This window comes from Vipera berus (assembly GCF_964194415.1).
Source record: "Vipera berus genome assembly, chromosome: W".
NCBI classification, from domain to species: domain Eukaryota; kingdom Metazoa; phylum Chordata; class Lepidosauria; order Squamata; family Viperidae; genus Vipera; species Vipera berus.
In genome coordinates, this window is record NC_138210.1 from 58801932 (window position 1) to 58862879 (window position 60948).

Genomic DNA, 60948 nt, shown 5'->3' on the forward strand with positions numbered 1-60948 from the left:
CATCCAGCCACCTCATTCTCTGTCGTCCCCTTCTTCTATTGCCCTCAATCTTTCCCAGCATTAGGCTCTTCTCCAGTGAGTCTTTCCTTCTCATTAGGTGGCCAAAGTATTTGAGTTTTAGCTTCAGGATCTGGCCTTCTAAAGAGCAGTCAGGGTTGATCTCCTCTAGGACTGACCGGTTTGATCGCCTTGCAGTCCAAGGGACTCGCAGGAGTCTTCTCCAGCACCAGAGTTCAAAGGCCTCAATTCTTTGGCGCTCAGCCTTTTTTATGGTCCAGCTTTCACTGCCATACATTGCAGCTGGGAAGACCATAGCCTTGACTATACACACTTTTGTTGACAGGGTGATGTCTCTGCTTTTTAGTGTGCTGTCTAGATTTGCCATGGCTTTCCTCCCCAGGAGCAAGCATATTTTAATTTCTTGGCTAAAGTCCCCATCTGCAGTGATCTTGGAGCCCAGGAAAATAAAATCTGTCACTACCTCCATTTCTTCTCCATCTATTTGCCAGGAATTGAGAGGGCCGGATGCCATGATCTTGGTTTTCTTAATGTTAAGTTTCAACCCACGTTTTGCACTCTCCTTCTTCACACGTAACACGAGGCTCTTTAGTTCTTCTTCACTTTCTGCCATTAGAGTGGTATCATCTGCATATCTTAGGTTCTTGATATTTCTTCCGGCAATCTTAATTCCAACTTTTGATTCCTCTAACCCTGCCTTTCTCATGATGTGCTCTGCATATAAGTTAAATAGGCAGGGCAACAGTATACAGCCTTGCCGGACTCCTTTCCCAATTTTGAACCAATCAGTGGTTCCATGTCCAGTTCTCACTGTTGCTTCTTGACCCACATATAGGTTTCTCAAGAGACAAATAAGATGGTCTGGTACACCCATCTCTTTAAGAACTTGCCACAGTTTGTTATGATCCACACAATCAAAGGCTTTAGCATAGTCAATGAAGCAGAAGTAGATGTTTTTCTGGAACTCCCTAGCTTTCTCCATGATCCAACGTATGTTGGCAATTTGATCTCTAGTTCCTCTGCCTCTTCGAAATCCTGCCTGTACTTCTGGTAGTTCTCGGTCCACATACTGCTGGAGTCTAGCTTGTAGGATTTTAAGCATAACTTTACTAGCATGAGAAATGAGTGCAATGGTGTGGTAGTTTGAACATTCTTTGGCACTGCCTTTCTTTGGAATTGGAATGTAAACTGATCTATATATATATATATACACACACACACATACATACATACATACATACATACACACACACATTCATATATAAGTATTTACTTTAAACATTTTTTTTAAAAATGTACAATTCTCCAGTGGAATTCATTCTAGAATTCAGTGTTAATCACTGCACTCATCTGCTGTCTTTCCTACCTGGTTAAACCAGCTGTGCCAGGTAATGGCATCATCATTAATGGTGAACATTTGATCTGGAGATGCCAGAGGATCTACATTCCCAACTTTCACTCTCTGTAAAGAGAGGTTGGAAAAAATAATCCAGTTGAAGACATCAAATCCAGTCACCAGCTCTCCTTTCTGGTTGAAGGTGATCCTGTCTTGAGCAGTATTGTTAAATGAGACACATCTTAGAAAGTGGTGGAGCTACATTAGAAAGAGAAATAGGACATTTTAGAGAAGAGTGAAATTTTACATTGTAACTGATGGTTGGAGCAAAATAATGGTATTTGATGTTCTTCAAGAGGGAGAAGCATATTGGAAGAAATTATTTAAATATAACAAGAGGGGAATCAACCCACATTACAATAATCAATTCTGTTCTTCTAGAAGTAATTTTATTAGTCAGAAACATGTTAAAGTATTCTCTTTTCCTGGGCTCATATAGCTGTGAGGCTTGGCTATATTCCTAAGACTGGGGCACTCAATGTGTCAAGGATCCCATTTCCTGGCTATATTGCTAACTGGCCAAGTATCTTGTTCCTATGTATATTTAATTTGGATGTTTTTAGTGTTTTTATTGGTTTAAAAATGTTTTCAATATGTTTAATTCTAATTTTATTTAATTGTAAGTTGCTAAGAATCATGACTGAGATGGGTAACCATAGAAATCGATTGAATGAAAGAAAAGTTGCTTCTACCATACAACAAAAGACTGTAGTATTTTTTGATGTTTGCCATAGGTACTGAGCATATGTCTGAACCCCATTTTGCCTTTCAAATCCAGATTAACTGCCCATTCCTAACAGTTACTCATTGTATAGTCCTGTGCTTTGGAAATGATCTCATGGTCAGTATAATTGGATCATAGGAATATTAGGAACATGGTGGTTTGTGTGGTTAGGACTCTGGGTTGGAGGTTAGCAAGCCCATGTTTGAGACCCAAGTGCTGCTGTGGGGCAGGGAGAGCTCTTGTCCTTAGCTCCAGCTCCTGCTGGGGACATGAAAGGAGCCCTCAACTGGGTGTTCCCTGGGCAACAGTGATGTCACAGTCTAATCTGAAATTCAATGGTGAAAAAAGTAAGGCAGGAAAAATAAGATGCACAGGTATACTATAGGTGGTACCTTGCTCACTAGTAGTAACTGTGAGAGGGATCTCGGAGTCCTAGTAGACAATCACTTCAATATGAGCCAGCAGTGTGCTGCAGCTGCCAAAAAAGCCAATACAGTGCTAGGCTGCATTAACAGAGGGATAGAATCAAGATCACATGAAGTACTAATACCACTTTACAATGCCTTGGTAAGGCCACACCTGGAATACTGCATCCAGTTTTGGTCACCCCAATATAAAAAAGATGTTGAGACTCTAGAAAGGGTAAAGAGAAGGGCAACAAAGATGATTGGGGGACTGGAGGCTAAAACATATAGGGAACGGTTGCTGGAATTGGGTATGTGTAGTTTAACGAAGAGAAGGGTGAGGGGTGACATGATAGCAGTGTTTCAATATCTCAGGGGCTGCCACCAAGAAGAGGGAGTCAAGCTATTCTCCAAAGCACCTGAAAGCAGGACAAGAAGCAACTGATGGAAACTAGTCAAGGAGAGAAGCAACCTAGAACTAAGGAGAAACTTCCTGACAGTTAGAACAATTAACCAGTGGAACAACCTGCCTCCAGAAGTGGTGAATGCTCCAACACTGGAAGTTTTTAAGAGGAGACTGGACAGCCATTTGTCTGAAATGGTATAGGAATTCCTGCCTGAGCAGGGGGTTGGACTAGATGACCTCCAAGGTCCCTTCCAACTTCTTCTTCTTCTTCTTCTTCTTCTTCTTCTTCTTCTTCTTCTTCTTCTTCTTCTTCTTCTAATTATTAATTATAATTATAATTATAATTATAATTATAATTATAATTATTAATTATTAATTATTAATTATTAATTATTAATTATTAATTATTAATTATTATTAATTATTAATTATAATTATTAATTATAATTATTAATTATAATTATTAATTATAATTATTAATTATAATTATTAATTATAATTATTAATCCTTTCACACAGAAAGTGTCTCGGTGCTTCTGACATGAGTGCAATGCAATAGGAATATTCATGGTCACCAAGAATGTAACAATAGAGCAATAGAAGCTCTGCATACTGAAACCAGTAATCTGACCTTTTTCATATTACAACATACTACTTAGAGCTGAAAACAACAGAAATGTTTAATAAATTATGACACAACAGCAGAAATCTTTAATATCCTCTGATCTTTTAAATTCCATGCTACTTTGCTTTATTCTTTTTTCCTTTCTTTTCTCTTTTTTATCGTTTGGCTTTGTGTATTTCTAGTGCTCTGTAAAAATTAATAGAGGTATAAGTGATAAAACCCCCACCATTTTGTGTAAATGATGGTCACAGATATCCAAAAGAGAGCAGGGAAACAAATGAAATACAGGCGGTTGCATTTAACTGGTAGAGAGAAGAAAGTAAACAACTGTGAGGTAATGAAAAAGTTGTAATAGTTGTATGTACATGTTTTGTAGGATATAAGTTATAGTTTACAGTTCGGTAAAGACTTTTGGAACATTACCTGCCAGTGTTCTTGACTTTGCAGCTTGTGTCCTTGAGCATCCCTCTTTGCTCTGAGTTTGATGTTAGAAAAAGTCATGTCATGGATAGCATGGGCCACAGCTTGGACAGCATTGTAGATGCTATAACTGGGGGTAGTCATGACCATTTCAAAAAATGCCCCAGGGAGGCTCTCCAACTTCTCTTTCCCAGTGCAAGTACTCCCAACATTGTCTTCCATGGAGTTTGGGAATACACAAGTGAAAACCTGTTGCCAAAAGTCACCAATGAAGCCATCTTTTGAGTCATAAGGACTTATGCTTTCAAGAAACCACCTGAATTCTGGTATGTCATTGGAGTGAGTTTTGAAAGATAGGGCCCCGTAGAACACGTCTGCTTCCCAATTCCTTTGCAAAGCAAGTGATAGAAACTCTAGCTGAGTTGTTGCTATCCATACTTTACCTTTAAGCCTTTCTGTCTGTATTTCATAAAAATATGGAAGCCAACCATAAAGTGCCATAGAATATGATTCTCCATGAGCTAGTATTACATTAGCTGTGCTGCTTATCAGTTTATAATATATTTTTGTCCCCTGTTCCAGCACGTAACTGATGTGAAGGAAATAAACAAATACCCTTTCTACGAAGGCCAAGCAGATACCATTCTTGGAAAAAATCAATGAGATGGCTTGCAAAAATCTTTCTCCATTATCATTATCAATAGCAATGACTCCAACCCAAAACCACTTGAAATGCAGAAATAAAGAGAGAATTCCTGGGTATTGGAGAGATTCTGGAGGAGTGGTTTGGTAAAAGAAAAGGCCTGGAGTTTTGTCATTCATGACTGGAGCAGAGCCATAGGTGAACTAAGGAGAGATAACAGGTGATGATGATGAAAACAATAAGTCTATGTATCTTTTATCTTTTAACTTCCAGTGTAATTATTATATTTAGGTGGCACAAAACTGGCAAACTGAAATATTGCTTTAATTTCTGGAAATAAAGTGGTGAACTAAAATTTTGGACTTGTGTAGAGGTTCTGGATGCACGAGAAGTCCTGGATGTAACAGATATGATAGGAATTAACCACAGTAGAAAAAAATGGTACTTTCAACTCAGAAAGCAGCTTCTAACAAGTTATAGCTAAACAGTGGTGGGTCCTAGTCTCAGAAATTGTAATAAACAAAAGGAGAAATTGTAACAGAGATGTATGCAACATTTACTGCTTAGTGGAATAAGTATTAATTTAGATCCAGGCTGAATCAGAATGAAGCCAGTGGGATCATTCTAGTGGATGCACTTAGAAATCAGGGATCTAATAGTTTCTGATTTTATTATTTAAAATAGAAAATAACAATGCTAATAGTAATAATTGCCTCATCAATAGAATAATGGTATAGGAAGCTTAAGCAAACTCATTTTACTGATAGAAAAGAACATTTGTAGCTCAGAATTGAAATGAGGGGTCTTTAGTGCTCTCTGAGCTTGTTTGTTTTCCTATAGTGATGCTGTTACTTATTTTGGGTAATGAAAGGTCTGCAAGAAAACAGCTCAAACCAAGCTCAAAAAGCACCAAGGACCCCCCAAACCTCTTTTTAAGACTCTTCATAGCAAGTTTAAAAAATATCACTGGGAAAGTTTTAATATTTTCTGCATAACACAGTATTAGATTTCCCTACAGTTTAATATTGTTCTCTAACATTAGATTATTTCTAGCTTCCTAAATTTCTAAAGTAATTTTTAAATATCGATTTCAGATCCTTTATATTGGTTTTTTAGGGTCAGGAAAATGGTATGCCTAACCATCTAACACTAAATCAATTGGAACCTAGTCAATATTATCTAAATTCCTAGCATATCTATCGACTGAGCCAATTTACATGCTTTTTTGCTTCTGTTCTATGGTTTGCATATTCTAAATTTTCTAATTATGTATAAATGAAATTATTTTCTCTGTAAAACAGAAATTCAGAAGCAATAACATTGGGAAATTTGAAACAAAAATAAAATTTGTGGAAGAACAGTAATTTTGAGTGCATCTGATAATTACGGCATCCTTGTTAAACTTGACCAAAAGAAGGCAATAGTTCTATTTCTTTAATTGACTAGATGACCTCCAAGGTCCCTTCCAACTTTATTATTATTATTATTATTATTATTATTATTATTATTATTATTATTATTATTATTATTAATTATTATTATTATTAGCCAATCTTTTGCAATAATTATTGCTAGTTCTACCCATCTGGACTTATATGGATTAGTAACTTGAAGTCATCAGGAATTTGTTTTGTTAATGATAATTAACAGTACAGAGAACTTGTCAAGGGTAACTTCTCCTGAATTACATGTATTTAATTTCAATTGCTATAATTTTATAATTTTACAATTCTATATTTGTTATTTTTCTATTGTTTTGCTGCAAGCGCAGTTCCATTTTCCCCCCAAACAAACTGAATTGGGTTGCAACAGGAAATGAACCACAGGCTTAATTACCCGAGCCTGATGCTATGGGCTGGAGAGAGAGATACTGGCCCAAAGTCATCCAGATGGATTTCGTGGCTAAGGCAGGACAAGAACTCATACTCTTCTGGTTTCTAGCCTGATGCTTTCACCACTAGATCAAACTGGTTCTCCATTTTGATATTTTGACATTTTTATAAAGATATACTTTTAACTTTATTATAATGACATAATTCTAAATATCCTATCAAAAACAGAATGATGGAATGTGAAAAGCAGTTTTTAAATTATGAAAGAAAACAGCACCAGGTAATATTAAGATTTTGAATATAAGCTGGATAAAGGTAAGCTTGGCTGGATGTGTAAATAGAGTATACCTGGCTGAAAACGATCAGTTTAATGAAGAAAACAACAAAATAGAAAACCTGGATTACAGTTTCCTGTTTCTGAAAAAGTAGGGTATAAATGGGCTTTACCAAATTATTTGGTAGAGAAAAAAAAATGCTGATACAATATTCATCTAGAAATAGACACAGTTTTAAATTTAAATGCCTTAATTCTCTTGAATATTCAGTGTGGGAAAATGAGTTCTTTTCACAGACAGGGTTTTGAGGTAGATACTAAATAGAGCATATGAAGTTTATGTACAATAATAAGCCACAAAATAATCAATTGTTGCAACTGATGCAAGACTTAAATGCAGTATCCTACTAATTGTGGTTCACATGTATGATCATTAAAACTATTGATCTTGGTTCTGGAAAATCATACAGAAGGAGCACTTTCTAACAGGAACCAGAGCTATGTCAACTGGCAGCCAAGCCATGCTACATGTGGAGCCAAGCTCTTGGCTCAGCCGGTACTTTATCAAGAAATAAAATGGATTGAAAAGGATCTTTCTGAATACTGAGCGCTATTCAGAAAGTGGTTCATGGAAAGAAGTAGAGATTTATCTAGAAATATAGCATAAATCCCAGAAAAAACTATAGGTAAGAATTAACTATAGGTAAGACCACAATGAATCCTGTTGAATTTCTTAAAGCAAATTCTAGAGAACACAAAATATGTAGAATTCTTGACAACCAAAAAATGCAATGGATACAAATTCCATTGGATAAAAACTTTAAAATACTTACATATTCTGTGTTTTGCCTTGGATAGGTTAGAATTGGATGATAGGCTTTATGTACAGCAAAAAGCAGAAGGCTTTAAAAAAGCCCCTCAAATATATTCTTTGTAATTCTGTTGATGCCATGAACTCTGACATCAGTTAAGAGGTAATCATGCATTTTTGCTTAATACAAATAAACAAAAAAATGTGTAAATATATATCCCCAGCTTTCTCATGGATAATTATCCTACCTGTGGAATTTTATAGATATCCAAAACAGCTGCTATTGGACGAGAAACAATGGAGTCAAGACCCCCAATAACTGCTATCAGGTTGTGTTGGTGGTCACATATATAGTTGGGAATCAACCTCTCTTCTGATGATAGAAGGAGCAGGGTGGCTTGATAGGTCCTCTGGGCATTGTCATAGCTGTCATAGATATGGAAGCCCAAGGTGAAATTGGGTAAAATCTGTGGGTTTTCATTGATCTCCTTTACTGCAAATACCAAGGCCAGGATGTGCTGGTAATTCTTAGGTATCAGGCTATAACAGGAGTTACATTTGATATCAGAAAGATGGCTAGCATTTACAGAAAAATCTTCTATGTACCATGTATATTCAGTTGTTTGTATTGCTTGTTTCCATGATTGTCAGTGTGATTTGGATATTACTACAACATTGTTATCTTTCCTGAGGCAGCAAGGAAAGAAACCATATTACAATTGTAGCCACCATCTCCTCATAATCAAAAGAAAGCATATTGTGCATAAGCATGGTTAAGATAAGTGATCTTTAGGTAGAGCCTTGGGATCTGGAGAACTGCTCCCATGAGCAATAGATCTTTACAGCTTGTAGTAATTCCATATAAAAACTATAACATATTTTCATTAAAGAAAATTTCTTACAAAATTATATGGTTTTATTTTTTTTATTTTTATTTTTTATTTTTTTATTTTTTTTTAAATGCCTATTTGCTTGCTGGGAAAAATATTGCTCTTCAAAGGGGACGAAAACTAGGAAGATTTTGCCATGGCTGTGTTAGATACAATGGCACTAAGGGGTATTTATGTGCAGAACATCTTTTTTCTTCTCTCCTGAGGATCTGCCTTATTCTTGACTTTCTATAATTTCATTCAATCCCAAGGGAAGATATGAAGAAACTCTTCACTTCAAGGTGTCTTTAGATAAGAAAACATGAGCAGCCCAGAAGTTCTAAATGGAAAAATAGGCAGCTAAAAAAAAGACTATTAGCAACTTTGCTGTCTGGCATCAATAAACTCAAAATTATCACCAGAGGACTTGCCTCCAGAAGTTGTGGATGCTCCAACACTGGAAGCTTTTAAGAAGAGATTTGACAACCTTTTGCCTGAAATGGTATAGGGTTTCCTGCCTGAGCACAGGGTTGGACTAGAAGACCTCCAGGTCCTTTCCAACTCTGTTATTCTTTTAAAAAAATTCTAAAATATCCAGAAAATTAAGTAGACTTAATTTTATAGACTTAACAGAGGATGTCAATAGATTATATTTCTGTATGACAGTACTTAACAGCTATGTTCATAGGGAACACTCCTATGACTCTGAAGAGAAAATAATGCTTGTGCGATACTATTTATAGTAGAAATAGCTGATATATGAATTGTTCAATGCAATAAAAAAATGAGTCACTAGAGTCACAAGGTGAGCAGAACAGACAAAATGGGAATCTGTGGTGTAACAGAATGAAGTGAGGAAAGGAGCAAACTGAAGAATATTCAGTTACACATTTCACAAATGTCCTAAAATATGTTCCCTTTAGTGTTTCATTTCCCCCCTCTTTAATATTACTTTAACACTAAAAACATGCTTTGCAGACTGAGTTAAAATAGTCAGATTTGATGAATAAATCTTTTAGCGACACATCTTGCATGGGATGGTACTCAGCCCCAGACTTTATTTGGAGCTCTACAGTGGATTTCTCTAAGGACATAAGAAAGCCAAATAAACACATCCAAAAATTTAAATCCTTACAGAATTTCTTCAGTCAATCGCACAGGAGGTTGTTTTCTGAAGTCTATTGACATGGGGACCAAGCCAGAAAGAGTAGGTACACCACCAAGGATAAGATCTCCTTGCTTATTATATTTATGAAGTGGAGGATGAAGATCACGGATAATGCATTTTACTGTGCGAGCTTTGCCTACCATATTTGGAAAAAAACTCACCAGCAAAATCACTAAAATTAACATCCTCAGTACAAATACAAATCCTCTTTCAATACACAGATCCATCTATTTTCATCTGCAGTGCTCTTAGTTTTGTTTGCAGGCTTATATCAGTCAAATCTGTATTTCTCAGGGGACTGAAAAATGCAATTAATCCTAGTAAGAGCAATATACAAGTACACATTCCCACTCACTCTCTTTAAGTGTAAACTGTGTGGGTTATATTTATAACATCCTTATTTTTATTTGTAACTTTGATATTGTTCACTGAAATTCAACAGAGGTTTGGAGAAGAAGGAAAATTACTTTACATAATTATAGAGCAAGATAGTCAGCAATCCATAGTAGCAATTTCTCTATAGGACAATTGAAAAATAACAGGGTTTTGTCATATATGAAATGACATTGCCTCTAATCATCAAGCAAAAGTATTGGTCAGTTTAATGTTTGAAACATTAAATCTGACTAATAGTGCCTAAATATTTACATGCAACTGCATGGTTAAATATGTACAGAAGGTTCATTTCTGGATTTTGGCAGAGGATACTAATGTATCTTCAAATGCGATAGGCTTTGATCTCAAAATATGGAAGAAAACATTGTCCAAAGAGATGAGAATTGAGAGAATCCCATTTCAGTTACTAGTTCTCCCTTTTCTAATAGTGATTTTTTAAAATAGAATGTGTTAACTTGATGCACTGATGGAGCTCCAGCCCTAACACAAGATGAATTGGTTTTGGGTTATTCAGTATGAAAGTAAGGCCTAATCTCAGGCTGAGACAAATTATCTTCCATGCAGGGCAAATTTAGAAAAAAGGAGGCAGCCATTTTGAGCAGGAGAATAGAATGAAAGACAAATTCGGGGTCAATCATTTTAACTCTTCCAATCTTCGAACAGCTGCTTTATTGGGCACAAGTTGTTCAAATTTCTCGACAACCTATATGCGTTACTGTGAAAAGATCTTTGGAATGGCATTCATAAGGCAGTCAGGTTTATGTCCACTCTCAAAATGTGTTGCTAGAGGACTTTTCGAAGCACTTGAATCTATAGCAGCCAGCCTGCTGGTGGATTAATGGATGAATGGAAGTCCAAGATATATGCAGGAATGAGCAGCAGAGGGAGAGGTAACTCTTGGTAGCTTGAAGATGGCCTAGCCTGTTCCTCCACAATTTACAGCTGGAGTCCTTGAGGGCACAAATTTAAATTACAGATACTTCTTACTTAATGACCACCTTGTTTAGTGACCATTTGCAGTTATAATGGGAATGAAAAAATAACTCTCTGATCAATCCTCATATTTATGATTTTCACATGTTTGTACAGGTGGTCCCCAACTTATGATTAGTTGCATACTGCAGCGGACCCCTTGAATGTTACTTATGACCTAGTTGCACAGTCATTCATCTTATGACCAACCACAGGAATACTGCAGTGGGCTCACCCACCTATCTCCCCCTCCAATTCCCCCAGGTACCTGGTAGATTCTGCTGTTTCAGAAGGGAAATATGAAATATCTTATAATGATGGGCTCTTATAATGATGGATCAATTTGGAATTGGTCAGTTGAAACAATTCCTTATTTTTTCTGTAAAAAGGTAAAGGTAAAGGTTCCCCCGCACATGTGTGCTAGTCATTTCCAACTCTAGGGGCCGGTGCTCATCTCCGTTTCAAAGCCGAAGAGCCGGCGTTTGTCCAAGGACGTCTCCGTGGTCATGTGGCCGGCATGACTAGATGCCAAAGGTGCACGGAACACTGTTACCTTCCCACTGTAGTGGTCCCTATTTTTCTACTTGCATTTTTACGTGCTTTCAAACTGCTAGGTTGGCAGAAGCTGGGACGAGTAACAGGCGCTCACTCTGTTAGCATCCTAACCCACTGACCCTTTAATCATGCATATTGTCTAAATACCATTAAGAATAAATTACTCAGGCCATTGATGTATTGCGGTCTTTTTCATCTGATAGAAATGGACTCTTGTGAAATATTGCTATATTGTCCATAGATTTTGAAAGGGAATAGCTGTTTGACTAATTGTATGGTACAATATCTGTACTTTGTATGTTTTAGATATAATTTGAGTAGGTTTTGCAAATTGTACAGTATACTATTTTTATTGTTTTATAGCATAAATGTACGTAAATCCAAAATTCTTAGAATAATCAAAACTTTTAATAGATTTTACAGATTTAGCTCCTTTGGTGTAGTGGTTGATATCAAGCCAAAAACCAGGAGAATGTGAGTTCTAGTTCTAGTTTCTAGAAACAAACAATCAAATAAATAAGCAAGCTTACAGGCATAATTTTATAGCTCAGTGTAAACAGATCTTAGGTTCTGTTAATTTATACATTATTAGGGTTTTATAGGACTATACACTTAGTGATTCAGCTTGCTTTTATAGATTTTAGTCATATTTTATTTATATTATCTTGACTGTTTTATTTTACTGTATTATATTCTAGTTGTTGACCAAATTGTTTCTTCTTTCTCTCCTGGTAGTTTCTTCTATTGACTTACCAATATAGATTTTAAAGCAGATTTATATAGTCAGGAAATCCCAAAATGAAAGTATTGTTAATTTATATTGATTGGGATCTAAGAGTTAGTTAATATTCACCACACCACAAAGAAATCAAGATGCACATTTGATAAAGAAAGTACAGACTGTTTTTAATCACTCTTTTCTTCTCATTAGTTGTTCCTTGTTGTTCATATCTGGCTGAAAAACAATTATATAACATTTGGGAAAAAAGATGCATCCCAGAAGCCCAGCAGCTGAAACTAGGATAGAAAAGATCTCCACAACCACTATTTATTTCCCTTTGGAACTCAGGTATGCTGGCACAAAGGACAACCAAACACTGCAAAAGATCAACATGCTGAAAGTGATGAACTTGGCTTCATTGAAAGTGTCAGGTAATTTCCTGGCAAGAAAAGCTGTGATGAAGCTGATAAGAGCCAAGAAACTCACATAGCCAAGGACACAATAAAACATGGTCACAGAGCCTTCATTACATTGCAGGATAATTTCTTCAGTCACTGAGATCATATCAACATCTGGAAAGGGGGGACCTATTACCAGCCCGAGAGCACAAATGCCTGCTTGAATCAGGGAACAGGAAATAACAATGGAATTAGTCAATTTTTTCCCCACCCACTTTCTCATTCTGCATCCTGGTTTGGTGGCCATAAAAGCCAGAACTACTGTGATGGTCTTTGCCAAGACAGAAGAAACAGCCATCAAAAAAACCATTCCAAACATTTTTTTGTCTGAGAAGACAATTTAATTTTCTTGATTGGCCAATGAAGAGCAATGCCGAAAGGAAACAGAGCAGCAGAGCAATGAGGAGTGTATAGGTTAGGTCCCGGTTGTTGGCTATGACAATGGGAGTATTGTGGTACCTCATAAATGCTCCAAGAACAAGAACAGTGGATAAAGAAAAAGAAAGAGCAACACAAGCTAAACTGACCCCTAAAGGTTCTTCGTAAGTCAAGAAACTAATAGTTTTGGAAATACAAAACTCACATTTCTTGTTTGCATCTAAAACAGACATGTCAAGCTCATGATGTCACGTGATGTCACGAGACGTATCGGGACACTTTTGCCATTGCCGGCAATGGGGTGGGCACGGCTTCCGGATGATGTGTCTGGCCTGCGGGCCGGCAGTTTGACACCCCTGATCTAGAACATTCATTTCCATCTGAAAAAAAAAAGAAATGATATGATGGTATTTTCATGCAGGTTATGTAAAACTGTTCAGCATCGCCTCTTCATCATAGTATAATCATAAAGCTAATTTATGATTATATAGTTATAAACATTAGATTTTTTATAATCTTTATAACATATTTTAATTAGCAAGATTCCTGCTAAATTTAATTGGCATGCAAAATTTATTTTATTTAACAATACTTAATTTGTTTCAATTAACAATATTAACCTGACCTCTTCTGAAACCAAGCAGTAGATTCATAGGGGATGGGTAATTGGTGCTTTATATTTTCAAAATATAGAAAAAACCCGTATAATCATCCACATGCACAGGAATACTTATAGTAGTTGTTTTGTCTAGAATGCACAAATGAACCTTGTAGTTTGCATATTGATAAAAAGTTAAATTGTTAAATTTCTATTTCAGTTGAAGAAAAACTGTTCAGATATTTATGCACCATTTAGATTTACAGATGTTTGTGAGGTTTATTTTATTGCAACATCTTTGGTTTCCTAAGAACAAAACGTGGGTATGATTGTTCAACTTACCCAAACATGGCTTTTTGAGCTCTTGTGTCAGGTTCTGTTAAGGCAGACATGTCAAACACAAGGCCCGGGGGCCGGATCTGGCCTGCGAAGTAGTTTCATGCGGCCCGCGAAGCCATCCTGGAAACTGTGAGGGAACGGCCCCCACTGCCTTGGCCCAGAGACCCTCCTTCTGCCAGAGACCCTCAGATCTGTCCCACTCCTCCCCCATAGGCACCCTTGATGCGAACGATGTAGAGCTGGCCACGCCCACCCAGTAGGCCATACGTACTTTAGCCACGCCCACCCAGTAGGCCACGCCCACCCAGGCCACACCCACCTGGCCCCCTGAAGGCAACCGCAATGCTAATGCAGCCCTCAATGAAATTGAGTTTGACACCCCTGTGTTAAGGTTTCTACCTTTATTTCTACATACATTCATGCCTTGACACTAGAAGCAACTGAGACTTGTACTTGAATTCTATCCTTGAATTCAAGATATCAAACTGAGCCTGTTTGATGCTTTACAAAGATCCAAAGGTGTACTTGGAGAACCAGTACAGTTTTTAGCTTTTCAGTTTCTCTGAATTATTGCAGCTTTCCTTTAATACAGGGGTGTCAAACTCAATTTCATTGAGGGCCGCATCAGCATTGCGGTTGCCCTCAGGGGGCCAGGTGGGTGTGGCCTGGGTCGGCGTGGCCTACTGTGTGGGTGTGGCTAGAGTGTGTATGGCCTACTGGGTGGGCGTGGCCAGCTCTACATCGTTTGCATCAAGGGTGCCTATGGGGGCCTGGGCAGGAGTGGGACAGATCTGAGGGTCTCTGGCAGAAGGAGGGTCTCTGGGCCAGGGCCAAGGCAGTGGGGGCCGTTCCCTCACTGTTTCCAGGATGGCTTCGCGGGGCCACATGAAACCACTTCGCGGGCCAGATCTGGCCCCCGGGCCTTGTGTTTGACATGTCTGCTTTAATACTTCTGAGAAATTCTCCTCTTCTTTTCCAAAATCTAATTGGTGTTTTCTTGGAAGATGGTTTGTTTTTCCCCAGTCCATATACTTTTATCCTCATCTTTCTTGAAAAATGTTTAATAACTTGTAGGATAAATTTACTGGTCTAATTTCTTTCTTGTCTCCTATTTATTCCTTTTCCATTCTTGTCATTCAAACACTAAACCTGTTCTTCTTGTTTCTCTGTCCTTTTATAATGAATTAAGAGACATTTCATGCTATTAGATTATTACCTATTTACAGTATATCTTTCTATCATGTCCCTTTATCTATGGAATGGGAATAATCGTGTAAACATTTTTTGCTATAAGAAGATTTTATTCCAAAAACTATCTGTTTTTTCTAACTAGCTGTTCTAATAAGGGCTCAGCCTAGGAAACCTGAACAGAGTGCATGATGGACTCTCAAATCTTTAGAAAATGAATTTACTTTTCAAAGAATTCTTGAAAGATTTTATATTTTAGTTGGGGAAGGACAACTTTCGCATTATAATTTCTGTGTAAATTATAAAATTGTGCTGCCCTTTCCTCTCCCCTTTCCTTACTGCTTTAAAGGGATATATCCAAAATGTATTACAGAGAAATCTTTGAAGGTATTTGATTGAAAAATTACAAGATTAATTATGCTTTCAAAGATTCACTGCTCTTTTTATCTTATTCCACCAAATAATGTAAGAGTTGTAAGGATCTTGATTTTACTGCATTATAATCAAGTCTTCCATAGAAATTAATCTTATATCTGAAATCCCAGGTGAAAAATGCTATTTTGACCTTCAATCTGTAATGAATATTGTTAGATCTGCCTTCCTCCCCTAGATCCTGTATGAAGGGAAATTTGGAAATCAGTTCCACCAAACAGTTGTTAACATTATTCTGTAAATTTCATATGTAATTGGGGATTACATGTGCAGAAAAAATGTACTTTTTATATCTAAAAATTTTAATTACATATTAATATGTAATTAAAATTTATATATACAAAGTACATTTTTTTCTGCAACAGTTTCTCATAATAGGTAAAAGGTAAAGGTAAAGGTTCCCCCGCACATGCGTGCTAGTTGTTTCCAACTCTAGGGGCCGGTGCTCATCTCCGTTTCAAAGCCGAAGAGCCAGCGCTTGTCCAAGGACGTCTCCGTGGTCATGTGGCCGGCATGACTAGATGCCAAAGGCGCATGGAACGCTGTTACCTTCCCACCGTAGTGGTCCCTATTTTTTTTACGTGCTTTTGAACTGCTAGGTTGGCAAAAGCTGGGACGAGTAACAGGCACTCACTCTGTTACGCGGCACTCGGAATTCGACCCGCCAAACTGCCGACCTTCTGATTGTCAAGCTCAGCGTCCTAACCCACTGAGCCACCGCATCCCAAAATTTTTTAGCAAAATTCTTTCTACATTCAGAGCTTTGATTCACCTAGATTAAAGGAAACAGAATATGTGGTTGAGTTCACCATGGAATTTATTACTGTGAAGGATTTAAAATCATGCTAATGTCAATGCACATTAATTTGCTGAATGGTTTCTTTGGTATCAGTGAATCATAAATTAATGAGTGTTATATCTTATACTGATTTCAGATGCATCTCATTCCTTAGCTTAAACTACACACTTAATGATAAAGTTAGGTTAACAAATCCCAGTTGTAATATTTATGAACATGTTACATCCATAAAAATGAACCATATTGTTACTGAATATGATGGTATGATTTAGGCTATTTTTTAAACTTAAAATAGAGTCAGACTTTTGAACAAATAACTGAACTAGAAACTTTAAATACCATTTTTGTCCCATCAAGATTGTTGTTTAGTGCCAGCCTACAACTTTAGATTCACTTCATGAAGATATCAGTAAAGAAACAACTAATTCCCGCCCCACCATGTTTTACATTTAATAAATGAAAGAAGTGAGATTTATAAGCCCTATTTATTATAAAAGAAATCATACAAAGGTTAAAGAGTTAATAAGAAAACTCTTATTTATCTTTAGTGATACATATTCTGCTAGGTTCAAGGGATTTAGTTTCATATAAATGGATGTAGCATTGCATGCTAAATGGATCATTTCTCAATATTTGATTCTAGGAATTTTACAAGAGCTTTTTTTACCGATGCTACTTGAAACTATTTAAAATTGCAATATGAAATTGCTTTGTGAAAGTAGGACAGTAAAAATAGCACAGAATTTACATGGAAACAATGTCTTACTTGTGGAATATTATAGATATCTAAGATAGTTGCCACAGGAAGGGAGATTTGGGTATCCAGTCTTCCAATAACAGCAATGACAGTATTCTTGATGCTGCATAGGTAGTTGGGGACCAGTCTCTCAGTTGCTGATAGAAGTAGCATGGCGATATGGTAAGTCTTTCGAGCATTGCTATAGTTATCATAGATATGGAAGCCCAGGGTGAGATTGGGTACGATTTGTGAGTTTTCATTGATTTCCTTTACTGCAAATGCCAGGATGTGCTGGTAATTCTTAGGAAGACCAGTACAATGAGAGTTGCACATGAGAAGGATATTCTACCAGTTCATACGTTCTAACCAGTAGTTATGCAAATAAGTAAATTCAGCAGGCTGGTTTCATTGAGTTATCTTATATCTCTGCTAGTATAAGTGATGTCCCTTCTGTATGTGAATTAATATGTACATAACACAGACTTTTCAAAAGGAAACTTGTGCATGTTTTGATGTTTTGGCTTGCTGATAATAGAAATTGGATGATCAAAGAAATCAGCATGGACAGACCTGAATTTTATGTAAATAAGGGATCATTTTTTAAAAGAATGTTTTATTGATTTTTAACATAATCACCTTAATATTTGGTAAACAGCATGTTGTCTGGGTTAGTATTTAAAAACAATCAATAAGAATTAATTTCTATAATTCTATAGTCCATGCACTGACTTTGCTTGATTTTCTCTTCTTCCAATAATATTTTCTTTTGCCAACCTTAAATTAATACATTTCTTATTATTTGAATAAATGACAATTAAATATAGACATTTTCTACAAATAATAACCACATCAATATAAAGCTTCTTTTCTAATTGATCATCTTGAGTGCCTTGTTATAGATCCCGTTTACAAAATTCTTATTTAAATTTGTTTTCCCCACAATATTCAAAACATTCTTACTGGTTAAAAGTTTCTCAAAATTAGTTATACTTGAGTTATTTAAGTCTTTTTTTCTCATATAAGCCATCCCAACACTTTTATGCTTCTCATATCTTAAAAAAAAACAAAAAACAAACAAACAAAGAAAACATTTCTTTTATAAAAACCATCCCAACATTTTTATATTTATCATGTCAAAAAACAAAACACAAAGGAAAAAAGAAAGAAAAAATACTGTATTACTTTACTTGAGGGGTTCATCCCTCTTAAATTAATCTTCATTTATATCCAAAATCTTTCTATTCCTTTAACCGTATTCGAACAGATGTTTACTTTTTAAATATTCCCTCTGGTAAATCCCATCATCTAATTTCTTAAGGGATCATTTTATTGTAGTGCAAATAGGAAGATTTTTTTTTCCTTAAACAGGAATAAAATGTATGGAGTCATAAACAATTCAGTCTAGATGACTAGTTGATTTCTTCAAAAGTAACTGCAAACACATAGAGACCCAAAGGAAGAAGATATCTGAATGTATTCAGATGGGGTTCTTATGCTGAATGTTAAATTTTACCAGCACAAATTAATCATTTTCTTGACATAATCAGGTGTGAGAATGGCCAGAATTTGGTTTCTCAAGAATTTGGTTTCTCACCCTTCAGCCTTTCCAGGCCCCCCTAATGGGCCTCTCTGTTGGTTTCAGTGAGAGCACACTCTCCTGGCTTACGGGAAGGCTGGCATGTGGGAGGTTTGGGAAACGCTATGATAAAGCCTTCACATACATCTTATGGTACCTTGTTTTTGTGTGATCTCATAGGCACCTGAGTAATCCAATTATTTCTATGTATCCTATGTTGTGTGAGATTGATGTAGTTTTTGTAATGTTGGAGGTGAATAAAAGTTCAGTGGGCAGTGCTCAGGGAGTTCTTTTTCGGAGATGAGGCTGCCTGGCTGGTTCAGGACAACTCTATCGACCCGGGTCTGATTTTCTTTTCCCTTCAATCAGGGGTTTTGGGTGACCCTGCTGTAATACTATATATGAAAAGTGGGCTTCTTCTAGGGCCTTTTTCAGTTGAGATACATCACTTTCTTCATAAGGAGAAAGGAAATAAATGTTAGAGACAGTTCCATAGATGTCCAAAACAGTCAGATAGCTTGACTAGATGACCTCTTGATCATAGGGCATACTACAATTCCATCAGAGGTGGTAGAAATAATCCCTCAGTCAGAGTCTATGTTCTACTGCTACTTTATGGGAAGACTTCTCTTTCTTTAGAAGAAAATGAACCACCTTTAAAAATCACCTGGGTGGTATTTATACAGCTTTATAAGGGTGACAATAGGAGCCCGATCTGCGCTCCTTTCGCCGCGATCTGAAAACATACTTGTTCGAGCAAGCCGGCCTGGCCTGAGGGGGGATTGGTGGGGTTTTTATCATTTTTATTGGGGTTTTTACTATGTATCAATTGTATTTTAATCGGGCATGCATTTAATTATCTTTTAGTTTTTGTAAATTTCTGTGTTTTATTCTTGCCCTGTACACCGCCCTGAGTCCTCCGGGAGAAGGGCGGTATAGAAATATTTTAAAATAAAATAAATAAAAATAAATATTTATTTTTTTTGATGTTGTAGTTATCACTATTTAGACATACATACACTTGTATCAGTGCGATGAGTCTTCTTCAAGTGGCACTATAGCATGTTTTATCTTTCGAGTTCTTGAGCAAATGAAAGGGTCATAGTGGATCTGAGATAACTGTGATTCAATCCAGTTAAGCACTTTCAATGTCCCTTTATTCCACAAGAAGATTAGAATCTTGAATGAACTGCCCACCAAAGATGCAGGAAAATCCCCGACTCCTCTGAATACTCACAAAATCCATCACGGTCCACTGTTTTAACAGATCCTCTCCCACTAGCGAGAGAGGTCATAGCTCAAAACTGTCAAGAAGGCAGAGAATGATTTGCAGATCAAGGGGCAAAATTCATGGAGCATTGGTGCTGAGGATACAGTTAAGCAGTTAACAGTTTAAAGGCTAAGACAGAACTTCTAGGCTACAGTAGCCAGTGTGCCATATTGTAGTTGCCATAGCTGCAAGTGACATTTTCTCTACTACTGAGAAAGTAAGGGGGGGGAGTACAGGGAGATAATTCTGACCCATCTGTAATGCTAGGTGATGCAGACTTGTAGCCAAAAGATCTATTTGCATTTACATTTCTTTTTGAAGTTGAAAGTAGAGATGTAGCTAACTGGCTGATAACGATCAATGGTCTATTTTCTGACCATACCCTAATTACATCTCACAAGGTCTTTCACTCGTACCATTACAGGTGGAACTGCAGTTACCTGACTGATTATAATGACTGTCAGTCTCTTTGAATCTGGGAGCAAGATGATAGATCCTCCATATGGAAGAAAGGCATTGCTAAGCAGTTGCCCAACTGTCAGGTTGTCACGCAGACAAGGACAAACATTATTGATAATATAGGATTGTCCATCCTGACTATATTCTAGCATGCTAGTTGTGTTTCATAGCTGATAGATACAGAATTAGTGAAAAAGATTAAAATTTAAATCTAAATCTTTTGCATTCCTTTGAGAGCCATTTAGCACTAAACCTCCTGCGGTTTATTGTTGACAAATACTTCTTCACAATTCTCCTGCTCAAGTAAGCTCACCAATCTGTGGTGTAATCATCCAGCCACTAATTGATCCCTGAAAATATTAGAACTTTTATACACTGGCTTCCTTCAAAATTTATTTATTCATGTTTCTATCCCACCAACTGATTTCTGAACAATTCCAAAAAAGTGGTACATGATTGTATATTATAGGGGTGTCAAACTGCCGGCCCGCAGGCCAGATGTGTCATGCCGAAACCACGCCCACCCCAGCTCCAGCAATGGGGAAAAAGTCACAATACATCACGACACGTCACATGATGTTGTGAGTTTGACACCCCTGGTATATTAGTAATGCAGCTGTTGTTATCAAGTAAATAATAATAGAACAGAAAGTGAATGTGCTTCAGAAAAGATGCTGAAAAAAACGGATAATGTCTCAAGAACTGATATAAAGAAGGAGGCTGCATACTTTCCTTTTAGTTAAATCATTGATTGTTTGGAAAATGGAGAAAATTATATAACTGATGTGAGATGGATATTTCTATGAATATTCTATATTATTTACAAATACAAAAATCTAGATAAAAAACTTTTGACTGAGGATGAAACAGAGATTATTAATCACTTTTTTCTTCTCATTAGTTGTTCTTTGTTGTTCAGGTCTGGCCGAAACACAATGATATAACATTTGGGGAAAAAGATGCATCCCAGAAGACTAGCACCCGAAGCAAAGATAGAAAAGATCTCCACAGCCACTATGTATTTCCCTTTGGAACTCAGGTATGCTGGCACAAAGGACAACCAAACACTACAAAAGACTAACATGCTGAAGGTGATGAACTTGGCTTCATTGAAAGTGTCAGGTAATTTTCTGGCAAGAAAAGCTGTGATGAAGCTGATAAGAGCCAGGAAACTCATATAGCCAAGGACACAATAAAACATGGTCACAGAGCCTTCATTACATTGCAGGATAATTTCTTCAGTCACTGAGATCATATCAACATCTGGAAAGGGGGGACCTATTACCAGCCAGATAGCACAAATGCCTGCTTGGATCAGGGTGCAGAAAATAACAATGGAATTAGTTAATTTTTTCCCCATCCATTTTCTCATTCTGGATCCTGGTTTGGTGGCCATAAAAGCCAGAACTACTGTGATGGTCTTTGCCAAGACCGAAGAAACAGCCATCGAAAAAACCATTCCAAACATTTTTTGTCTGAGAAGACAACTTAATTTTCTTGGTTGACCAATGAAGAGCAATGCCGAAAGGAAACAGAGCAGCAGAGCAATGAGGAGTGTATAGGTTAGGTCCCGGTTGTTGGCTATGACAATGGGAGTGTTGTGGTACCTCATAAATCCTCCAAGTACAAGAACAGTGGATAAAGAAAAAGAAACAGCAACACAAGCTAAACTGACCCCTAAAGGTTCTTCATAAGTCAAGAAACTAATAGTTTTGGGAATACAAAAATCATGTTTTTTGTTTGGATAGTATTTATCTTTGCATCTAGTACATTCATTTTTGTCTGAAAAAAATAAGAAATGAGATTGAATTCTGTATTAGTACACAGTATATGTATCCAACAGGTAGTCATTGACTTACAACCATTCATTTAGCAACTGTTCAGAGTTAAATCAGCTCTGAAAAAAGTGACTTCTGATCAGTCCTCAAATGTACCAAAGTTGCAGCATTTTGAATTTATTGAAAATATAATATTTATTTAAAATATATATTTTATTTAAAATATAATATTAATTGGGTGGATTGATTCAGAAAAAGGTGGTTCTGAGCAAATACACATTTCATTCCATCCATTATATTTATTGACATTACAGAACTCTCAGCAACTGAGTTTCACCTCAAAACCCAATTCAGCTAAATATAGTGGAGTTCTCTTTACTAGTTTATTAGAACTTTGTTTATTAATTACTGTTCTACAATAGCTAAGGATAGTGCAGGTGGCCTGGGTATTAATCTTCCTCAGACCTTGCAGATACTATTACTAAGGAATGAAACAATATTAAAAATACGTGGTTTTGCAGTTATTCCATAATTTTCCAGATCGTTAAATTCAATAGAAAAATGTTCTCTGTTTGGCTTTAAAAAATAATCAGGAAACTCTTATTTTTTAATTAACAAACTGCTTGAATACTGCACTGTCTAAAGCAACAATTACCAGCTATTGGAAATGTTTTCTCAAAATATCAGAGCCTCCTATTACTTTGAATAACTCAAAATGTAGTAAAGGTTGTTTAGATGGGAGCAGAGCAATGTTTTCATACCTTTTTCAGTTGAAATCCTCCCTTTTGGGCACGGAATGCAATCATAGCAACAAAACAGCTCCCCTTCCTTCACCTGCTTGCTGAAACCAGGATAACAACTCTCACTGCAGACAGAAATCGGCTGGACCTGGGAATAAAGGAAAAATATGGAAAAGAAATCAAAAGATTTTTTTTGTCCAAAGAGCAAATGTTTGCTTATTTCCAAATGTGCTTAATTCCAAATTTTGTAGCCTAAGGAGAATTATATTCTGGAGTAGGTATATTCAAGCTTTTTGACTCAACAGGTACATAAATATGAAAATATGAGAATTTGTCACAGGCACCTTCTGAGTTTAGTAACAGAAATAATAACTTGAAACTCATTTTTCAACTAGAATGGTCATAATACGAGAGCAATTCAGAAATAAACCTCCATTTGGTCATCAATGACAAACACTCGCAGATACAGAACGTTTTATTGTGCACATTAGAAAACTACAACATTACATTACTTTTTTACATAATCGCCATTCAAATTAAGGCACTTGTTATAACTTCCTACAACGTTTGAAATTCCTTAGTAATGGTCGCTAAGTGCAAAATCTGGGCTATGGGGGGTGGTGATCAAAAACATCCCAATGGAACTGCTTCAAAAGTTCTTGGGTGTGTCTAGCAGTGTACAGGTGAGCATTATCGTGAACTAACACCACACTGGAAATCAGCATGCCCCAGCGCTTGTTATGGATGGCTCATCTGAGTTTTCGTAACATTTCACAGTAGGCATCTGAACTGATGGTCGAACCACGCTCCATGAACTTTACTAGCAGTACTCCTTTGGCATCTTCACATTTGGTGGGATTTTCTATGGCACCACTTCCGGTGTGGTGTTGGTTCACGATAATGCCCGCCCGCACACTGCTAAATATACCCAAGAACTTTTGAAGCAGTTCCGTTAGGATGTTTTTGATCAAACCCCCCCCAACCCAGATTTGGTGCCAAGCGACTACTACTAAGGAGTTTCAAACCTTGTAAGATGTTATGACAAGTGCCTTAATTTGAATGGAGATTATGTCAAAAAGTAATGTAATGTAGTTTTCTAATGTGTATAATAAAAGTTCTGTATCTGCGAGTGTTTGTCATTGATAACCAAATAGAGGTTGATTTCCGAATTACCCACATATAAAACTCAGTCAAATCTCATTGTTTTTAAATTAAATATTTTGAATTTAATAGCGCTTCCAATTAGTAGCTTTATCTATTAATAATGTCCATCTCTTAGTACTTGAAAAAAACCCTGCAAGCACTGCTTAAAAATCAGAATAACTAAGGATGGGTGTAAACTCAATCCACAGTGGCTTGGGGCTGAGCCAGATTGCATCAAGAGGACATGTCGGCTCACTATTTTCCCCCAAATACTATTAAAGGGTCATCTTTATGCCACAGTTAATTGGGCCTGATGATGGGCTCTAAAATTGCTTATGGGGGAATAACTTGATGTATGAATTTACTAATGCCCAATATAAAACAATGATATCAGACTAGAGAAACTAGTCCTAGTTCAGATTCAGGAATAGTAATTCAGGTTTACCTGGTTAAACCCACTATGCCATGTAATCATCTCATCACTGATGGTTAATATTTTATCTGGGGGAGCTGAATGATCCACACTTCCAACCTTCACATGAAGAAAAGATTTGTTTGGGAAAGCAATCAAGTTGAGAATATCAAATCCAGCTGCTAGAATCCTGTTCTGGTCAAAGAAAATCTGTTCCCCAGCACTATTGTTAAAAGCAACACTTCTCAAAAAGTAGTGGAGCTAAATTTTAAAAAAAAGCAAGATATTGGAAAGACTAAATTGCCAGTCTCCATGCTGGTAATTTTCAAAACAAAAAAATACACATTTGAATTGTCTTCTAGGCACTTTCATTTTTGTTATATCTACACTACAAAAACTCTTGTGTTTGTTCATTTATAACTTTCAACTGAGCAAAATTTGATAGTACAGGGTAACAATTATTGAACTGAGGTAGCTCAAATGGGTTAACTTACAGAATGATGGGACCCTTAACTCTTTGGGAATACTAGTGAGGTAGGATTGGCTGGGAGTCACCAAGGGTTACTAGGTGAGTCCTCTTTCTCCCTAGGGAAAGGGGCCTCTGGAGATATACTTAACTGGGAATGGAGATATAGTTTTCCACATGAGTCATAGCTCCCTTGGCTCCCCTCTCCCCTAGCAAAATGGCAGGTAGTTCCATGGGTAAGCTGAGGAGGGGAAAAAAAGAGAAATCTGCACTGGGGATGTTTTGAAGGTTGAGGGGGGTAGGAAATGGTAGAAGGCTATATAGTATGTGGGGAAAAAATGACCCAATGGACCATAGGTTGTCCTGTGAAATTAAAGAGAACGTGAGAAATGAGTCAAAGGATTAGTATATTTATTTATTTGGATTTATATACCGCCCTTTCCCGAAGTAGATGAAACCAAAATATTGTTGGTTCAAAAAGAGATAAATAGAATGAATGTGAACCATTTCCCTAATAGTTTGAATTATACTTCCAAAAAAATGATTGGACATTTTTTGACTTTTGGAGTCAGACAATCATACAACCATACATGGACAGATATATTTCCATGGGGGATTCAGGAGGAAAGGAAGTAAAGCTATAGATACAATATAACAGAATCATAGAGTTGGAAGGGACCTTGGAGGTCTTCTAGTCCAATCCCCTGCTCAGGCAGGAAAGCCAATAATATTTCAGACAAATGGTTGACCAATCTCTTTTTAATAATTTCAGTGTTGGAGTACCTACAGCTTCTGAAGACAAGCTGTTCCACTGATTAATTGTTCTCACTGACAGGAAATTTCTCCGTAGTTCTAGGTTAGTTCCCTCCTTGATTAGCTTCTACCCATTGCTTCTTGTCCTGCCTTCAGGTGCACTGGAGAATAGGTTGATCTACTTTTTTTTGTGGCAGCCCCTTAGATATTAGAATACTGCTATCATCTTACCCCTAATCCTTCTTTTCACTAAACAATATGCAATGCACATACACATACAAAATATATGTACATTATGATATATTAAGGGAATGGAGTCAAGAAAAATGAAAAATTAGATCTATTACCTGCCAGACATCTTGATTATGAATTTTCCTTCCTGTTCTATTAATCACTGACTTGTCAGCATTTCTAGAAGAAAACAGAGCATGTAAGGCATCAGCTATGGCATAAATAGCGTTGTAGACACTGTAGCTATGGCCAGTCATGTCCATTTCAAAAAAGGTCCCAGGAACACTCTCCAAATTTTCTTTTCCATTGCAAATATTCTCATGCTCATAACTCAAAATTGTATATGGGAATATACAGTCAAAGGCTTCTTGCCAGAACTGTCTGATAAATCCATCTTCCTTTGCGCTGAAGGGGTTTTGTTTCTCAGCAAATGATTTGAACTCTGGCAGAGAAGGGGAATGAACTGTGAAGGAAAGGGCACCATCAATTATTTTGATACTCCAAGCACGTTGAAAAGGGATTAAATTGAATTCCATCTGTGCAGTCATTATCCACACAATACCTTTTGGTTTACTTCTCACCTCCTCTATATTTGGAATATATTGTAGCCATAGGAAATAGCCCATAGAAAAGGATTCTCCATTGAATATCAATACATTAGCTTTACCACCCATTACATAATCATAGATTTTTGCCCCCTGTTCAAGCATGCCATCAAGTCTATTGAAATCAGTTAATTTGTGAACTCGTTGAACGAAAGAAATACAAACCCCTTTTTTGGAAAAAAGAGGAATCACTGTTTCTACAAATTTTTCTCCCAGCTCATTATCCATAATGAGGATTCCAATCCATGTCCAATTAAAATGTAGGAGCAGAGAGACAATCCCGTTATGCTGAAGAGGTTCTGGGGGAACCATCTGATAAAATGAAAGGCCTGGGGTTTTATCATTCATTATTGGAGCAGAGCCACAAATAAGCTAGAGAGGAACAGGAAAAGAAGATAAGAGCAGCATCTAGAGAACACTTTCAAGTCTTCATAGTGATCATCATGTACTAATTCTTCATTTTATCCCAACCTTTAAGAGAGCATTGCCTGCCTTGCTGAGATGAGAATTCCCTGAATTTCTATTCCTGGATTTTGTAGTTCTAAAAGGCATAACAACAAAAATGGTATTAGAGGTCTGTTGAATTAAATTTCAGTGTTGCTATGGATGAGGAGTAATTTCTAATAGAATATTATGGAACCTGACCTCATCTAAAACCAAGCAGTACATTCATAAGGTATGGGTAATTGGTGCTTCATATTTTCAAAACAAAAGCATTTTATTTTCCAGACAAAAGTAAATTTGCCCTCATGTACAGGTATATCTAGTCATATCTAGATGGATAGATGAACATCCTGAATTTTTAAATTGTTCAATTTATGCTTCTGTTAAAGGTGAAACGAAAGTTAGTTCAGAGATACTTATGAACCATTTAGATTTGCAGTGGTCAATGAAGTTTTATTTTTGCAACATCTTTTGTTTCATAAGAACAAAGTGGAGATATGATTTTTTTCTAATTCCCAGAGATGGCTTTTTGAAGTCTTGTATCGGGTTGTACTAAGTTTATTTCTAGATAAACTCTTGAGACTGCATTAGCATTGGAAGCAACTGGATACTTGGATTATATTCTGGAATTCACCATGTCAAATGAAACCTTTTTAATGCTGAAAGAGATTCAAAGTTCACTTGGAGAGCTAGTGTGCCTTTTAGTTTTTTCAGTTTCTCTGAATTATTGCAGTTTTCCTTCAACACTTCTGAGCAGTGCTCCTTGTCTTCTCTAAAGCCTGATTGGTGTTTTCTTGTACTATGATGGTTTGTTTTTCCAGTCTATATCCTTTCCCCCCTCATCTCTCTTTGTTGACTTGTAGCATAGGTCTATTGAATCAATTGGCTTCTTGTCTCCTTTTTATTCCTCTTCCATTCTCTGTACTCAAACAATAATGCTGTTTACCTTCTACCACTTCTCTCTTCCTTTATAATGTGTTTGAGATACTATTCTTGCTATTAATGTCCATGACTTATTAGCATACCCTACTATCTATGTACCGTAATTGGAATAAATATTGTAAAATCAAAATAACTAGGTTTTATTCCCAGAATTGTCTGTTCTTCCAGCTAGCTTTTTAATAGGTGAGTTAAAACATTAAAATTCTTAAAAATAAGAGCTCACTTTTTAAAGAATTCCTCAGAGGGTTTTGCAAGCTCAATGGATGATTTCTGACTATTCAACTCTAGAAATTTCAGGGGGATATTTTTTTCACCCATTCTGCCTCAATATATTTAACATTTCAATATGACGTTGCCTTGTGAAACTGAAAGTAGCATGAAATTTACATTGAAATGATGTCTTACCTGTGGAATCTTATAGATATCCAAGATAGTTGCCACAGGAAAAGAGATTTGGGCATCCAGTCCTCCAATAACAGCTATGACAGTATTCTTGATGCTGCATAGGTAGTTGGGGACCAGTCTCTCAGTTGCTGATAGAAGTAGCATGGTGGCCTGATAGGTGCTTCTAGCATTGTTGTAGCTATCATAAATACGGAAGCCCAAGGTGAGATTGGGTAGGATTTGTGGGTTTTCATTGATTTCCTTTACTGCAAATGCCAAAGCCAGGATGTGCTGGTAATTCTTAGGAATGCCACTACAACGGGATTTGGACATCAGAAAGATATTCTACCATTCTTACATTCTCATCAATAGTTATATATATATAAGGGGAATTCAGCAAGCTAGTTTCACCAACTTGTCCCATATATCTACTGCTATAAGTGATCTCCCTTCTGTATATGAATTAATAAGAACATATTTACAATTGAATACGCTTCAGTAATATTCATTATCAGACAACTTTGAAGGACAATTGTGCAAGAAAAAAGTAAAAGAGCTTTAAATCAGCCCTCCTCAAGCTGTGGGTATGTCACCAAGGAGTCCTTCCCAATCACCACAGCAATAGTGGAGAATTGGAAACTTGGAAGCCCATTCAGGTGGCAATGCTCTGATTTGGTAAGCGTGCTTTAAACATAGAATATCACCACATAGATGGGCTTCCCCATTCCCTATAAGTCCATGCATAATGTTCTCTGAGAAAATAATGCTTTTCTTAGCATCTACTTATATTGACCCCAGTCAATCATATATTATTCTTTGATGGATTATTTCAGCAATCAGAAATATCTGAAAATATAAACCAATAATAATAATAATTCCATTCCTTACATATGTTGTTCAGGTAATATTGGAGGGGGGTGTTCTTCGAAAGTGACTTCATCCGAGATCGGAGCAATTTGAGATGGAATGCCTCCCACCATAAGGTCTCCTGGCTGATGATACTTGTGATATGGAGGATATGGGTGAAGGATGCTGCACCTGTGAGTTTTGCATGCCACATGAGGGAGCAGCACTAGCAGCCAGACCAGTAGAGCTGCCATCCCTATTACAAGGACAGATTTCAAAGATGCTCTGTTTGTTCTTACATCATGACCAGTAGTATTTTTGTGATTAACATTTTATAATATGAGCGGTAGTTTGTCTAGGATTGGACTTGGGGATCCTTACTCATCCCTAAGCCTACCATGTTTCTCTCTAGCTCTAAACTGTACTGATATTTTAAGAGAAAGAGAAGTAACATCTTACATTAACCCTTTTTTATTAATCTTTCTAATGAACACTGAAATTCAGTGAGATGTTGAGAAAAAGAAGAATTAAAAATAGTAATTTACATGCACAAACAAGAAGATGATTATTAAATCAGAGTTCAGTTTCCCTTAGGGAAGTCCTGCAGAAATCATCTGGGTTTTTTTCTCTCTCTCCTATTCTCATAGGAACTAGGATTTTTTTTGTTTGTAAGAATCATGAATGGGGAATATGAGAGTGATTGAAAGCTATGTTCAGGTTCTGGGAACAATTTGATGGTGATAGTGGGCAAAGAAATGATGCCCAGAGATGAGGTGTTCATGGGTTTGTTTGAGACGATATTCTGCAACTGACTGGCTGATAAGAAGTTAGCATGGCCAGACCAAACTTTACTTAAATTAGGAACAGCAAATGATTTATTGTAGTATAAATAGGAAATTACTTCTTAAAAAGGAATAAATGGGATGGGGCTTTAAACTATTTAGTCAAAATCAGTGCTTAATTTCTTCAAAAGTGAGAAGAATATAAAAATGGGATAGCTATTTTATAACTTTGCATTTTAGATATTCAAAATGAAAAAACCCCACTTACTTCAATTGAACAGAAGAAATTAATAATATCTTTTTATCTAGTTCTCTGACAAAGGAAATTTCCTGCTAATACAGTTTAGGAGAAATAATCTGCAGAAAACATCTATAATGCTATCAGAATGGACTTTGAGAAGCTCAGAAAGAATTTCAAGTCTCTGGGCACTTAGTATTTTTATGAAAGCTGAGAGAGTAAGGAAATCCCTGATCCTGGTCTCTCCAAGGTTGATATAGTTCTTTTATTGTATCCTCACCTAAACCTAAAGGTCTTCTAGAGACCTTTGAAGTTGAAGTACCATCACTTTCTCCCTAACTTTTCAAAGAAAAGAAATGTTGGTGATAGATCTGTAGTTGTCCAAAACAGTCAGATCAGATGAAGGCCTCTTGATCATAGGACATACTACACCTCATTTTGAGGTAATAGAAATATTCTGTCAGTCAGAGATTGATAATGTTCAGATTCAATCTCCTACTACTTCATTTGAAGCTTTAATCAAGCATAAGCATAATCCAACTGAAAAGCACTACAGCTAATTTTGGTCATGGTCCTCACCCTCTAAAATTCCAACCCTACTGAGATTGGTACCAATCCTGCCAGCCGTTAATAAACATGGGCAATCTACATGTGTTCCAAGGCATAGTAGTCAGGAGTCTAGATGGTCCATGAGATGTCATTGTTTTGTTGTGTGTTTTTTTAGTTTGTTTCAGGGAACTATCATAGCTTTCAATGCTTTGTTGATATTGTTCTATTTATTTAATGTGTTAAATGCCTAGAGTTGCATCTATGAGCTGGTGGAGAAATGAATCAATTCAATTAAACAGTATATAAATAAATTTTTTCAAGAGGTTGCTATCCATTTCCTTGGAACTTGAAGACTTAAAATATTCTAAATTCATTTTATTAGATGAGATCCCAATCTTATCCATTGATGCTGTCCATCTGAAGTTCAAATTTTCACAAATCTGAATCGTTTTTGTCCACCAAATGCACAGTGGTGGAATTCAGCCAGTTCGCACTGGTTCAGTAGAACCGGTAGCTATTTTTTTGTTGACTTTGGTGAACAGCCTGATGCCCTAGTCCTTTTTCGCAGGGCCCAGTACGGCTCACTGGAAGTGTGTGAACACCACTTCTGGAAGTCCATTCTGAGCCAGGGAGACTCCCAGGCCCACCGGAAGTACGTGAATGCATCCCAGTCCCAGAATGGCCCACTGAATATGCGTGGACACTACTTTAGGAAGTCTGTTCTGAGCCGGGGAGGAGTCCTAGGCACAGAATGGTCCACCAGAAGTGCATGGACACCAGGTCACCATGTTCATGTATTTAAATCTCACCACTGCCTCAAGGGAATGAATCATCTTAAGAAAGACAGCTGGATGGCATTCTGTCAATGCAATAAGAGTGCAAAATATTTCTTTTTGCTAGTGTAATTACCACTGTGTATTCATACATGTACTTATACTTGTGCAAGTCTTCAAATGGTTGCTTTATCTAGATTGCTTTATCTCCCTGGCCTCTTGAATAAACCAAAGGATTGCAGTGAATTAGAGAGGCCACTCTGATTTAATCTATTTAGGCATTCTGTCTCTTTATTCCAGGTGGTGACTAGAGTCTTGAATGAACTGCCCACTAGAGGTGCAGGAATGGACTCTTCAATAGATCCTTTTCTACTTGGGAGAGGGGTCATATCTCAACACTCTATGGCAGTCAGATCTGCATGTCAAGGGGTAAAGTTCATTGCCATGATCTGAAGATAAACTAGATGTTGTGTGTGTCCTCTGATATGTGTAGGTGTCCTGTTCCAGTCCACACACATGGAGAGCTTTAAAGACTTCATTGAGAACCACAAGCCCCGGTTAGTATTTCCCACTCATACCAACTGCAAAGTTCTACTGAGTCCAAGTCTGCTCAGCATAGGCACAGAGTTACAAAGTCCACAGGCAAAGGCACAAGTCCACAAGTCCACACATGCATAGTCCAAAATCCAGGCACAGATCAGAGTCCATACATGGTAAATCCAAGCCAAATACAGGTCCAAAGTCCAAGAAGCAGGTCTAAAGTCCAAACATGAGCTCACACAAAGCATGGTTCAAAGTCATGAGAACCAGAGTCATGGAGTTGGAGCACACTCATGGCAGAGAAAATGGGCAGTTGTTTCTAACATTGTGTTGCTCCATGTGTTGGACTAAGTAGGCATGCACTGGTGAAACTCATTAGGAGGGGCAAGACTACCCTTGCTGAGCTCCATTGAGCCTCCCTCCCTTCAACTCTACATCCTGACATCCAGTGAAGGATGCAGTTCTTTATCAGCCCTATTCATGGGTTGCAGCTGTGATTCTTCACCATGTGCTTCTAACCAAATCCTCTAGCTGCAGCTACATCTTTCCCTTTTCCTCTCCAGCCAAACTCTCATCTGATTGTTCCCCTGAGGGCTCCTTTGGGACTTCCAGCCTCACTTCTTCCTCTATCCCTTTCACTTCTGTCTTGGAGGCCTTGGTATCTTCCTGATGCTCCTCCTTGCCTCCCTCTGAAGTCCCTGGAGCCACCCCTTCCTTGTCCTACAAGCATCCAGGGAAGCCATCACAGTAGAGCCCTTGATTAGTTGTGTAAGTTTGTGGTTGGCTGTGATCATAGAATCCTGGACCAATCAGACTCATTAACCAGGGAAAAGTGTGATGAACTCCTTCAACATAACAAAATGATGCAACTCCATCAGCACCCAGTAATTGGATTGGGCAGTGTGGTAATATATCATTTAGAGCTGGAGCAGGGAAACTTGTGGCTTCTTTTGTGGCCCTTCCCTTAAACAACCCGCGGCTCCGGAGCCGCATGTGGCTCTTTAAGCTGTCTCCTGCGGCTCCCAGTCACCCGGTGTGCGCGCACCTCTCCGAACAGGCAGTGGTGCATGCACACCTCTCTGAACAGGCGGAGGTGCGCATGCACCTCTCTGAATGGGCAGTGGCGCCGCCCATTTGGAAAGCTGCTGCGGCCCGTTTGCAGAGCTGCTGCCTTCCTCCAAAGGCGGTAGCTCTGCAAACGGGCCGCAGCAGCTTTCCAAACTGGCGGCAGCAGGTCTGCAAACGGGTGGCACCACCGCCCGTTCGGGCGGAGGTGCGCGTGCACCTCTCCAAAGGTTTGGAGAGCTGCGCGCACACCTCTCGGAACGGGCAGTGGTGCCGCCCTTTTGGAAAGCTGCCGCGGCCCGTTTACAAAGCTGCCGCCTTCCTCCAAAGGTGGTAGGTCTGCAAACGGGCTGCAGCAGCTTTCCAAACCGGTGGCAGCAGGTCTGCAAAGGTGCGCACGCACCTCTCCGAATGGGCGGTGGCGCCGCCCATTTGGAAAGCTGCTGTGGCCCATTTGCAGAGCTGCCACCTTCCTCTGAAGGCGGCAGGTCTGCAAACTGGCCACGGCAGCTTTCCAAACTGGCGGCGGCAGGTTTACAAACAGGTGGCGGTGTGCACGCACTTCTCCAAAGGTTTGGAGAACTGCGCGTGCACCTCTCCGAATGGGCAGTGCTGCCGCCTGTTTGGAAAGCTGCCGCAGCCTGTTTGCAACAACTCTGAAGGCGGCAACTTTGCAAATGGGCTATGGCAGCTTGCAGACCTACTGCCGCCCAAACGGGCGGTGGCAGGTCAGCAAATAGGTCGTGCCACCACCCATTCAGAGAGTGGTAAGGATTGGAGAGCTGCGCACGCACCTCTCCGAACGGGCGGTGGTTTGGAGGTCTCGGGGGTGGCTCTGGCATTGCCGGGGTGAAGGCAACGCCACAACCCAGCACCCGTTGCCAGGGAGACCCGTCGCCACACAGGTGCCTGAAGGCGGCAACTCTGCAAATGGGCTACAGCAGCTTTCCAAACGGGTGGTGCCGCCGCCCGTTTCGGAAACGTGCGTGCGTAGCTCTCCAAACCTTTGGAGAAGTGTGCGTGCACCTCCACCCATTCAGAGAGGTTTGCACACACCTCTCTGAGTTTGCAGACCTACCGCCGCCCAAATGGGCGGCAGCAGGTCTGCAAACAGGTGGCACTGCCGCCCGTTCGGAGAGTGGGAAGGTTTGGAGAGCTGTGCGCACACCTCTCCGAATGGGCGGCAGTTTGGAGGTCCCGGGGGTGGCTCCGGCGGTGCCCGGGCTGAAGGCGGCACCACAACCCACTGCCCGTCGCCACGTAGGTGCCTCCCGTTTTGCGCATGCGCAAAATGGTTTGGTTTTTGCGCATGCGCATGCGTGGATGCATGCACGCACATTTTTTGCTTCTCACACTTTTTTGTGTGTGTGATAGAACTAGTTCCGAGTGGCTCTTTTGCTTTTTCAGGTTGCCGACCCCTGCCTTAGACAATGTCCTCAATTTTATGAGTTCCATAGGGACATATTTTTTTGTTCTTTGTATTTTAGATAAGCAGCTTAGCTATCCTATCTCCTCTTACAACATTGGCATAGCTATTACAAAATGTTTCAATTTCTTTACCTGTTAACCCTTTGGTGGTCATGGTTTGTGGTGATTTTGACTTCTATCCAGTATATTGTTGCTTCCACAAGATATGGTGAAATTTCTCAGGGGTGGAAGGGGTCACACTACTTGGCAATCAGTTATAGACCAGTGTCTTGTTGTGTTAATTTTTGTTTCCTGGCCTTACTTATTTTTTGGGTGATTTCCATGATTATGACCAAAGTTGGCATTCTGTCCTGAAGAGAACACCCTTCCTAAGCTTCAGGTTCAGACATCTTCATTTTCTTTTCAGTTTGGACTTCAGAAGAAAAATAGCCATGATGGGCTTGGAAAGAGCCAAGAACATGATAAAAATTTTTCATCCCACTCCAGTCCATGCTATTCTAGTCTTCATTGAATAATGTCTTTGGGGTATGTTGGGTTACACTTCAAATTAAGGAGGATATTTGAAGATAGGGTAAAACTGACAAAAGGAATTTTATTCATTAATTTTGTATAGAATAAATTTATTAAGGCTGCCTGCAAACAAATAGTTTGCCACCTATTATAGTATAATACAATATAAACGAGAAAACATGTGGAAAACTCTTAAAAATATCACTGGTTACAGCAAACGTCCTTTCCATGCTGAAGGGAAACAACAACTGGCAGATGACCTGAATGTGTTTTACTGTAGGTTTGACAGGAAACTACTGTCACCAATCACCACCATCTCCATCTCAGACACACCAACAACAGCCAAGGCTCCTATAACCCCACCCCTTCCCCCCCTCTGGTGATCACAGAAAATGATGTGCAAGTCTATTTCACAGATAAAAGCCTGGAAAAGCACCAGACCCAGACAAGGTAACTCCTTCTTGCTTCAAAGCTTGTGTTGTCCAACCCATCTTAAGTCACTAGAGATGTATTATGTTCCTTCTTGCTTCAAATGCTCTACTATCATCCCAATGCCAAAGAAACCCTCCATCAAGGAACTGAATGACTACAGACTGGTTGCTCTGACATCTGTAATTATGAAATCCTTTGAAAGGTTAGCGCTGGCCCACCTGAAAATCATCACGGATCTGCTGTTAGACCCCTTCCAATTTGCCTACAGAGGAAATAGATTGGCAGATGATGCTGTTTATATGGCTCTGCACTACTTCCTACATCTTAAATTTTCAAGGACCTATACAAGGGTCCTTTTTGTAGACTTCAGCTCAGCATTCATTACCACCATTCCAGACATTCTTCTAACTGAATTGATTCAGCTAGCCGTGCCTGACCATACTTTTAAATGGACCATAAGCTTTCTAATACACAGGAAGCAGCAGGTGAAGCTAGACAAAATCTCATCAGATACTTGCACAATTAGCACCCCCCCCCAGAGGACTGTGTGCTCTTTCTACTTCTCTCTCTATACCAATGACTGCATCTCAAAGGATCCCTCTGTTAAAGTACTAACATTTGCAGATGATACAAAAGTGATTGGTCTCATTTGAGAAAAGACAAATCTGCATTCAGATGGGAAGTTGAACAACTAGCCTTGTGGTGCAGCCAGAACAATCTTGAATTGAACACACTCGAAACTGTTGAAATGATAGTAGATTTTAGGTGAAACTACCACCTCTTTTGACACTAGACAACACAGTATCAACAGTAAAGACCTTCAGGTTTCTAGGTTCTATAATATCTCAAGACTTAAAATGAACACCTAACATCAAAAATGGCATCAAAAAAGCACAACAAAGAACGTTCTTCCTGCGCCAACTCAGAAAGCTCAGACTGCCCCAAAAGCTGCTGATACAGTTCTACAAAAGAAATACTGAGTCTGTCATTTGCATCTCTTTAACTGTCTGGTTTGGCATTGCAACCATACAAGATAGACACAGACTTCAACAGATAGTTAGACCTACAGAAAAACAATTGCTACCAGCCTCCCTTCCATTGAGGACCTGTATATTGCACGAGCCAGAAACAGGGCTGTAAAAATATCTATAGACCTCTCACATCCTGTATATAAACTGTTTCAACTTCTTCCCTCAAGATGACACTATAGGGCATTGCACATCAGAGCAGCTAGACACAAGGACAGTTTTTCCTCCATGCCATCACTCTGCTAAACAACTAATTCCCACAACACCGTCAAACTACCTAGTAGGGCTGTATTACTATTATTTTTCTCATCTTCCCTATTACCTATCTCCTTATCTTCTTATGACTATAACTTTGTTGCTTGTATCTTATGATTTATATTAGTTGTTTTATTTAGTATCTTATTATGATTTATGTTGATTGCTTATTTAGTATCCTATGACTATCACAAAGTGTTGTATCTTATGATTTATGATGAATATATTTTTATGATAATTATGATCATTATTTTTGCTTGTATGTATACTGAGAGATTATGCACTGGATACAAATCCCTTGTGTGTCCAATCACATTTGGATAATAAAGAATAATACCTTGCTATTATTTTATCAACTAACATGAATACCTTAAGTTGTTGTCAGTCTATAGGCTAGTCCAGACATGTCAAACACAAGGCCCGGGGGCCGGATCCGGCCCGCGAAGTGGTTTCATGTGGCCCACGTAGCCATCCTGGAAACACTGAGGGAACGGCCCCCACTGCCTTGGCCCTGGCCCAGAGACCCTCCTCCTGCCAGAGACCCTCAGATCTGTCCCACTCCTGCCCAGGCCCCCATAGGCACCCTTGATGCGAATGATGTAGAGCTGGCCACGCCCTCCCAGTAGGCCATACGCACTCTAGCCACGCCCACCCAGTAGGCCACGCCCACCCTGGCCATACCCACCTGGCCCCTTGAGGGCAACTGTAATGCTGATGCGGCCCTCAATGAAATTGAGTTTGACACCCCTGGGCTAGTCTAATGGCTAATACTGAGCTCCTAGGATATAATAGCCAATGTCTCACATTGCATTCCCATAGATGTAAGTGCAGCTTGATTTCCTTCTGAGAGGTGGAGTGGAGCATAAATTGTACAGATGGATGATTCTGATCTATCTGTAGAGCTAGACAAAGCTGAATTGTAAAGAAGATATCTGTTTGAAATTGTAGCAATGGTGGAGCTATAACTAACTGACTGATAACGATTGGCAGCCTTTTTGAATTGAGAGCAAGATGCCTAGTCCTCTTAACTACTGTATAAGGAATGCTATAGTGTTGCTGCTGAGAAATTGTACAGCTATCTAGCTGTCACTGAGACAAAGAGAAGCACTACAATATGATATTGCCTATGTTGATTATATTTTAGGAATGCTAGCCATACTTTATAGTTGATGGTTACAGAATTAGTAGAAATGATAGAGTAGACTTTAAATCTAAATCTTAAACCTTTTGAGCTCTTTTGAAGGCAACTTCTCACTAAAAATCCTGGAGTCTCTTGAAGGCAGTTACTTCTTTACAATACTCCTCATCAAATTCAGACTCCTGAAAATATTAGAACATTTATTCACTAGCCTTCTTTGGCATTTACTTATTCTTTTTTCTATCTCACTAACTGATTTTTGGCCAATTCCAGAAAGGTGGTAGATGATTGTACACTAGTAATTTAGTTACTGAGATTCCTTTTAATCAGCACGTAATAATGGAACAAAGTGAGAATGTTTTTTTCAGAAAACATGCTGAAAAAACCAGGACAATATCTCAAGAACTGATATAAAGAAGTAGGATGCATACTTTCCCCTTAATTAAATCTTAGACCAGGGGTAGGCAAACATGGCTCATTAATGACTCCTGGACTTCAACTCCCAGAATTCCTGAGCTAGCCATGGTGGCTCAGAAATTCTGGGAGTTAAAGTCCATGAGTCATAAAAGAGCCAAGGTTGCCTACTCCTGTCTTAGATGTTAAGAAAATGAAGAAAAAATATATAAATCAAGATCTGAGGTGGATATTTCTATGAATATTATATATTATTTAGAAATGCAAAAATCTAGACAAAAACTTTTGACTGAGGATGAAACAAAGTGATTATTAATCACTCTTTTCTTCTCATTAGTTGTTCTTTGTTGTTCAGATTTGGCCGAAACACAATGATATAACATTTGGGAAAAAAGATGCATCCCAGAAGCCCAGCACCCGAAGCAAAGATAGAAAAGATCTCCACAGCCACTGTGTATTTCCCTTTGGAACTCAGGTATGCTGGCACAAAGGACAACCAAACACTGCAAAAGACCAACATGCTGAAGGTGATGAACTTGGCTTCATTGAAAGTGTCAGGTAATTTCCTGGCAAGAAAAGCTGTGATGAAGCTGATAAGAGCCAGGAAAACCATGTAGCCAAGGACACAATAAAACATGGTCACAGAGCCTTCATTACATTGCAGGATAATTTCTTCAGTCACTGAGATCATATCAACATCTGGGAATGGAGGGTTCATTGATAGCCAAAGAGTACAAATGCCTGCTTGGAGCAGGGAGCAGGAAACAACAATAAAATTAGTTAATTTTTTCCCCACCCATTTTCTCATCTGGGATCCAGGTCTGGTAGCCATAAAAGCCAGAACCACTGTGATGGTTTTTGCCAAGATAGAAGAAACAGCCACTGAGAAGACCATGCCAAAGGTTGTTTGTCGGAGAAGACAGGTAAATCTTCCTGGTTGACCAATGAAGAGCAGTGCCGAAAGGAAGCAGAGGAAGAGGGATATGAGGAGAGTATAGGTCAGGTCCCGGTTGTTGGCTACCACAATGGGAGTGTTGTGGTGCCTCATAAATGCTCCAAGCACAAGTACAGTAGACAAAGAAAAAGAATGTGCAAGACAGGCTAAACTGATCCCTAATGGTTCTTTATAAGTCAAGAAACTAACAGTTTTGGGGATACAAAAATCATGTTTCTTATTTGGATAGAATGTTTTGTTGCATCTAGAACATTTGTTTCTGTCTGAAAAAAGAAGAAATGATGAGATGTTATTTTCACACAGCTTGTATATTTGTTCAGAATGACATCAATTATCATATAACAATCATAAAGTTAATTTATTATTATAAATGTATAATCATTAATTTTATAGTTTTATAAAATATTTTGTTTACCAAGATTCCTGCTAAATTTAATTGGTATATATATATATATATATATATATATATATATATATATATATATATATATATATATATATATATATATATATATATATATATATATATATATATATATATATATATATATATATATATATATATATATATATATATATATATATATATATATATATTACATTTATATCCCGCCCTTCTCCGAAGACTCAGGGCGGCTTACAAGCTTAGCATGACTGTCTTCATTTACTGGGGAGAAATAGGGAATCATTTTTCCTCAGTGTATTTCATAGTGGAGAGGGAAAGTGAGTCTAATGAGAGAGGAAGTCTTGGCCTCACAGGATAAACTAGGTAGGAACCACAACCAGATGAGCTATTTCCACTTTATTGTAAATCTACATTCGCAAAATCTTGCAAGTATGGAAGTAAAATTCTTTCCTGCTCCCTCAACTCCCTCACACTCTGAGAGACTAGGGACGGTCTCTTTCGAGCTTCTTGCCCTGCCTACTATTTGGCTCCAGGCTATGCTGTCTCTTACTTTACCATTTCCTTTGCAGTATCTCTTTGCCCAGTATGGCAAGATCTTTTTTTACATACCATTATAGGTAGCATGGTGGAATATCTAATAGACCTTGAAACAAGGAGGGAAGGAAATAGTCCATTATAGAAGAGATTCTGTGGTCCAAATAAGAAAAAGAGCTTAGAGTAACTTTGCTTTAATTTTTGTAGGTACAGTATATGCTGATATGGAGAATTATGTTGACAGGCTTTCAAGATTCTATTCCTTTAAGTAGTAGTGGTAAATATCATTCCGGAAGTTCAAGTGGTTTTCAATTGCCCTCTCACATTCTCAATTGACAGAATGTGAACAAGAGAGATTATCTTAAGTTTGTTCATTTATAGGAAGTATATGATAAAAGGTTGAAGAATTACACAAATTTGGAGTTGAGGGTTGGTTGCTAAATGTGATAATAGCATTGTATGATTGAAGTGATGTTTGTATGAGAATAAACAGAATGCTCAGCAAAACATTTAGCATAACTGAGGGAGTAAGATGTATGTGGCTGATATAATTTGGATGTTTAGTATGAATAAATATATGAACTGTTTGTAGCAATGTTAGAGGAATATTAGTTTAGGACCATAATTTTATTTACTTAAGGACAACTATAAATATTTTAAAAAGTGGTCATATTACAACAAATCACATTGGAAACAAAAATTATAGCTTACACAAAAAAGGCTGAAGCAATTAGCATTGCAAAGAAAACATCAGAAGATTTCTACAAGCTATGGTTATTGCTAAAATTTAAAAAGATTATTGGAAAGATGAAGTGCTTTAATTCTTATTTTAACTATAAACATTTTATTTTTATGTTTAAAATTAATATAAGAATTAAAGTCTATCTGCTGAAGCTTGATTATCAAGAAGAAAAATGAGAACCTCCTACTCAGAGAAGCAATTAGGAAATCTAAAAATTGGTGTTTTGAAGTCTGTTTTCCATTTGTTTTCTAGAGATCATTCTAGTAGTACATTTATTTAATAGATTTTTATCCTGCCTCTATTACTTCACAAGGATCTCAAGAAGGTAAACATACCTAATATTCCTTCCTCCTCCTATTTTCTCAACAACAATGACAACCCTGTGAGATGTTAAATCATTAGAGGAGTTAAGACAAGAAAACATAAGTTACTCTTGGTTTCAATATACCCAATTGAAAGCTAGGTGGAAGTCAGATCAAAAGGTTGGCATCACAATTACAGATCAAAATTTAGTAAAACAAATTAGAGATTCAAATTGTGTACATATAAAGAGGATATATAATGCTTTAATTAAATTGGATTCGGAAACGGAACTGGTTAAAGACTGTATGATAAAGTGGGCACAAAATATTCAGGAACCAATTTCGTTGGACACCTGGGAGATAATTTGGGTCAGAAATGTTAAATTTACTCAGGCTCAAAACTTAAGAGAAAATTTTTATAAAATGTTTTATAGATGGCATCTGGATCCCAAGAAGTTGTCCAACATGTATCCTAATTTACAGTCTAAATGTTGGAGATGCGGTAGTTTAGAAGCTACCTATTTTCACATGTGGTGGACTTGTAGAAATATAAAAGCTTTTTGGATCAAAATTTGGTGGAACATTCAAAAGATTTTTAAGAGAAAGATAAAGTTTTCTCCGCAATTGTTTTTATTGGGTATTGTTGTAGATTGTGATGTTAAAGAAACTAACTTGATGTTGAATATGATAACAGCAGCACGGTTACTGGTGGGACAATATTGGAAGAAGGATAGTTTGCCCACTATAGAAGAATGGGTGTTTAAAGTTTCGAATCTTGCAGAAATGTCTAAGATTTCTGCTTATTTGAAAGATCATTCACTGGAAAAATATATTTCAGTTTGGAGGAGATGGATAAATTATATCCAGAACAAATATGGGACTAAAAAGTTCCATTTAGCTTATGAGTAGATTTTAGTGGGATATTGTTATTGGTACTTTGTTTGTAGTTATGTTAAAGGGGAATTAAAGCACATTATGAATTTGGTTAATTGTATATTATGCATAATTTTTATTTAGAATATGATTATTGTAACTATAATCCTGTATTTAGCTCTGGGAAGTGGGGGGGGGAAGTGGGCGGGTTTGGGGTAGGAGGGATTTGGGGATATATTGTAAAATTTTGTTTTTGTAAAACTCTTTAATAAAAAAAAAGTAGTGGATCCAACCTCTATGCTTCTGTTGATGCTTCAAAATACACAAGCCTAACATATCTCTTCCTCTAATCCAGACATGTCAAACACAAGGCCCAGGGGCCAGATCCAGCCCGCAAAGTGGTTTCATGTGGCCCGCAAAGCCATCCTGGAAACAGTGAGGGAACGGCCCCCACTGCCTTGGCCCTGGCCCAGAGACCCTCCTTCTGCCGGAGACCCTCAGATCTGTCCCACTCCTGCCCAGGCTCCCATAGACACCCTTGATGCGAATGATGTAGAGCTGGCCACGCCCACCCAGTAGGCCACACGCACTCTAGCCATGCCCACCCAATAGGCCACGCCCACCCTGGCCATACCCACCCGGCCCCTTTAGGGCAACCGCAATGCTGATGCGTCCCTCAATGAAATTGAGTTTGACACCCCTGCTCTAATTGTATCGCTACCAGGAAGCTCAACATATAACATAGGTAAAGAGCTTACAAAAATATGTTTGTGGTAAACAAGAAAAAGTGACATAAACATTGTTCAACAATACATATATAGAGTAATTACAATGAAACTTCATAAATTATTGGATGATAGCCCTTAGTATGTAAATGAAGATCAGATAACTTAATTTCATCATCATTACTATCATCACTGAAAATTAAGGATCAAATTATGCTAGAATATTCCTGAGAGTAGAAATGATTCATCTCATGGTTTAGAAAACATCTTGTCCATATTCGAGATCCCACACTATGTTGAATTTAATGAAAATACATTAATAGATGCATATCTCTTACCATTCTCAGTTGAAACCCTCCCTTCTGGGCATGGGATGCAGTCATAGCAGCAAAATGGCTCTCCCTCCTTCACTTTTTTGCTGAAACCAGGATAACAGCTCTCACTGCAGACAGAGATAGGTATAACCTGGAAATTAAAGAAGAAAATTATACATATGGAAGCTTTTTAGTTTCTCATTTGAAATGATGACAGTATGTCATGGGCACCTTCCCAGTCTAGGGCTAGGAATAATAGTTTGGAAAAGATGTTTACATTGTAAAAGCATAAAGCTAGTATACAGCTCAGTTAAATATACTTCTTTTTAGATTAAACAAGTGCTATCATGAGTTCTTGAAAGAGAGAGAGAAAGAGAGAAAAAATAGGACTCCTAAGGATAAATGTGGCATGGACCCATAATGGGCTGGGAATGAGACAAATCTGATTACAAGGAAATAACACCCCACTTAGTTTCACCTAAAAACTGTTAGCATGTCATATTTATGCTACAGATAATCAGATATATTGTTGATTTCTATAAGTTGCTCATCTGTACATCACCTTATATAAGAATTTACTATTGTCCAACACGATGAATTTACGTATGACATTATTTGTTGTTGTTGTTGATGATAATAATAATAATAATAATAATAATAATAATAATAATAATAATAATAATAATAATAATAATAATAATAATAATTGCACAGTCAGCCAGATGTTCAGACTGGATTTGGCATTTTTGTCTACCTATCGAGTCCTTACCAAGGACCTTGGATAAGCAGATGTGGATGTTTGATGGTATTATAGAAGCAGTTCCTAGTAAGGCCACCTTTTGCAATTGACTAATGGTGAATTTGTCAATGCCAATAGTGTTCAAGTGGTGTTCCAGTTGTTTTGGGATTGCACCCAAGGCGCCTATGACTATTGGTACTACCCTTGCTTGCCTTTGCCACAGTCTTTCTATTTCTACTTGTAGCTCTTTGTATTTTATTATCTTCTCCAGTTCTTTCTCGTCTATTCTGCTGTCTACAGGCACTGCCACGTCCACTATCCAGACTTTTTTTACTTTCTTATCGACAATTGTTAAGTCCGGGGTGTTATGTTGCAGGTGCTTGTCTGTTTGAATTCTGAAGTCCCAGAGCAGTTTAATGTTATAATTTTCTATGACTTTCTCTATTTTATGATCCCACCAGTTCTTGCTTACAGGCAAATGATATTTCTTGCAGATCTTCCAATGCACCATTGTTGCTACTTTGTCATGCTACTGCTTGTAGTCAGTCTGTGCAATCTTCTTGCAGCAGCTTACCAGATGGTCCACTGTTTCTTCAGCTTCTTTGCATAGGCAGCACTTACTGTTGCTGTCTTCTCAATTTTGATTTTGTATGCATTTGTCCTTAAGGCTTGGTCTTGTGTAGCCAGAATTAGTCCCTCAGTCTCTTTCTTCAACTTTCCTGCTCTTAGCCATTGCCAGGTCTTGTTATTATCTGCTTTCCCAGCTATTTTTTTTAATGTACTGGCCATGCAGTGCTTTGTCTTCCCATGCCTCTATTCTGTTTTTCGTTTGGTCTTTCTTGTAGTCCAGTTTGGTCTCTCCAGTAGGTCAGTAAGCCTTCCTGATATACTAACTTCAGTGCATCTTCATCATTGTCCTTCAGATATTCTTCTAAAGCCATGTTTTCTTCTTCAACCATCTGATGTACTTGCAGCATTCCACACCCACCTATTTGCCTTGGGAGATAGAATCTGTCAATGTCACTGTGTGGATGAAGGGCATGATTCATTGTCATTATTTTTATGGTCTTCCTATCCCTTGCTTTTAGTTCTGCTTGAGTCCAGTCCACTATTCCAGCTGCGTATTTAATGACTGGAATTGCCCAGGTGTTGATTGCCTTGATGCACTGAGGAGTTGATCTTTTGTTCCTCTGCTATTGGGGTGGTTTCCTTTCTGCTCAGGTGGAAAGAGATTGTTTTTAACTAGATGCTGTTGGACTGCATCAGCTACCACACCAGTTAGCAATTAGAAAGTTGTTGGTAAGCAGGTAATTGGCCGGTAGTTGCCTGGTGCTGCCACTTTTGCTGTATCTTGCTGTATCCTGCTGTGACCAGGGGGGCTTTTGCCCAGGTTCGCCTGGTGCACCAGTTGCGGCCCTACTTGGACCGAGATGCCCTACGCACAGTCACTCATGCGCTCGTGACCTCTCGGATAGACTACTGCAACGCTCTCTACATGGGGCTGCCCTTGAATACCACTCGGAGGGTCCAGCTGGTGCAGAATGCGGCCGCGCAAGTTGTGATGGGGGTCTCCCGATACTCCCATGTAACACCTCTTCTCCGCGAGCTGCATTGGCTTCCAGTTGTCTTCCGGGTAAAATTCAAGGTGCTGGTGATGACCTATAAAGCCCTAAATGGCATGGGTCCGGATTATTTACGGGAGTACCTTTTGCTGGCGTTAACTTCCCATCGTCCTGTGCACTCCCACAGAGAGGGCCTCCTCAGGGTGCCGTCGGTCAGGGAATGTCGATTGGCGGCCCCCAGGGGGAGAGCATTCTCTGTGGGCATGCCTGCCCTCTGGAATCAGCTCCCTGTTGAGCTCTGGATGGCTCCCGACCTTCTCTCTTTCCGCCGTGACCTGAAGACTTGGCTATTTGAACTTGCCGGCCTGGACTGAGGGACTGGGATTTTAGATTTTAAATTTAAAATTTTATATTTTAGAATGTGTTTTATTGTTTAGGGCTACTTGGTTTAATTTATTTTAATTTTTGTATATTATGTGTTGTATATAGTGTTTTAATTGCCCTGTACTCCGCCCCGAGTCCTTCGGGAGAGGGGAGGTATATAAATCCAAATAATAAATAAATAATAAATAAATCTGATCTGACTGTTTTGGACAACTACAGATCTATCACCAACATTTCTTTTCTTTGAAAAGTTAGGGAGAAAGTGATGGTACTTCAACTTCAAAGGTCTCTAGAAGACCTTTAGGTTTAGGTGAGGATACAATAAAAGAACTATATCAACCTTGGAGAGACCAGGATCAGGGATTTCCTTACTCTCTCAGCTTTCATAAAAATACTAAGTGCCCAGAGACTTGAGATTCTTTCTGAGCTTCTCAAAGTCCATTCTGATAGCATTATAGATGTTTTCTGCAGATTATTTCTCCTAAACTGTATTAGCAGGAAATTTCCTTTGTCAGAGAACTAGATAAAAAGATATTATTAATTTCTTCTGTTCAATTGAAGTAAGTGGGGTTTTGTTTTTTGTTTCATTTTGAATATCTAAAATGCAAAGTTATAAAATAGCTATCCCATTTTTATATTCTTCTCACTTTTGAAGAAATTAAGCACTGATTTTGACTAAATAGTTTAAAGCCCCATCCCATTTATTCCTTTTTAAGAAGTAATTTCCTATTTATACTACAATATTTTATTATTTTATTTATTTTAATTCCATTTATATCCCGCCCTTCTCCGAAGACTCAGGGCGGCTTACAAGCTTAGCAGTAAATAAATAAATCATTTGCTGTTCCTAATTTAAGTAAAGTTTGCCAGCCTGGACTGAGGGACTGGGATTTTAGATTTTAAATTTTAAATTTTATATTTTAGAATGTGTTTTATTGTTTATGGCTACTTGGTTTAATTTTATTTTAATTTTTGTATATTATGTGTTGTTCATAGTGTTTTAATTGCCCTGTACACCGCCCTGAGTCCCTTGGGAGAGGGGTGGTATATAAATCCAAATAAATAAATAAATAAAAGAAATAAATAAATTATCAGGTAGATTTTCCCAGTTGTTAGCCACTTTTCAATTTCTCCTCCTTGTAGTATATTGTTGAACTGTTTGACAATGAGTGGGTATAGAACAGGTACATGTTTCAACCAAAAACCATGCAGTTCATCTTTACCTGGTACTGACCCATTGTTGAACTTCCTTGCTCTTTTCTCTACCATTTCTGCTATTGTTACTAATTCTTTCATTTCAACTTCTGTTTTATTTGCACCCACCTCTTTTAACCAAGTTGTATTTCTTTGGGTTATCCCATATCTGCATCCAGAACTGCACTGTTTCTTCCTTGTCAGGTACTGACTGATTCATTGCAGTTTCTCCATTGATGGATTGGTAGAAATGTTTCAGATTGGATTGAAATGGGAGATTCTGCCTATAATTTGCAATTTGAGCTTAGTGTTTGCTGATTTTCCTGACTATAGCTGTTATTTGCTGCTTTATTATTTCCAGTGCTTCTTTGCTCTTTCTTGTTTCTAAGTAGTATTTCTTGATTAGTATTCTTTGGTCTTCTTGTTCTTCAGCTTCTTTTCATTCATCTTTTCTAGCTTGCTTGTATCTGATCTTAACTTGCTGATCTTATTTTCTAGTTTAACCTTCCATTTTTGTGGTGTACTTTTTGGTTTTCTTTCTTCTTTGTTGACTTTGCATCCCAGGTATTTAGTTATGCAGTTATACAGCTGTGCTGTACATTAGTTGGTTTGTTTCTTGCAATGAATTGATACTTATACTTGATATTGCAGTATTTGCATCTTTTAATGCTTCTGCTAGCTGTTTCTTTGGAAAAAGCTTCAATGCAGGCAGCCTTATTCTGTTGGTTTTGTGCTGTTCTAGATACTCGGTTATTCTTTGTTTCAATTCTTTTATTTCTTTAGTTAGAGGGCTTTGTTCTTCCTGAGGAAGAGATGCCTGGTTTCCAAATGAAAATAATTGTATATCTCTGCTGGATTCCTTCACTGCCAACTCCCCCTGGTTACATTCTGAGTTACTTCTGGCAAGGCTTTGATTTCTTTGCCCTGGGTAAACCTGTTTCTGTGAATACTTTATTTCATATTATAAATTGATATTGATCCGCTAGTCTCTGTTCTGTTATTTCTGATTCTAGATGTTGTTCTTTCCAGAACTGGTGCATTCATTTCAGATATCCTCTTCTTGTTGGACTTGATCTGTAATAACAGATCATTATTTCTTTGTTTTCAATCACTGTGTATTTGCAACAGGTAAACACCTTTTCTTCCCGTAGTTGTGCAGCTGCTGGCCCTAGTTGCTCAGCCAACAGTTCTGAATCCTGTAGCCCATTTTTCACCAGATATCCAGGAACTACCATATCTAGCATGAATCTTGTTAACCTGAGTGACATCTGAGCTGGTATGGCTTTCTGAAATTTATGTCTTATCATATTTTTTTAGGGAGAGACATTCTTTGTCTGACTCCTCCGATGAGACCTGTTCAGTATAGTTGAACATCTGGCATAACTCTCATCTTCCTCAGAATACACAAGCCCCACAACCACATCAAAGTAGTACCTCACTGGGGTACTATTATTATTACTAATACTATTACTACTACTGCTACTATATTATTATTATTATTATTATTATTATTATTATTATTATTATTATTATTATAAAACTTTTATTCATAAAACATGAAACTCAGTCATCTGAACACTCAAATTGACTGGCACTAATGGTTGACACGGGTTGCTGCCAGCATCCTAGGTATCAACCAGGTATCTCCTTAAAATGTAAGATGTTCTGAGTAGCACAGTTTTTTGTAGCTTTGCTGTAGTTATTGCAGGAAGCTGCAATTTCTTGATGTGTTTTGCAAAGCTTTTGGACATAGTTCCCAGTACCCCGATGACAATGGGTATCACTGTTACACGTTTCATCCATAATCACACAGATTCGATGGCCAGGTCACAGTATTTCATATTTTCCCCCAGTTCTTTTTCTTCGACTCTGGCATCTCCTGGTACAGCGATATCAATCAACTGTACACTTCGGTTCTCTACAACTGTGATATCTGGCATATTGTGTTCCAAATGGCGATCTGTCTGTATTCAGAAGTCCCACAAGATCTTCACCCTCTCATTCTCGACAACTATTTCCACCCTATGTTCCCACGACTTTTCGGACACAGGCAAGTCATATTTTTTACACAATGTGTCGCGCCCCGCGGGCTCGACGCCCGCCGGCACCACGGGCGCAACACTCACCAGCACCTGCTCCCACGATCGATGCCAGCACTCCAGTCCTCGGCGGGGCCCAGGCCGCAGCAGAATCCTACCGGCTGCGGCAGCGACGGCGGCTTGCTGAAGACCGCGCACCTCCACACGTGCGCGCCGAGCCGGCTGGGACCTCAGGGATGCGCGCGCGCGCTGTGCGGCCCGACCCTGCCCTGCCGGCTACGGTGGCCTCGCAGGGTCCTGGGCCTGGCCTCGTCCTGCCGGCTACGGTGGCCTTGCAGGGCCATGGGCCCCGCCTCGTCCTGCCGGCTACGGTGGCCTTGCAGGGCCATGGGCCCAAGACAGCTGCAGGCCCGGCTCTCTCGACGTTGGCAGACAGGACACATCAGCCTGGGGCCCGGGAGCTGGTGAAACGGGGACGCGAAGCCGGGGGTTTGCTGGTCCTGCGAAGGAAGGGTGAGCAGCTGGGGGGAGCAGCGTTTAAAGCGTCGGGTAGGAAAGTGCCAGTGCCGGGGACGGGTGTGGGGGTGACGTCTGGCGGCGACGGGGAGGGCGTACGCGAGGGAACTCACCTGGGGGATGGAGGGGGCCGGGTGTCGGGACGCATCACAAAGGAAGGTGTTTGGGAGGAATGGGTGTTAAGTAAGGGATGGGCGGATGTGGGTGCGGTCGGGTGGGCCGTGGGCGTGTACATGCAACGTGTATTTAACAGCGTTGGATGCGGGTAGCAGCCAATGCTGGCTTTGTTCCTTTTGGAGTTTATTTGCTTTTGCTCAATAAATCGTTCCTGAAGAACTCAGCATTCGTCTCGGTTGCTTGTTTTTCTGCTCTCCAGACAAGGCTTGAGAGTAAGCCAGCGTTCTCCACCCTTTCATCTTGCCTTCCGAGCGACAAGTGGGTGAGTTGTCATGGCGGAGGGATTGCAGGGGGCCGCCCCAGTGGTTGACCCTGAGAAGGAGGCCGGGCCTGAGATGGGGGCCGGGGCTGGTGCAGCCTCCTCCAGGACGGTGGACGTGGGAGAGGTTGCGCTTCCGGCGGTCCGGCCTAGACAGCGGCTGTCGTTACTCGAGGACTACGCAGTGGAGCCGAGGGAGGCAGGAAGCCAAGGCCTTGGCAGAGGAAGGTGGCTGGGCCCTGCCCTGAGCCACAGAGGTTTTGAGGAGACCCACAAACCCCGGCTAAGGGGGCCCTCGTCGGTTTGGAGGGAGCGGTGCCTTATGGAGGACGATGGGGAGGAGTGGAGTTATTCAACCACCCCAGGCAACCGGACTATGGACATTTTGCGGACCAGGTTTGGGGAGGCTGGTGGCCAGGAGCCAGGCCAATGGTCCCCTGCCGGGGCCCCAGCAGGACGGGCTGGGCCGACCCATTCATCTCTTGACGTGCCACCCTACCAGAACCAAACTGGTCTTGGTGTGCCTCGTGAGGGTCCTGCTCCTGTAGGCCTTGGCCGAGGTGCTGCTGGGATGTGGTCAGGGACAGACGACAGGCCTGGCCAACCGACCACACGGCTAGTTGGAGCCTCTCCCGTACTGGGGCCGCAGGTGGGTTCATGGGGACCCGGAGTGGTATGGGGACCACCACCTTTGTCAGTTACCTACGACGGCCACCCCGACCGCCTGGCGATGTTCCTGGGCCAGGTGATAGGTCATATGGACCAGTATGCCCAGGCTTACATGTCCCAGCGGGCTATGGTGGTGGCAGTAACAGCTTGCTTGCAAGGAGAGGCAGCGGCCTGGGCGGCCGATTTATACAGTGACCATGCTCGGGAGCTTGGGGATGTTGGCTTGTTCTTGGAGTCGTTACGGGCCCGTTTCGAGGACATCTCCCGAGTGCAGCGGGCTGAAGCCGACATCCTTTCCCTACGACAGCGACGCAGACCTGCGGTAGAGTATGTGAGGGAGTTCCGCAAGGTGGCCGGGAAGTTGCGCTCATGGCCGGAGCGTCTCCTCGTCCACCATTTTAGGGCTGGCCTGGACGGGGCTCTCCGCCGGGCTTGTGTGGTACGTGGCATCCCGGCGCGACTGCAGGAGTGGTACCGTGTGGCCGTGGAGCTGGACGTGGGGTTGCAGGACGTGCGGGGACGGTTCGAACCTCCCTCTGGAAGCCGACGGCCGACCGAGAAGACAAAAGCGGAGGAGCGGCCTGTGGGGGCGTCTCAGCGGCCTCCCTCCCAGCCAGTACGGGCTGCCCTGAGGTGTTTCAGGTGCGAGCAACCAGGACACCGGGCAGCCGATTGCCCACTGCCTCCTGCCCGGCCAGCCCCTTCTGTCTCCTCGGCACGAGGGACCGGAACCCGAAGGTCCGCGGAGCGGACACGAGCTGCTCACCAATTAGGCGGGGATGTCTCCAGGCCAACCGCTCCTGTCCGGATGGAGACGCCGGCGGAAACACAGCCCGCACAGTACGAGAGTCCGGAGGAACAGGACCTAGACGAGGACCCAATGGTGAGTGCTCCGGTTTGTCCCTTTGTATTCCCTGTGGTGCTGGTCAGTCCCCGTACGGGTCAGAAGAAAACGTATAAGGCCCTCGTTGATTCGGGTAGCACCCGGTGCCTTATGAGCCAGGCAGTGGTAGCTGCACTGGGGGTCACGATGAGGCGGCTGGTCAACCCCCTACGCTTTCAACAGGTGGATGGGTCTCTCTTGGGGGGGGCACCTATCACTCACGTCACCGAACCGATCCGGTTGGAGATGGGCAATCACTGGGAAACTTTGCGGTTTATAGTGGTACCATCTATGACCGAGGCAGTCATTCTAGGACTCACATGGCTGGACCGATGGGGCCCCACGATCTGGTGGGAGGGGGGTTGCCGCCATCTTCGGTTGGGGTTGGGCCCACAGCCTCCACAGGAGCACACATTCCTGGGGCCACGACACACAGGGGAACGAGAGAGGGCCTGCGCGGGTGGGTTAGCACAAGAGACCCAGGTACCCCGAGAGTACTCCGACCTGCTGGATGTGTTCGACGAGCGAGAGTGCGACACGCTACCGCCTCATCGCTCCACGGATTGCGCCATCGAGCTGGAACCAGGTGCCAAGCTCCCAAAACCCCGGATGTATGCTATGTCCCCGAAAGAAATGCAGGAGCTCCGGCGGTACATCGACAAAAACCTGGAGCGGGGGTTCATCCAGCCAGCACGGTCTAGGATGGCGGCGCCCGTGCTGTTCGGCGAGAAAAAGGACGGTGGGCTTCGGCTGTGCGTGGACTATCGCGGTGTAAACGCAGTGTGCGTTGAGCACCTTTACCCGCTCCCGTTAATGAAAGACCTGCTGGCCCACCTTGTGAAAGGCCGGATTTTTACCAAACTGGACCTCAGAGAAGCCTACTATCGTATCCGAATCAAGGCAGGGGACGAGTGGAAGACGGCATTCAACTGCCCTCTGGGCAGTTTCCAGTTTCGGGTGATGCCGTTCGGGCTACAGGGTGCCCCTGCTGTCTTCATGCAACTGATTAACCAAGTCTTGCATGAATTCTTATACCGCGGGGTCCTGGTCTATCTGGACGACATCCTGGTTTACACAGAGACATTGGAAGAGCACGTCGCCTTGGTCAGGCGGGTGTTGACTAAGTTGCGGGACGCTCGGCTCTTCGTCAAGCTGTCCAAATGCGAGTTCCACAGAACACAGCTCGATTATTTAGGGTACAGGATCTCCGCAGGGGGGGTGGAAATGGACCCAAAAAAGGTAGAGGCCATCCAGCAATGGCAGGCACCACGGACGCGGCGTCAGTTACAAAGTTTTCTAGGCTTTGCAAACTTTTACCGCCAATTCATACCATGTTTTGCGGCCATAGCCCTCCCACTCACGGACCTTCTCCGTACACGTCAGCTGACAGTCCAACCATGTCCTGGATTACGGGTGGGGTGGACTGCAGAGTGCCAACGAGCCTTTGATACACTCAAGGCTCTTTTTGCTAAAGAACCGATCTTACGGCACCCAAACCCTACTCTGCCCTATGTGGTCCAAGCAGACACGAGCGATGTCGCTCTTGGAGCCGTCCTTCTTCAGCGAAACGAGGACGGGGCGCTTCAGCCATGTGCTTATGCGTCTAAAAAGTTGTCTCCCGCAGAGCGTGCCTGGGCAATATGGGAGAAGGAGGCTTTCGCGGTGCGCTGGGCATTGGAACTTTGGCGACATCACTTGGAGGGGGCTGTCCATCCATTTGAGGTGTGGACAGATCATAAAAATCTGATGGCTTTGCAGACACCCCGACGGCTCTCACCCAAGCATGTACGGTGGGCGCTGTACTTTCGACGATTCCGCTTTACGTTGAAGTATGTTCCGGGGGGGAAAAACTTCCTGGCGGACGCACTGTCGCGTATGCCGCAGTTTGAGGGTAAGAGGGAGGACGTAGTACAGGCACTTGTGCCTACCGAAAGTCCAGTTCGGGAGGGGAATGCTGCCCTAGCAGCACAGGACGAGCTCTGTGAGGACCTTTGGAAAGCCCTTCAGGGGGACGACTGGCTACAGACCCACCCAGAGCTCGTGATCATGCGAGACGGCTTGGCCTGGCACGGGTCTCGGATCTATATACCTGCCTCTTTGCGGGAACGAGTGCTATATCGGTGTCATGACACCAAGCAAGCCGGCCACTATGGATTTGTAAAAACCCTGCATTTGGCACGTCGGCAATTTTGGTGGCCACACATGACAAAGACGGTGGAGGATTACGTACGGCGATGCCACGTTTGCGCTACCGCTAAACCCATTGTGGGAAAACCTTTGGGCCTCCTACAGAGGGTGGCCGACCCTACCCGTCCATGGCAAGACATTGCCATGGACTTCATTGTCGAATTGCCCGAAAGTAAAGGCCACAACGTTATTTGGACAGTGGTGGACTTGTTTTCTAAGCAAGCCCACTTTATACCCTGTAAAGGATTGCCCTCGGCACGTCGATTGGCTTGGCTTTTTGTAAATCACATCTACCGTTTACATGGGGTGCCGCGCCGTATCATTTTGGACCGGGGTGTGCAGTTCACGGCGCGTTTCTGGAAGGAATTTGTTAGATTCATCGGCTCAACCCAAGGACTTAGCACGGCGTACCACCCTAGCACCAACGGCGCAGTGGAACGGGCCAATGCCGCTGTTGAGCGTTATCTACGTTGCTACGTGTCGTACCAGCAAACCAACTGGGTGGATCTTTTAGCGTTTGCGGAAGTAGCATATAACAACGCTGTGCATAGTAGTACGGGGTTTTCCCCTTTCAAGGTGGTGACGGGTAACGATTTCGTCCCTATCCCTGAGTGTAGCCTGGGGAACGAGGTCCCCTGTCAACCTCAGGAGTGGATGAGGCAGATCGAGGAGGCCTGGGGTGCGGCGAAAAAAGCGCTGGAGCGGGCTGCGGTAACGTATAAAGAGCAGGCCGATAAAAAACGAAAAGCGTTCGCAGTCCCAAAGGTGGGGGATTTGGTCTACCTGTCCACCAAGTATCTGCGTGCCCACGTCCCCTGTAAGAAGCTAGGGCCCAAATATATCGGGCCATTCTGGGTGGTACAGGTGATTAACCCCGTAACGGTACGGCTACGGCTACCGAAGATCCTAGGCAAACTCCACCCAGTGTTCCATAGTAGCCTGCTAAAGCCTGCCACCACAGCCTCAACGGCAGTAGGGGAGGGAGGGCCTGGGCCCGTCCACGGCGAACATTATGAGGTTCAGGAGATCCTTGACGCCAGGGTCCGTCGGGGGGGTGTCCAGTACCTAATCAGGTGGAAGGGATATCCCGTAGAGGACGCAACATGGGTAGGGGAAGCTGATGTACATGCCCCTCGGTTGGTGCGGGCATTCCACCGATTGCACCCTGGCAAACCACGGGGGGGACGGGTGGACGCCGCGGGTCGGGTGGACAGTTGCTTACCTCTTATGTCTCCCCCTGCAGGAGGGGCCCTGGTAGAAGGGGCGGCATGTCGCGCCCCGCGGGCTCGACGCCCGCCGGCACCACGGGCGCAACACTCACCAGCACCTGCTCCCACGATCGATGCCAGCACTCCAGTCCTCGGCGGGGCCCAGGCCGCAGCAGAATCCTACCGGCTGCGGCAGCGACGGCGGCTTGCTGAAGACCGCGCACCTCCACACGTGCGCGCCGAGCCGGCTGGGACCTCAGGGATGCGCGCGCGCGCTGTGCGGCCCGACCCTGCCCTGCCGGCTACGGTGGCCTCGCAGGGTCCTGGGCCCGGCCTCCTCAAGGAGAGCTACAGGCATTCCTGGGCCTCCTCAATTTTTACCACGTGTTCCTTCCTAACAAGGACACAGTGATGGAGCTGCTTCACAGGCTCTTAGATAAAAATGCTTCTTGGAAGTGGACTAGCATTCACGAAAAAAGTTTTCAGGAATTGAAGGCACTTCTGTCGGTCAGTTCCACTATCACTCATTTCAAGGAGTCTAAACCAGTTTGCTTAGCATGTGACGCATCCCCATACGGGGTGTGTGCAGTCTTGAGTCACTTAGAGAAAGATGGAACTCAAGCCCCAATTGCTTTTTATTCAAGGACACTGTCCTCAGCTGAGCGTAATTACACTCAAATTGACAAAGAGGCATTGGCCATTGTAGCTGGAATTAAAAAATCCCATGACTACTTATATGGCAGGGATTTCATGGTCTTCACAGACCACAAACTGCTATTGAGGTTATTCACTACAGACAGACCGACACTCCACATATTATCCCCTAGAATGCTGAGATGGTCTATTTTTTATCAGCTTATACGTTTAAGCTGATTCACAAACCCAGCAAAGAAATGGGCCATGCAGATGGCCTGAGCAGGCTTCCACTGCCACAAGTTGAACCGGATCTGGCCCCAGTGGCCCACGTTTTGTCCATTCAGGACTTGCCAGAGTTTCTCCTCCATGCAGGGGACATAGTTACAGAAACGGCAGCAGACAAGACACCAATGGGAATCCAGCTTTCTCTGTTTGGGGTGGCCTTTTGCCTCTGGCCATGGGCATGTTCTATGACCTCTATGTGGGGCTTCCTAGCTGACCACTTCATCTCCTTCATGCTGGGCAGGCCTGTAGCTCTGGGTGGTAGCCTAATGGACCTGCATGAGCAGCTGGCAGCCATGGTAGGTAGGGGAGGGGAATGAGCTCCACCTGCAGTCCAAGGGCAAGAACCTTGAGTGGCCGTGTGTGCCAACAGATAGGGCTCTGAGTGTTACCTCTGGCACGTGTGCCATAGGTTTGCCACCACTGAACTAGGACATTTGACAAGGATCTTGAATAGAGAATATTTGAATGATTGAAAGTCACAATCATATTTTGTGAAAAAGGTTGATGGTGACATTGGGCACAATGATGAAGCCAAGATATGTACTTGAGATTTTAATCAGTTTATTTGTGGTAGTATCCTGAAATTAGTTTGCTGATAATATGAATCTACCTTGGAATAGCAAGACTCAAAATTTACATAAATGGGGGAACCACCACACAATTTATTATAGGATAAATAGGAAGCATTTCTGTTAAAACAGTAATAAAAGGTACAAAGTCATAAAACACAGTAAGGTCTAAACATACTATACACAGAGACACAGAGAAGGACCCAAAAGAAATAGATTTCTGAAGGTATTCTAATAGGCCTTTTTTTACTGACGTTTTGTCATAAATTCTACCAGCAGCAAATTAATTTCTTGATATAGCCACTGAAATGTCAGTCAGTTTCTCTCCTCTCAGGAACTGCTTCAGTAGTTTAACACATCCCTTTGTAAATCCAAGATAAAACATTTTTCTAAATCACTCTTCCTATTTTTTTGAGTGTCTCTTTTAATTAAGACATCAATTGGTTTCATTTGTAAATCTGTTGTGGAAACATATTACTTGTGTAGTCTGGCATTTTTAAATCCATTTTCAAACCTACCTCAGCCCCAGTCTCTATTTTGTCTGGGTTGTTTTTTTATTGCATAACATGAGTGGGGAACCATGACATTTTTATGACTTGTGAACTTCAACTCCCTGAATTCCTGAGTCAGCCAATTCCTGAGACAGATAATATTAAAAGTAATTTGTGAGTACATTGTTCCTAAATAGCCTTAATATCTTCTATTGTCAAAGAACATAGTTTCACCGTATTAATGGGTCTCTTCTTTAATTGTAATTTTTGTTTCTTTCTGCTTTCCTTCAGTCAATCAGCTATATTTTTCAATTTACAAAAGTTACCCATGGGAGTATTTCTTAAAATTCAAAATCTTCATATACGCTTTTAACAAAATTTTAAACAACCCAAACCATAGGAAGTAATGTTTCAAATCCATTTGGCCCTTTAATTTTCCAAAATGAATGTTCATTTCCCCTTTTTGTTGTTTTGCAAAAATTAAAATTTGACCAAGTAATCCCTAAAATTACATGAAACGTCTTTGATCCTGGAAACAAGGACACTCCTAGTTTTATAAAAGTTGTCCTTCATAACACCCTTAAAACATAATAAGCATTTCCCCAAGTTTATTATAAAAGGAAATAAGCAAAGGCACTGTCCAAATATAGGCATCGAACTCAGACCCCTCCCAGCTCTGAGAGCTCTAAACTCCACTAGAGATTGCTATTTTATGATCTCTTTGCAGGGACCTGTGTATGAAGCAATCTTGTGAGGGATCCTAGTTCTCTACTTCATATGGAAAAGAGTTCAAAAGCTGACCATTTTCCCCAGCTTCTCTTTCTGCTGTAACCATCATTCTCATGGGGTCTTCTTCAGCCCACCTTTGCTTCTCCCATATTTCCTTCAAACATATCCTTAATTTCAGCATACCTTTTGTTTTTTGTTTTTACAAATTCTTCCAATGAAAGTTAGACAAAGTGCAGCTGGCTCTCCTAATAGGGGTGGGGGTAGGAACTGTACAGCTAGGTGATAAACATTTATAGGCAAGAGATCCATTTGTATTTCTTTCTGAAATGGTAGGAAGTAACCAAGTAAATGATAATGATTGGCAGCCTCCTTGAATGATAGAACAACATGCCAGATGCTCCCGATTACTGCAAATGTAAGGAGGATATTCTATTGGTACTGAGCAATTGTCAAACTGCTAAGCTTCCACAGAGACAAGGACTAACATGATGAGATCATCTATGTTGATTATATTCTAGGCATTCTATCTGTATTTCATAGTTGACCATTACAGAACTAGTAAAATTACTAATTTAGAATTTAAATCCAGATATTAAATCTTTTGCACTCCTTCAAGGCCCACTTCTCACTAAGAATCTATTGATGACAGATATTTCTTCATGTTCTTAGATATTTACATTCCTGTTCAAATAATGATCTTCCAGTCACAAACTGAAAATATTAGAGTATTTATCCATTACTCTCATTCAAGATTTGCTTACTTGTGTTTGTTTCTCATCAGTTAGTTTCTGACAATCTTCAGAAAGGTGGTACACAATCCTTGGTTAATACATTTCAGATAGGTGGCTGTCAAGTCTTGTTTAAAAAAAGCTCCAGCACTTACAACATCTGAAGGCAAGCTGTTCCACTGGTTAATTGTTTTCACTGTTAGGAAGTTTCTCCTTAATTAATCCTTAATTAATTTCCATTCATTGTTTCTTATCTTGCCTTCTGGTGCTTTGGAAAATAAGTTGACCCCCTCTTCTTTGTGGCAGCTCCTCAAATATTGGAATACTACTATCATGTCACTCGTATTCCTTCTTTTATGTAGACTGGCCATACCCAATTTCTGCAACTGTTCTTTATATGTTTTAGTCTCCAGGCCCTTAGTTGCTCTTCTCTGCAGTTTTTCCAAAGTCTCAACATCTTTTTTGTAATGTGATGACCAAAACTGGATGCAGTATTCCAGGTGTGGTCTTACTAAGGCTTTATGAAGGGTATTCTTCATGTGATTTTGATTCTATTCCTCTGTTTATACAACCCAGGATTGTATTAGCTTTTTTGGCTGCTGCGGCACAGTGCTGGCTCATGTTTAAGTGATCATCCAGTAGGATTCTCTCACAGTTACTGTTTTTCAGCCAGGTTTTGCCTAATCTGTACTTGTACCTCTGGTTTTTCCTGCTTAAGTGAAAAACCTTGCTTTTTTCCACATTAAATTTCATGTTGTTGGATAGGGCCCATTGTTCAAGTCTGTTAAGATCTTTTTGGATCCTGAGGTTGTCTTCTGAGCTGTTGGCAATTCCTGCCAGCTTAGTGTCATCTGCAAATTTGACTAGTTCCCCTTCTATTCCCTTATCCAAGTCATTTATGAAGATATTGAAGAGTACGAGGCCTAATATATAGAAAACATCACATCACATCACTACATCACATCACATCACTACATCATGATGTAAATCATCACAGAACAGCATACAGATCACCCAGAAGAAAAAGGTGGGGGGGGAGAAGGAAAACTACCCCTTCTCACCCAACAACCAATCATAACACAGATTGCCTCATGCAGGAGCCAACACTCTCCAACTAATAAACTATAACTCTGTGTTCTGGCCCATTATACACTACTGTTCCAGCTATTAAATTAAATATTTAATATAGATAGATATAGATATGTAGATATTTAATAGCTGGAATAGTAGAGTGTATAATGGGCCAGAACACACAGTTATAATTTATTAGTTGGAGAGTGTGGACTCCTAAATGAGGTAATCTGTGTTATGATTGGTTGCTGGGTGAGAAGGGGAGTTTTCCTTTTCCCCCATCTTCTTCTTCTAGGTGCTTTGCATGTTGTTCTGTGATGATTTACCTCATGATATAGTGATGTGCCTGACTATCTTGCTTGCAATAAATATAGATATTAAATATATTTATTTATATAAAACTAAAAGTTAATGTCAACATCTTTGACTTCATTGGGACACCTGCACAATTTGCTGACTAAATATAAATATAAAAATCAGGCTCTGAGAGAGATATTTTCACAAATATTCTACATTGCATAGAAATAAAAATGTAAATGTATTTATTTATTGAATTTATTTACCACCCATATCATAATGAAATGACTCTGGTTGGCTTTCAGCATTAAAAAATTAAAATCCTAATAAATAAATATCTCAAAAACAATAAAAAATAGAAATTCCAATCAGGATAAAATTATAGTTAAAAGATGGGGACATAAGGAATAGAATATGTGAGGCACTGGGATTGAATTTTAATTCAATAACTACCTCGAGCGTGATGCTGCCCTGTTAGAGCCCAAAGCTATCTGGCAGAGCCAGGTCTTCAGACACCTATGGAAGGTCAAAAGAATGGAAGCCAATCTCTCCTCAGGGGGTACGATGTTACAAAGAGCAGGAGCCATGGCAAAGAAAGCCACTCTCCTGGACCCCAAGAGCCAGAATTAGTTGAGCAATGGGAATTGCAGCATGCCTTCTCTGCTGGTGTGAATAGGCTGGGCCAGTCTCAGTGGGGTGAGACAGTTCCTCAAGTAACCTGGACCATGCTATGCAGAGCTTTAAAGGTAATAACCAACACTTTGAAGTTAAAAATTTTGACAGAGGAAGAATGAAATAGATAATTAATCAACCCTTTTTCTCATTAGTTGTTCCCTTTTGTTCAACTCAGGCCGAAAAATAATGATATAACATTTGGGGGAAAAGATACAACCCAAAAGCCCAGCGCCTGAAGCTAAAATGGAGAAAATCTCCACAGCCACCATATATTTTCCCCTGGAACTCAGGTATGCTGGGACAAAGGTCAACCAAACACTACAAAAGACCAACATGCTGAAGGTGATGAACGTGGCTTCATTGAAACTGTCAGGTAATTTCCTGGCAAGAAAAGCTGTGATGAAGCTGATAAGAGCCAGGAAACCCATGTAGC

The 60948-nt window shown here is 40.4% G+C and overlaps 2 protein-coding genes across 2 annotated transcripts; both read right to left on the reverse strand.

Moving 5' to 3' along the window:
• Nucleotides 1-21350: 21350 nt before the first annotated feature.
• LOC308676321 (vomeronasal type-2 receptor 26-like) lies at nt 21351-34003 on the reverse strand (the record flags this gene model as incomplete). The annotated part of the gene is made up of 4 exons (XM_081342134.1): nt 21351-22252; nt 23010-23136; nt 32715-32816; nt 33956-34003. The coding sequence occupies 4 exons, from the start codon at nt 34001-34003 to the stop codon at nt 21351-21353; spliced, it is 1179 nt and encodes a 392-aa protein (XP_081198260.1).
• Nucleotides 34004-38682: 4679 nt separating this feature from the next.
• On the reverse strand, nt 38683-50102 carry LOC308676322 (vomeronasal type-2 receptor 26-like; the record flags this gene model as incomplete). Its single annotated transcript, XM_081342135.1, has 3 exons — nt 38683-39584; nt 49461-49656; nt 50073-50102. 3 exons carry the CDS (start codon nt 50100-50102, stop codon nt 38683-38685), a joined length of 1128 nt encoding a protein of 375 aa, XP_081198261.1.
• Nucleotides 50103-60948: the final 10846 nt, after the last annotated feature.